This window comes from Colletotrichum fioriniae (assembly GCF_027942845.1).
Source record: "Colletotrichum fioriniae strain IMI 355084 chromosome Unknown scaffold_4, whole genome shotgun sequence".
Lineage (NCBI taxonomy): Eukaryota > Fungi > Ascomycota > Sordariomycetes > Glomerellales > Glomerellaceae > Colletotrichum > Colletotrichum fioriniae.
This window is the reverse complement of record NW_027076840.1, coordinates 21,709-82,656: the sequence shown is the minus strand read 5'-3', so window position 1 is coordinate 82,656 and position 60,948 is coordinate 21,709. Positions and strand designations below refer to the sequence as shown.

Sequence of the window (60,948 nt, the reverse complement as noted above, 5' to 3'; positions counted from 1 at the left end):
ATCACCCCATGGACACCGCGAGTCGACTGGCACTACCGTCCAACGAACGCTTCTTGCCCTCGATTGCTGCTGGAGTCGAATCCGGCAATGATCGAATATCTCTACAACCGTCAACCAGCGAGCACGAAGCACCATTACTGCTTGGTAGAGAAGCAACGGCTCAGGTAGAGCGGAGGAACGAGGTTCTTATGGCCGTTTCTCTTCAAGTGAAAGGTGTCCTTGGATGTGCCTATTACAGTACAGACGAGAACAGCTTGTTTCTTCTGCAGGATATGTCTTGCACTGAGCCGTTGCAGTTTGTCGAAATGCTCATGCTGCACATTCAACCAACAATTGTCTTGTTACCCTTGAAAGTACCGGATGTGGTTCTTCAGTTCTTCGAGAGCTATCAAAGTAATGTGGACCGAGGTTAGTCATTTCCTGAGACAGGGGCAGCGATTTGGGGCGTTGATGAGTTATTTCGTAGGATCTGAAAGAGAAAATTACATTCTCCGACTTCTAGGCTCAGCCGAGTTCAGCCACGCCGCTGCCATGGATAGATTAACGAATCTACCGATCGCCGCCTCGGAACATGCTCTGTTGACGAATACAGGATTCGTCTTCTCCGACATTGGGCTGCAGGGTCCTGGAGAGGAATGTCAAGATGTCAAGACGATGCGTCTCGGGTCTTTTGTAGATCTGGAGAGCGTTGTATCAGTAAGTTATGATCAAGGAAATGCCATACTTGTCAGATGTGATTATAACACACGCTAGATTGGTTGTGCCGGGGCCGTACTGTGCGAGACTATGCGAATTCAAAATGTTGAACGAGCACCAGAAGATACCGAAAAGACTTTGGGGGTGTCGCTGCGGATGTTTGCCTTGGCGGACTTCATGTTCGTAAACGCCGACACGCTCTCCTCCCTCCAAGTTTTCCAGTCCGAATTGCATCCAAGTAACCTGATATCCGGCACTGGAAAAACGGCCTCCAGTTCAAAAGAGAGCTTGTCTCTATTCGGTATCTTTCATCCGCTCGCTGGCACCCCTCAGGGCAAGGCGAGGCTTAGACAACTCTTCTTACGTCCACTAGTCAACATCAACATGATCCGCGAGAGGCAAGCAACCATTGCGGTATTCCTGCAATCGGGGAACGAGGAGGCCTTTGCGAGCATATCTCAAGGATTGCGGAAGGTTACAGACATCAAGAACACTCTGGCTCAGTTGCAAAGAGGCGCAGCAGAATCTCCGGCTGGCTGCGCTTCAATCGAGCGTGGTGTTTGGTGGACACTAACTCGATTTTCGCTCCATGTGCTACGGCTCAGAGACGCCATACTTCAGCTGCGAAATTCCAATGGCCTTATCATCATACAAAAGGTAATCCATGGTAGCAACTCATCTGCCGAAGCGAAAGCTGACCCTATCAAACAGATGATGCAAATCGTCGCAGTGGACGAATTGACGGCGATTATAGATTTAATAGGGAAAGTTGTCGATTTCGAGGAAACCAAGGCAAATTCACGCATCGCTGTGAGATTACACGTAAACACTGAGCTCGATGGATTGAAACAGACTTACCAAGGGCTAGAATTCCTCTTAAACGAGGTCAGCACAACATTGTCTTTGGAGCTCCCAACGTGGGCTCGCAAATTCGTCACAGGCTGTGTATTCTGGCCGCAGCTGGGCTTTCTCACTGTCGTCCCTTTACTCGAGGGCACTCAGGCAGGCTACGAAGGCCAAGGACTGTCCGGTGACCGTTGGGAGCAAAGATTCACGGCGAACGACAATGTCTACTTCAAGAACAACCTCATGCTAGAGTTAGATGATCACTTCGGGGACACTTACAGCAGAATTGTTGGTTCGTGGCCAGGTCTTGCTGAAAAGATGCTTGCCTTGCTAATATTTCTCTAGATCTCGAGGTTGATATCTTGCACGGTCTAGCCTGCAAGATCCTCGAACATGAGACTACCCTCAGTCGCGTGTCTGATGTTTGCGGCGAGCTTGACTGCCTTGTAGCCCTTGCTAGCGGTGCACTCAAATATGGCTGGGTTTGCCCAACTATGACAGAAGACAACGTTGTGTCAATCTGCGAAGGACGTCACCCCCTTCAGGAGCTTGCGGTGCCTGCATTCATCTCCAATGACTGCAGTCTTATCGGTGGCTCTGCCGATGGAACAGGAACACCAACATCGACGCCAGACAATTATTTTGGTGCCAGCACTCTCATTATCACGGGACCAAATCATTCGGGAAAGAGTGTATATGTCAAGCAGGTTGCCCTCATTGTTTACCTTGCCCATATTGGCAGCTTCGTGCCCGCTACCGGGGCTACGATTGGTCTCACGGACCAGATTCTTACCCGTATCTCGACGCGGGAAAGTGTATCGCAAGCGGAGAGTGCATTTGGTACCGATTTGAGGCAAGTGGCCTTCCTGCTGAGTTGTGCTACCCATCGAACACTCGTGGCAATCGACGAATTTGGCAAAGGGACGGCAGCTGATGATGGAGCTGGTTTAATGACTGCCCTCATTGACCACTTCAGCACAATCGGTCTACAGTCCCCCAAAGTTCTGGTCACAACGCATTATCATGAGATATTCGAAGGTGGCTATCTTCAAGAGCGACCAGGGCTGTCGCTTGCGCACATGGAAGTCCGTCTTGATATCGACGCGAACCAGATGGAGGACCAAGTGGTTTTCCTTTATCGTCTAGCTCCAGGAAGAAGCACGTCAAGTTTCGGGAGCAGATGCGCAGCGTTGAATGGAATTGATACCGCGGTGATCGAGCGAGCTGAGGCGATTGTTCTGCTCTTAGCCCGAAATGAAGACCTTGGGGTGCTGTGTGCTAGATTAGATGCTGAAGATGAAGCTAGACTCGAAGAGGCCGAGAACGTTGCCCGGCAGTTTCTTCGAATCTCCTTAGATGGCCCTGGAGATTCCCTGTCTAGGGGGCGAGGTAATGTGTTCACTCTGGACATTTTGCAGGATCTACTCATGCCGGCAGTGGTTGAGTGAAGTATCTGCGAGGACTTGAGCTTTATGAGCTTTGGGGAAAGTACGAGAGCTCCTGGCGCGGTGCCAGATGACGACCGGGTTGAATAATGTGCAAGAGCGGAAGATTACTGTTAAGCGGAAGAGCTGGGCAAAGAATGTAGCATTTTTGGCTGCGTGGTTGATTCGAATAACCGATATCAAGACAGCATTTGAGAAAGCAACCCATACAGATATTCGATCCGAAGTAACTAAAGAGGGCAAGCTCAATTGTCTTGCGCTCGTACAAAAGTTTCATTCGTGACCTCCCAGAAGACTCTAGATTACGAATGTGATGCTATAGATTGACGATTGAAGTCCAAATTAGTGGTGGTACACGTCGGCGACGTTACTCGTGATCAGAGTACTCACATTAAGAAGCAGGAACGCGAATAGAGGCAGTTGAAGGTCTTTAATTACGATGTTACACGCATGAAATTTCTAAAGACTATGTATGTTTCCAAGAAAAATCGCCTCAACAACCGTTGGGCAGCTTCTGATACCCCTGCCGCATAAATACGGGCTGGGTATTATTGCGACCTCAAATAGGCGCCGACGCATGTGCAGATAGCCGCCGCGAACCAATATCGGCGGATCCTCTGCAGCGAATCAAGTGAGACAATGTGAACGAGCGGTTCGCCCTGCCACTCTCTGCTGCATGGGTTTACAACAGACATAAGATGTAGGGCTGAGGTATTCGTACAGCTCTCAACTGGCCAAGGCTGTCAGCTCAAGGCATCATCGCAAGCTTCAACATCACAAACAGTCTTCTCCGTATTATGTGCTCTGACGGATACCTGTCAGCGAAATAGTGCACTAGCCAGAGATTATGGCGATATCAACCCCCACTGCCGCCGCCACGTTGGACGACAAGTTCCAGAATCTAGACGACGAGGCCGTGTACACTCGCGTCAAGACCGAGGCTGCCAGCGACAAGGCTCTCAACTTTGTCGTCGAGTTCAACCTCCACGAGGCCTTCATCGCCTTTAACCTGACCTCTGATGATTTCAGCCACCTCGCTGCCCGAAAACGCAAAGAGGGCATGGTGCAATGGATCAATATCTGGTCACCGAGCATGCAGAAACCGGCCGTGGAGCGCATCGGCGCCCAGTATGGGTTTTCCAAGAGACTTCTCGCCATTATGACGGCTCCGGCCCCGTCATACATCAAGCAAACCAATGCGACGCCGGTGTCACCCCGACGAGGTGATGTCGAGAAGGGGTCATTGTCTGACGGCCCTGTACTTCCACCACCGGGACAGACGCAGGCACAAGTATTGGAGGAGCTTCAGATCTACCAACTTGTGAAGGAGACGGTCAACTACACCTCAATTGACCAAGGGAAGAACTGTGAGTTTCTGTCAGGTCAGTTCTATACTTGCTGCCAGGAAATAGCTGATCATGGACCAGTCCTATGCATCGGTGCCAACTGGTTGCACACCCGGCCACAGTTCAGAGCCACCGAACATAGTCCAAGTCTGTTACCACCCAGGCACTGGTCATGGCTTGCCCTCAGCTCCGACGGTAAGTTTGCGAAATGCTCTGTGAAAATCTCGTACGAACTGTTGTGCCGTGCTCATCACCGACATAGCCGTCGTGGTGTCTTTCCACGAGACGCCATCGTCAGAACACCCCGAAGACGAAGAATGGACCATGGCAGAACTCGTCAATACGAGATCCAACACGACCAGCGTATTGTGCCAACTATCCAAACACAGTGTAGAAGATTTCGAACGAAGGCTTCTCTCGCTGAAGCCGGTCAGGCAGGCAATGCCTCGATCGGAACTCGACAGCAACGCTGCCTGCGAAGGCTCGAGTAATCTCTTCTATTATCTTTTTGAGGACTATTCGTCGGCTTTGCCAGTTTTAAGAACTTCCAAACAAGAGCTGGGTCGACTGGTAAGTCACGAGAACCGAGTCTCGACGACCATGACTTGTAATTGAGGATGGACACCTGCTGATACCATATTGCGTTGCAGAGCGATCAAATCCTGAAGCCAGTAGGTCACTGACGCCGTAACAGGAGCAGAGAGCTGACTTACAAGCAAGAGCCGGAGAACCAAGGTAAAGACAGGGGAGATTATTGAATCACTACATACCTTAAGAAAGGAGCTTAGCCAGCTCCAACACTTGTTTGAGGGTTACAAAAGCCTCATCCGGCGCATCTGTTGGCCTCGGTCCCTGGATGCCTGTCACGAGGGTCACTGTGCACACCTAGAGGTATCTAGAAGCATATCCGGCGAGGTAAATATCTCATCGTCAGCAAGAAGTCGCTTCGAGCGCCTTGGAGACAGACTGCAACTGTTGATGCTCAACACAATCCAAGAGTATCTAGACGAGCAAAACGCACTCTCAAACACAGTAGGTTTCCGGGAAGCATGCTTGAGCGGAGTGTATTGAATGTTTGCTGACGATGCTGCTGAGCAGTATTTCAATCTTACGGCCCAAAGGGACTCGCAGGCGACTGCACGCCTGAGCAGGAGCGCTACCGTACTAGCCAAGCTGAGCGTCTTTTTTCTCCCCATAACCTTCATGACCAGCTATTTCTCTGTCGAGATACCCGATCTGGTGGAACACTACACCCCCAAGATGTACTGGGTCTGTTTTTCCGTGATTGCCGGGATCTCCTTCATTAGCCTTTTCTTTTTCAGTCGCATGATTGAAATACTCAGCGACGTCCTCGAGGCTTGGGCCTACACCGCGGTGCGAAGCATCCGACGTTTTGTTGGACTCCGTGTACAAGATGATAGAGACGAACATTAATCAAGATGTTGGGGCTCCGCATTCACTAGCCAAGTGACCCACGGCACTGCATCGGGGTATTCCCTGTCCATCTCATCCAGGCGAATAATGACCAAAGAAACAAACAACGTGACGGAATGCACGACTCCACGAGTCGTTTCCTCTGCGTAAACAAGTTCATCCCCACGTTGATCCAATTGCTTGAACTGATAGTCGTCTGATTTGCCGTTCATCGCATGGCACCGAACACGGCGATTCCTAAGCCCGCAGCAAGTTTTGCCACGCAGGCCGCTGTTGGGCGTGCTGCGGCGTTGATGACGACGCCATTCACCGTGGTCGATTGAGCACACTGGTCGTTGGACAAGCCGTAGCATGCTTGGGAGCTAAGACTGGAACATATGGGTGTCGCCGACGTTCCGACGTCCGGCCGAGTTGCGGCGACGGTGGTTCCACCCCCGCCAGGAACAATCACAGTGACACCAAAGCCCGCATTGCCATCTAACTGAGTGACGCAACTCTGGTAATTCCGGGAACATTGGCTGAGGGCCGATGAACACTCGCCGCGATCGAGTGATGTCGCTATGTAAGGGAATGGAAAGTAAGCATTAGGGACATATGAGACTGCCGTGGCAGTCGGTACTGTAGTCGGAGCCGTGCCGGTGCAAACAGCTCTAGAATGTTCGACTCTGAATTAGCCTGGCTTTGTCTCATAATGAAAATAACGCCGGAGATTCAGTCATACCCAGATGGACAGCAAGCTGGCCGGTTGTTATCGTCCAGTTCGCACACTTGTCCCGTGGCGCAACAAATTCCATCAAATGTCGCGCCTAGTGAATCCGAACATTTGGATGTGCCAGCCGGGCAATCCTGACGTCTGAATAGTTGTAAAAAGGAGCACCGCCTAGCACGTAAGCGGCGGTGGGAACCATAGCCTTGGGGCCGGTTGAAGTCGGAGTTGGGCTCAGGGCGAATACCGTTTCTGTGGCCCCCAGTATTGCCAGTCGCGTTGTCCATCGTGATAACCTCATGCTTTCGTGGACACAATGGGCCAGGCCCGAATCGTAGTTGACGTAGCGTCCCTGTTTCCTCGCTCTCTCGCCGTGCTGAAGTGGAAGAGTGTCTGTTGCTGACTTTTGTGATAGATAAGCCGGTGCCTCCTCGATCCGGGATTAGATAGTCAATTATCCGTCACGGATGTCATCAAGCAGTTGTCTCACAAGCTGGCCACGAATTTGGTGTGGTTGTGGGAAGAGTGAAGGATTGGATGGGCTGGAGAGCTAAAACAGTAGTACTTGTATGTCGCTCTCAAGCTGCTCCAACAGGAGGATTACACGAGTGTCAAAGCCTGCCCGCTGTCAATTTGCTGGTTGCCAGCCACAGCCAAGGCTTTTGCCCAATTTCTCGTCCCTGCACTCGAACTAAGGTACTGTGAGAAAGTAAGGTGAGCTGTCCAACCCCGCCCTCGTTCTTTTGGTGAGGTGGGTTGCATGCATGCGAATTCCCTCGGATTACCCAGGCCAAAGGGACCGCCAGGGTGAGTGAGGTGGCTGGGCACCTGGGCTTCGCAGGGTGAGGGGGGCAATGAGCGTTGCAATCGCATGATGTCATTGGGCGAGGGACAGTTGGCAGAGCAACCCTGGCCTCAGTCCCTCGGGCCCTGGTCTTGATGCACAGGGCAGCAAGCTTTGCACAGCACCCCTCGTCGCGATTAACGGCCTCGAACATGGGCCAGAATCTGTCTGAGTCGTTGAAGTGCCTGCATCTCGCCGGGGCCTGCCGTAGCTTCTGTCCCATCTCCGCGCGCCTCTTCGATTTCTTGGTGCGCTTGTCGGGCGAGGGACCCGAGGTCACCCCAAACTTCGTCTGTGTAGCTCGTAAGCACATCTTTCCAACTATCCATCCACATGGCTCTGGCTTGTTGCACATCTGCTACGCCAAAATGCCGCAATAACTCGGCGGGATCGTCTCCATTCAGGAAATAAGGCTGGAAGTCGAGGAGACAGGCCCAATTGGAGGCAGGTCTTCCATGGTTATCGTCGAAAAGGGCTCTTCTCAGCGACAATTCTTCTTCTGAGGATATAGACGTCTGTAGGTCGTCGTCATTCCCGTCAAAATCGTCCGATTCGAGAGAATCAAGTAGTTCAACAACGCCTAGGCCGTCTTTGGCCTCTTGTTCCTGGCAATCGGACTGGATGCCTGATGAGAGAGGCATGTGTTGACCGTATTCGCTGACAAGGACGGTCCCCGAGTTACTTTCTTGAACCTGAGCTGACCTCTGAGGCTGGGAGTGACCATCGAGAACCGCTTGAGCCTGAGCGTCCATGAAGTCTTCATATTGCTGTCCACTAGCGGTGGATACACTCGTTGCCGAACTAAAACCCACGACGGTGCCGGTGTTCACGCTGCGTGGGCTGCGATACGTAGCAATATCCCGGTGGCTTCCGGAGCCCTGAGCAGAGTAGGAGGAGGTTCCGGGTGAAACTTTCGCTCCCGTAGTTCCGTTGCGGATGGTTTCGGTAGCAGACGAAGCTGTCAGAGCCATGCGAGAAAGGCTGGCCGCAGACGCCGTGAGGCGAGATGCGAATGAGGAATTGAGTGGTGTATCTCGGTCGCCTTGCTGACGTAGAACTGTGCCATCATCAGGCGCCGCTTGGACATCGGAGGGAGGGGCGGTAGAAGCTTCTTTGCCCTTGCCCTTACCCTTGGGACTGGAGATGGCATCGCGACTATTCTGCTCGGCCATGCTGAAAGGAGTGAAGAAGGGGTTGTAGTGGGCGCTTGGGGGGTTTAGAATGGCAACTTGGGCTCCGCGAGACACACTGTTGGTGACATGATATTGCAAGTGCCGGGGGGGGGGGGGTGAAATGTCTGGCATGTATTCGTGCACTAAGACCGAGGTTCATGCCTGCCGTGGGCTTCTCCTGTCGTTGATGTGCCAGGTATGAGGTGAACTATTAGATAGGTACCGTGGCATCATGGGCCGTAGCTGAGGTACGTAGGTACCTATCCATTTCTAAGCCCAGGTACCTTTAACTTGAGGAGCGAACAAGGTAAGGCAAGGTACCGTGAGTAGGTAGGTACATTCCTCGCCTCCCAGGTGATAAATGGTACCTTAGGTATGCCCCTATCAAAGGCAATGTAATGGAACAGAGACGGGCACCAAGCATGCGACTTCACCCGGAAGCAGTTGACGTCTCTTCGGCAATCTCCATTCGGCCGGACTCTTTGGCTGCACATGTCAGCCCCGTTCATGTGTTTCATAGTGTATCTCAACGCAGTTGGCAGCTTCGAGCTTCCATTATTCACCATTCCACTTAGTGGGACTCAGGTGTGGGGAGCGGAAGGCGGGGATTCAGAACCGCAGTGAGCAGGTGCATCTTGTGCAGTTCAAGGCTTCACTGTATCAAGGCAACATGGCCGAGTGGTCCAAGGCGATAGACTTGAATCATTCCCCGTTCTATATCTATTATCTTCGGATGCGCAGGTTCGAACCCTGCTGTTGTCGACTTTTTGAACCACGATCCAGTATATCAGTTCTGTGCCTACTTTTCCATTGTCTCAAGGACTTCACCGTAAAAAGCAGGGAGATTCTGTTCACCCTTTTGTCAACCTTACGTAAGCTAGTTATCAATCCATACATGGGACAAAAGTCGATACTGGTCCTTACGGATAGATACGTATTCGTACGTACTTAAGGTACTACTTACCTTAACTTGAGGTAGGTGCTGGGCGAGCCCGTGCCTCCAACCCAATCGTGCCACCTCAACCTGAGGTACTCTGCCCCTCCCCGGTCCCATCAGCAACTGTCGGTCGACCTTGGGTATACCGTATGGAGTACAGTTATGCGGTTCCCACTGGATTCCCATGAGGTGCTGACCCCCATCCCGCCCGCTTTCAGGGCAGCCACAAATCGGAGCCCGTTAGGTTGGGTACAATAGTCACCTACCTAGGTGGGTAACCCAGCGCAATGGACGATGAGGGCAGCACCCGTACCTTAGGCCATCCACCTACCTACCTATCCTGAGGTGGTACCAGTGCCATCCGTCAGTCAGCCGGGTGCGAATACAGTATGGATTTGAGACCTATCCTGTACCTTAGCAAATCTGGAAGACCTGGAAGCAAACCGAGCCCACGCACGCAACATCCCTCTCTCTGCCTTACTCTAGCGTCACCTCTTTCTATCCCGTCCATCATCACTCCACCACTCCCACCTACCTGACCTTACCTTCTCACCCCAACCTCAACCTTGCGCAGTCTGCACCCTGCTCTCGCCTACCCGCAACCCCGCGCCGCGATACCCCCCCTCCATACGAACAACGTGCAAGCCCTCGACCAACCGACTTCTGGTCTTCGCCGTCATCAGAACACTCAACCGTCCCTGCATCCGACGACATACGCCTTTTTGCAAATCCAAGAAGCATTCCCACTCCCGCTCCCGCATACGCCAAACACCACGCACCTACCCTTCTTTACCGCAGAGCCTTCGAGCTACGGGCCTCCCTTTTCAACCCCTCGTCAACTACGACCCGCCCGATCTATCTCTGCCTCATCCCAACGAGATAGAAATCACTCGGCTGTTCTTCGCCCGCAATTGCCTCTCGCCTTCCTCCACCTTGCCTGCGTGTTTTTAGGTACCTCTTCCGCGCACATCATCGCAGTTACTTTCAACTCAGCACCAACTCACACTCTTCGCGCCGCCCAGCTCGACTTTCGTGTGGCCCATCTCAGCCCTGTCCACATTCTCCCAGCGCCGAGAGACAGCCTCTCTCTCTTACCGCACCACCAAAGCTCGCCCCTTCGTTCGTCCTCGACATACCCCGCCACCTTGCCTCTTCTTTTCGCCCATATCAACATTTCCCATTCCATTTCTTAGCCTGTACAGAACTGGTCTGCAAACATGGTGGACAGCGACACGAACTCCCCCACGTGGAAGTTCACCCAGTACGTGCTCTTGCTCCTTTGCTCCATGTCTTCCTTTTCATCATCCTCATCTCGACTGCCCCGCTCTCGCCCTTGCTGGGATAGGTGCTTACGCTACGTAATAGGTGCTTTGGAGACAAGGGCGATGTAGAGGACATCACCGAAGGTAAGATGCAGCCCGCAATCCCTTGTCTGGCGGCCGCTACCGCCGCCACCATGGCAGGTTCTGCCGACTCTATTATCTGTAGATCTAACACTTTCTCCCAGCCGATATCATCTCAACGGTCGAGTTCGATCACACGGGTAATTACCTCGCGACGGGAGACAAAGGCGGCCGGGTCGTACTGTTCGAAAGGAACGAAACGGTAAGCCAACTTGGCATCCAAATGGAGGGCGTACTCTGCATTCTTGACGTTATGCTGATATCCTTGAACAGAAAAAGACATGCGAGTATAAGTTCCATACCGAATTCCAGTCCCACGAGCCCGAGTTTGACTACCTGAAGTCGCTGGAAATTGAGGAGAAGATCAATAAGATCAAGTGGTGTCGTCGACAGAATGCGTCACACTATCTGCTTTCAACAAACGACAAGACGATCAAGCTATGGAAGGTTTTCGAAAAGTCGCTTAAGGTCGTCGCCGAGAACAATCTATCCGATGACTTGACTCCCGCAAACCTTGCTGGCGGCGGGGGTGCTCCCAAGCAGTCACCTGCGCATCGCTTCAAGAACTCTGAAGACCTCATCATGCCCCGCCTGACCCATCATGACACCGTCGTTGCCGCCGTACCTCGCCGAACGTACGCCAATGCCCACGCCTATCATATCAACAGCATATCCGTCAACAGCGACGGCGAGACGTTTATCAGCTCGGACGACCTCCGCATCAACCTCTGGAATCTGAATATCCAGGATCAGAGCTTTAACATTGTCGACATCAAGCCTGCAAACATGGAGGAGCTGACTGAGGTTATCACCGCTGCCGAGTTTCACCCTCTGAGCTGCAATTGGTTCATGTACGCAAGCTCCAAGGGCACCATAAAGCTTGCCGACATGCGCCAGAGTGCTCTCTGTGATAGCCACGCAAAGCGTACGTACTGCGCTTCTCCGTCTGAACCTCGTGCGATCTATTCGACACTAACATTTTGTCATCGATTTAGTCTTCGAGCAAGAGGAAGATCCGTCCTCGAGGTCGTTTTTCTCCGAAATCATCTCCTCCATCTCGGACGTTCGGTTCTCCTACGACGGTCGTTACATTCTCTCTCGTGATTACCTGACGGTGAAGATATGGGACATCAACATGGAGCGACAGCCCGTCAAGACGATTCCCATCCACGAGCACCTTCGTCCTCGGTTATGCGATACATATGAGAATGACAGCATCTTTGACAAGTTTGAGGTTGTTTTCTCAGGGGATGCCAAGAACGTCATGACTGGCAGCTACAACAACAATTTCATGATCTACCCTTCAGACCCCGACAAGGAAGTAGAAGTGGTGCTGCAGGCCGACAAGTCTGCTTTCAAGGCTAAGAAGGTTGGCGTACCGACACCCATCAACTCGTCTACCAGCCCGACCGCGACCAACGGTGGCAAGAAGGGAGGTTCCCGTGCTGGTAGTCCTGCTGCTGGAGCCGGTGGCCAGGGCCAAAGGATGCGCAAGGAAACTGATGCCGACCAGATTGACTTCAACAAGAAGATCCTCCACATGAGCTGGCATCCATTTGAGGATAGCATTGCGATTGCGGCAACGAACAACGTAAGTCCTTGGCGGCACGATAATTCTCTTCTTATCTCTGGAATATGGAGGTTGAGTGGGCTAACTCTGTAACAGCTATTTGTCTTCTCTGCACTATAGAGATGAATAACAACCGGAGCCCTTGAGGACTATGCCGAGTGAGGTCACTCATACTCGGACGAAGCACAGCAACACAGCCGGTCGATGTGGAGCAAGGCTATCGCCTCCTACAGCCTGGGGAGTTTGGCTGACAGGAGAAGGTGTCTGGGGTCTGCGTCTCAGCTGTGGCCTCTTGACACAATCGCCGTCTTTGCCAGACTTTCGAATTGAGAGGCCGACTCGACCAGCAGGAACGAGTTTGCTGGGTACTTGGGACCATCGAAAAGTGCTTGGGGGAGAAGACAGAGGTGGAGTAACGGCGTGGAAGATATGGAAGAAGCACTAGGAATAGATGGACCCGACCATCGTGTCACATCGTCACGGTTATGAATGCCTCCCTGATTTCTATAGTAGAATTGGAGGCAACAAGATTCTCGCCTGTTTTGATCATAGGGTGACGTGTGATGGTAAGCCCAAGTACACGAGATGGAGTATTTGTGTGTTTCGCAGGTTTGCACTGCGTAGGTTGTAGCCATATCCTTTATACCAGACTATCCAAGGTAATGGATATGTCACCTGCCTTCATAAGAGTATCCAAGAGCCAATTAAGATTACTGCTATCAGTTGATCAAGATGGGACGGTGCGTCCAGCATACGATTCGTCAGTCAAGCAGCGATCTGATGCCGAGATTGGTCCTACGGCTGTAGTTTGTCCCGTGGCGCGAGATTTTATTTTCCCAACTTTACACAGTCGTGACGAAGGTATGGTATTGAGCTTGGTCGGAGCAAGGCAGGAAGGAGTAAGTGGAGCGGGGCATGTTGTTTGAGGTGGCCGCCCCGACCGTGGGCTCAATAACTTCATTGTACAAATCTGACAATAACCCATGACCACCTTGCTTGCCAATTGAGGTAGCAAGTAAAGTCTCCAAATTTGAGAGCATGAGGGGAAAGTCTTGGTAAGTGCTTCAGCTGGATCCAATGTAAGGGGAGTATGTATCTATCGGCTCCAAGTTGAACTTGAGCAGAAGCTCCCAAGATCAGGTACAGGTGTCGCAAAGTAGATGACCCGGTATCCAAAGCACCCGACTTCCGTCGTGACAGTCTCCGCCCATGTAGATAGTCGAGACCGAGAGACTGAGAGACACAGACGTGGTCTTTAAAGTTTGGGGGCGCGAGCGGAGTCCCGACACAGCCCGGGCAGCTCAGATCCCAATTGCGCCACTGTCATTGGCCGCCCTCGCCCTGATCTGTCCTCCGTAAGGTAAGGTACCTCAATCCGTACCTCGTACCTGCTTCCCAGCTGTACCAGCGTCCCAGTGTCTCGGATACGCTGCACGCTGCGCGCCGCACCTCTGCAATTATACTTTGAACCCCCCAAAGGTCTAGTCTAACCCTTTCAACTATTCGCACGCAGGCTCCGAACAGCCTCAATGTCCTCTCCGGCGACCACTCGACGACGCGGACAGCCGAAAGGCATCTCATCGCCTCCCTTGGAGAAGATGGATTCTCCTGCTCGGGGTTACGATGACGAGAAGACGGCCGATCAGGCCGCCAATGGTGCGGCGATGAATGGACACGCTCCTAGCGAAAAGTCACTGCAGACTGCTGGTCGTATAGTCGCCGGTCTCTTTTCCCAATGGATCACCGTTGGTATTATGCTCGGCCTGATCTTTGGCGGCTGCTGCTCCAATGTTGGTGAACCTATACTCAACAGAACGTATCAAAGCTACAGACATGCTGACCTCGCTGCGTAAAGGTGTATGCCTTAGAAGCTATCATCAAGTAAGCGCTGCTTCTATACTCCGGCGTTGCCGCTACTGGAAGCCAAACCTCTGGATTTTTGCCGTTGCTAATCGTGCCCTCTTCCTCTAGGGTCGAACCTGCAAGTGGTATGTCGCCGTGATCCCCGCGATCTATACTTCCTCCTGACAAGCTCGTGTCCAGGAACCCTCTTGACGTTTGTCCAATTCCTCTTTGTGGCTGTCACCGGATACTTTTCCCAATTCGATCGATCGAGACCACCGTTCTTCTTGCAGCAGAATAAGGTCCCTCTACGCCGCTGGATCATCAATATTGTCCTGTTCTTCAGCATCAATGTGTTGAACAACCATGCTTTCAGCTATGACATCTCCGTTCCTGTGCACATTATTCTTCGGTCAGGTGGAAGCATCACAACCATGGTTGCCGGGTCTCTTTATGGGAAGAAGTACTCGCGCATACAGATCGTGGCTGTCATTCTCCTGACATTCGGTGTTATCACAGCAGCGTGGTCGGACTCGCAGTCAAAGGTACCCAAGCGATGCCCAAATTCTCACGGACTCTCTCGTTCTAATCACAAATCAGACCTCTTCAAAGGCAGCCGAGGGGAGTGGCAAGCCTGCTTTTGGGACCGGTCTCGTTGTGCTGTTCGTGGCGCAGGTCCTCTCCGCCATCATGGGTCTTTACACTGAAGAGACGTACAAACAATACGGCCCCCATTGGCGAGAGAATCTTTTCTACTCACACCTTCTGTCACTGCCGCTCTTCTTACCGTTTGCGCCATCACTGATCCGCCAATTTCGAAAACTAGCAAATAGTCCGCCTTTATCGCTACCGATGGCGCAACTTACCGGCCTTGGCCTCAAGGGGGAGGTGAGAGATGGTCGCTTCGAACTCCAAATTCCGAGCCAACTTGCCTATCTGGTGACAAACGTCGTTACCCAGTACGCCTGTATCCGGGGTGTAAACTTGCTCGCTGCCGTGTCCTCGGCATTGACTGTAACTATTGTCTTGAACATTCGCAAGCTGGTCAGTCTACTTTTGAGCATATGGCTTTTTGGGAATCGCTTGGCCGTGGGGACGCTGGTCGGGGCAATCATCGTGTTTGGAGCTGGAGGACTATACTCATTGGATTCCAGAGCCAAGACCTCTAGGGTGCAGAAGAATGTGGGTGCGAAATAGAGCTAGAAATTTCAGACAGTCACTGGACAGACTCACAGATCCGATGCAAAGTTAGAAAACCCTTTCAAAGGACTTTCAGACATGTCTATCTGTGGTTGAGTTATACAGCAGGTGTCTGTTTGGGGAACCAGCATGGTTGATGCTTGTATCTCTTGATAGTGACCTACCTACATGGTGACTGTAATCTTTGACTCATCCGGTGAGCTTCATGACTTGGTTATGCACTATTGAATGGTATCAGCCCAGACAGTCAGGGTAGATGCCCGTAAGTCAAAGACAAGACTGGTTCCATAGTATCTCACATGAGGGGCCAGAGACATAGGCACAACAGGTACTCTAAGGTAAGGTAGCTACCTAGCATGATACCTTAACCTATCACTATGGCCGCGGTCAGTAGCAGCTTAGGACCCCGCCGTGGTCGCAAGTCGGAGGTCGGAGCCAACCGCTACCCCTCCACCACCCGCTTATCCATTGTCTTCTGGTCCTTATCCCACTTGGACACCTAGTGCATGCGATTACCCGATACTGCGATAGCTCCTGCATCATAATTCTGCCGTCGTCTCTGGAGAATTACTGGATCTTTGTTTTCTTTTTCCTTTTCTTGGGGGAAGGGCTCTACAACACTCCACGGTAGGGTTCAACACGCTTCTCAATATGGCTGGTATGTACTCTTTGAAGCCTCTTCCCCCAAACGGATGTGGTAGTTTCGATTCACGCTGGTAAGCTACCCCTCATTCCTCATGGAAGACCGAGTTCTTCTTTCACCCTGTAGTGTAGCGTATAGCTTCGTGCTTCGTATTGTGCTGACAGTTTGCTGTAATTAGACACAGGCCTTGTTGAACCAAAAAGACCCGACGTCCGCCTCAACCTCCCCCAAAAGAGGACCCGCGTTCTCGCTTCACGATGGTGACACCGATTCCGACGGCGAATTGGGGGCGCTGGACTCCCGGGGCGATAACAGCTCCGAGGGGTCAGGAGGGCAAACGCCTGGCGATGCACCCGCGTCAGATGCAAACCCTTTGTCACCTCACAGCCAGGATCACGATGGAGCAAGTCTGCAAGACGGCATGCTTCCTCGCGATCTCCCCACAAGGACCGCCTTTTACGACCCTGTCGCGGACCGCCAGATGAGCCAGACCGACGCCAAACTCTTTTACCAGCGTAGCCAGGTTGGCCAGCTGAAGACGGGTAGTGGCGTGTGGTCTCAAGGCCATGCATCGCCCCACGGAAGCCCAGTCATCGTCGGCTCTGAGCATCGTGATGTTCCTGCCGGCACTCGAAATCTCGACTATGCGGTGGACTCATCTCCCCTAGGTAAAGGACTGGGCCAAGTGAGAGGGAAAGCTCCGGCACACGAAGAAATGATGCTGCCGGAACCGACACAGCAACAGCAGCAGCAGCAAGCAGCCAGTGCAGAAAACTTCTCACCCCCGCGGAACCACCCTTTCCACGAAGTCGACCCCAGGCTTTTGAACAGTGAATTCAGCAAACTGGGTCTGGGTCATGAACCTGGCCCAAGTGTTGGCGTTACGAGCCAGCCCACTGCCCTTGGTGTAGCCGCCTTCTCAGACACCGATCCGCACATCACAGCTGAGCTCAGTGCCATCTCGAAGAATATTCAAAGCATCATGGACCTACGAGAGAGATACATCGGTCTCTCTCTCCAAAGACCTGATGATAATCCTAGGGATGATTCTACTTGGTCAATATACCCGCCTCCTCCCCAGCCAGCTTGGGGTGCCGAGCACGCAAGAGCTGTGGCTTCTGCCGACCATACCACCAGCAACGCCAATAGTTTGAATGGCAGCATGGTCTTGCCATCATCTGCCGCAGCAGCCAGTGACCACACAGGCCGTCGGGCACAGGAATTCGAGGCTAAGCCCACATCGAAGAAGCGGAAGCCTGGTCAAGACATTGGAGAAGACTTCGATATGCAGGATCTGCTCCCAGTTCCCTCCGCCGACAAGATGACATTCAAGCTTGACGATAGTGGTGTCTACCAAGTATTCGATGATGCAGAGGCCGAGGCTAGAGGAAACCCAGTCATTCGGGTTCCCACTATCCGAGAGTTTTACATGGACCTGGATCAAATCCTGAGCATTTCCTCAGACGGACCAAGCAAGAGTTTCGCATTCCGTCGACTTCAGTATCTCGAAGGCAAATTCAATCTTTACGCCCTCCTCAACGAGTATCAGGAGACTGCGGACAGCAAGAAAGTCCCCCACAGAGACTTTTACAATGTTCGCAAGGTTGACACCCACGTTCACCACTCTGCTTGCATGAACCAGAAACATCTCCTGCGTTTCATCAAGAGCAAGATGAAGAAGTGTCCGGACGAGGTTGTGCTTTTCCGTGACGACAGGCACCTCACACTAGCGGAGGTGTTCCAGAGCATCAACCTCACCGCGTATGACCTTTCCATTGACACTCTAGATATGCATGTAAGTTTTTGTCCTGAAGCGTGTCGTTCTCTTCATACGTTCCGAAAGTATGAGCTAACACCTGTCTCAAGGCGCACACGGATTCGTTCCACAGATTTGACAAGTTCAATCTCAAGTACAACCCAATTGGCGAATCCCGGCTCCGCACAATCTTCCTCAAGACGGATAACTTCATCAATGGCCGCTATTTGGCAGAAATCACCAAGGAGGTCATTGCTGATCTTGAATCGAGCAAATACCAGATGGTCGAATGGCGTATCTCCATTTACGGCAAGTCCCTTGACGAATGGGACAAGCTTGCTGCCTGGGTTGTTGATAACAAGCTTTTCTCCCACAACGTACGATGGCTCATTCAGATCCCCCGTTTGTACGATGTGTACAAGGCCAGCGGGCTCATGGACACTTTCGAACAGGTGGTCAAGAATGTTTTTGAGCCTCTGTTCGAAGTCTCCAGAGATCCCTCAAGCCACCCAAAGCTGCATGTCTTCCTACAGAGGGTAATCGGATTCGACAGTGTCGACGACGAGAGCAAAATTGAGCGGCGCCTGTTCAAAAAGTTTCCCGTACCGAAGGTTTGGGACTCGAAGCAAAACCCCCCTTACAGTTACTGGCTTTATTATTTGTTCTCCAATATGTCGTCGCTCAATGCACTGCGCCAACGTCGGGGTTTCAACACGTTTGTGCTACGACCACATTGTGGTGAGGCTGGTGACAGCGAGCATCTGGCTGTGGCTCTCCTTTGTTGCCATAGCATCAGCCATGGTCTACTGCTACGCAAGGTTCCGCTTTTGCAGTATATCTTCTATCTTGAACAGATTGGCATCGCCATGTCGCCGCTGAGTAACAACGCTCTGTTCCTTGCCTATGAGAGGAACCCGTTTTACCAGTACTTCCGCCGGGGTCTCAATGTCTCGTTGTCGACAGACGATCCACTCCAATTCGCTTTTACAAAGGAGCCTCTGATGGAGGAGTACGCCGTAGCAGCCCAGATCTACAAGCTTAGCCCTGTGGACATGTGTGAACTCGCAAAGAATTCAGTCAAGCAGAGCGGCTTTGAAAGCGCGATCAAGGAGCAGTGGCTTGGCCCCAATTTCAAGCTTCCGGGCAAGGCAGGCAATGCCATGGTGAAAACCAACGTGCCTGATCGCAGGGAAGAATTCAGATACCAGACCCTGAGAGAGGAACATGACATGTAAGTATCATGGTGGCAGAACTCTGATCAGGATCCAGCAGCATGCTAACGAATGGTAGGCTTCACAAGTACATTAACTACGGTGCCAATGAAACCTCCGACTCAGTCGTCACGGCTGACCAACAGAGTGTGGCTCAAAGCATCATCGGTGGGCACCACCCAGCGGTGCAACGCGAGCCGGCCAGCGCAGTTGTTGACAGTGCCGCGGGTAACGGAGGTGGCAAGCAGACGGCCGTCGTGGGAGAATCCGACAGCGCACCAGTCCTTGAAGAGGGTGTAGTTGCTTCCCCTACTAGTCTCGCACCTTCGGGAGAAGCATCGCGGTCAACTGACGGCCACACTTCGGGACAAGATCCCAAACTGTTTCCTGGGGTCTTCAGCCGAGGTAGAACAGGTAGTAGTCAGTGAGGTGACTGGCTGGGCTGGCATGGTGAAAAGGATGGGGAAAACAATCTGAATCCATTATGGCGGATCGCAGATCGGAGACAAGGTCAAGGGAAAGCATTGGCTAATGCATTAAGATACCTGGATATAAGAGACTCCTACGGATATTCACGAACCCATTCGGTGTGCGATAGTGATTCATTTGATCGCTTAGTCAGACACGATGAGCTGCCATGCTGCAGAGTGTTCCGATCTTCGGCCCGCAATGATCTTAACCTCATGAACCAGAGATATCCGTCTCTGACAAGGCCATTGGACAGATGTTTAAATCATGAACCGCTCTCTGTGACAATGTCCCATGTCGGGCAGCGAATCACGGGGGAGAGCCACTTTGGCTGCAAGCATGAGACGCACTTGAGCAAAAAGTGCCTGGAGGCGCAATCACAAGTACTGCATGTTCCAATTGAGGAAGGGTGTTGTGGGATGCAGACATTCTCAGGGAAAGGTTGTTACTGTGGCGAATTATATCGCAATGAGGAAACGTGAAATCAGGTAGGTTCATTGATATTCTTCTGCGAGAGAATACGCATAGAGTACCTATATTGAGGAACATACGCGCCACATTGACGCATGACGCATGTGTATGTGTATATATGCATCTACCCGTGTTTTTGAGTCCTCAGGCATGGCGAACAACAAGGTACCTGCCAGGTTTCTAACAATGACGGCGGCAGTGACGGATAACGGAGGCCCCCACCCAGCATTGCCTGCCACCCTGCTTAGGTACAAAGTACCTTATAAAGTACCTCAAGGTATCTCTATCTTCCACCCTCCCCAAAGCGCGCTGCTCGCAGCCCAGCTCAGCACCCAGTGCATAAGGTAGATACTCATTGCTATGCCCCACACCGGGCCAGTCTCACTCAGTGTACCGGTCCCAAGCCCAGCTCCTCCGGTTCCTAGTGCCCATGGATCACAGCCACGACACCTCCACCATCATTGCATATGGCAATAATAATGCCTAACGGATAACCGCAACTACCTAAGCACCCGCTACGATAATCACGTCTCCGTCTCCCATTCCACCATCTACTTTCCACCGTCACGCCTTTGCTCGGCCAAGGTATTCCTCCAACCGCCATCCTGCCTATCACATTACATCAATACTCAATTCCCACAGTACTGCACAAGCTGCCAATTCCCCCCCAGCCGCAGTTACCGCCAGTCAAGCTCAAGTCGCCTTCGACCATCATCGGTACTCACGAACCGGCGAGCTGATGCGATCGCGACACCGGACATACTTGCCGAGTGCGTACTAAACTGCTACCTCATGACTTGTAAGTTGTCTTGGGAACATTTCTCATGGCCATTGTTTCGCGCGGTCTTTAGCTCCGTCCACGCTATCTGTACTTGCCTATCCTCCTCTGCTCCGCGACGTTGCCTGGGTAGTCTATGGCAAATGTCGTCGTACGGCATTGCCTATCTGTTTCACAGTGCTCGATGGATCTTTACTGGCCCGGCAGCTGCCCTCTCGAACGTTTGGCTTTCAAGCTGTTTGGAGGCTCTGAAGTTGACCTCGGCCCATTGTGCCTCTAGGAACCTTTCAACGCCCGATCTCCCGATCCTTGCGAGTTTTGAACTATTGCCAATCCGCGGGGACGCCGGCAGCGAGCAGCGGCTTCTCCCCATACTGCCTTTCAGCTAGAAGTACGGCACCCTCGACCACACACTCGAACCGCGATCCTTACATCTCATGATACGTGGATTTCCCCGCACATAAACGCCTGCGCGATCATTTACCCAACTCGCGAATCTTCCGGCGCACAGAAGCCCACAAAGCCCCGCCAACATGGGTTTCTTAGGAGTCTACAAGGCCGTCTATGACTATCTTCCCCAGGCGGAAGGCGAGCTTGCTATCAACGATGGAGACATTCTCTACGTGCTCGAGAAGAATGCCGAGGATGATTGGTGGAAAGCAAAGAAGAAGGCTAGTGCTGATGACGAAGAAGAGCCCGAAGGTCTTGTTCCGAATAATTATGTAGAAGAGGTAGGCGCACCGGAAGCCGCTCCCAATGAGGCTTCATTCGACGTATCGATGTTGATTCTAACTGCATCTCAGGCACAACCTGTCGCAAAGGCGCGCGCTCTGTTTGAATACACTAGGCAAACAGATGAGGAGCTTTCCTTCCCCGAAGATGCTGTCCTGGACGTCTACGACACATCAGACCCTGACTGGATTCTGGTCGGTCTAGATGACGATTATGGCTTCGTACCGGCCAATTATATTGAAGTTGGCGAAGTCGAAGATGCTGCGGCTCAACCTTCGCCACCTCCAATGTTACCGGCACGCACAAGTTCTGCCTCTGCTGTTACGGAAAGCTACTCGGAGAGGCCGGAGTCTGCCTACACGCCAGCCAGCTCTAATGACAACAATCCCGCGGCGGCTCTAGCAGGCGTGATGGCGGGTCGTTCTGTCCCTCTACCGCGCGCTGCTACTCCCCCAATGTCACCGCAGTCCCCATCATCAGAGCCATCGGATGAGGAGCCGGTCAGAAGCCCGGCTCTGCCCGCCCGTCCAATTTCACAGGTCGCACCGGCGCCCGCACCTGCACCCGCACGTATCCAATCTCAAAGGTCGATTGACACCCGTCTGTACGACCAGGAACCCGAAGTCGAAGAACCACCTTATCGTGCACCTGGTGGTTTCCACATGTACAATATCAACGAGATGGTATCCGTGATGGGCAAGCGGAAAAAGATGCCCACCACTCTAGGTATCAATCTAGCAACTGGGAACATATTGATTGCCCCAGAGCGTGCCCAGGATGGTCCCTCCCAAGAGTGGACAGCGGAGAAGATGACCCATTACTCTCGCGAGGGTAAGCACGTGTTCTTGGAGCTAGTCAGGCCGAGCAAAAGCGTAGATTTCCATGCTGGAGCCAAAGATACGGCTGAAGAGATTGTGGGCGCTCTAGGCGAACTAGCAGGTGCCGTCAGAGCAGAGGGACTTCGAGAGGTTATTCTGGCCGGCTCAGGAAAGGCCCAGAAGAAAGGTCAAGTGCTATACGACTTCATGGCCCAAGGCGACGACGAGGTCACTGTCGCCGTTGGCGACGATGTCATTATAATCGACGATACTAAGAGCGAAGAATGGTGGCAGGTTCGGCGTGTTAAAAATGGCAAGGAGGGCGTCGTCCCGAGTAGCTACATCGAGGTCACAGGCTCCATCGCCCCGCCCGCCAGCAACACTGGATTGAACGCGGCAAAGTCAACCGTCGAACAGAACCGCCTGGAAGAGATCAGGCTGACAAAGGAGGCTGTCAAAGCGGCTCAGAGGGACAGCTCACAGCAGGTAGGGCCAGGAATGCCTCTACCAAAGCGAGGCAGCAGTCTTATGGCAAGAGAAAATGGTAATAACTATGGGCAGCGGAGCAAACGCGAAAACGGACGTGGCGAAGGCGGCAGTCAAGGCCGATCCGGCAAGTCTAGTGAGCAATGACCCTCAGTCTTGAATTCTAGTGTGCACTCTGTACTAACACCATTTTCACAGAGCCGGATCCCGCCAAAGTGCGGACGTGGACGGACCGATCGAAATCTTTCAGTGTTGACGCACAATTCCTCGGACTTAAGGACGGCAAGATTAATCTGCACAAGATGAACGGAGTAAAGATTGCAGTTCCTGTGGCAAAAATGTCAGTTGAGGACCTCGAATACGTCGAACGCGCTACAGGCATTTCACTGGACGAAGACAAGCCACTGTCGAATGTCAAGAAAGCCAGGGCCTCACAAGCCAGAAACTCGCCGCCTGCCGGAATCGGCGCCTCAGTTGGACAAACGCAGAAGCCCGAGTACGATTGGTTCCAGTTCTTCCTCACCTGCGATGTTGCCGTAGGCTTGTGCGAGCGATATGCACAGGCCTTCGCCAAGGACTCGATGGACGAAAGTGTACTCCCGGACGTTGACGCCTCGGTGCTTCGTAATCTGGGTCTTCGCGAAGGAGATATACTAAAAGTCATGCGCACACTGGATCAGAAGTTTGGCCGAGTGAAGAACGGCGCCGACAAAGCAAATGGAGAAGGCGACGGAGCTTCTGGCGGTCTCTTCTCCGGTCCTGGTGGAGCTCTCCGGAATAACACCAGAAAAGGCAGACCGGCACCCGCAGTGCAAACGAGTGATGTTGTGGACCCCAAGGCATTTGCTGCAAAGGGGTCCAGCCCAAGCGAAGACACCGATTCTAAGTCGCCTGCCTCTGCTTCAACGGCGACGGCCAAGACGACCAGTGGTTTTGATGATGATGCATGGGATGTCAAGCCCGCAAAGCAACCACAAGAGCCTCCTCGCCCTGCCGCAGTTCCGGCTCCGGCTCCAACTCAAACACCGGAGCAACAAACACCGCCGCAGCAAGTGCCTGCTCTCACTGGCTCCATGCAGGATTTGTCACTGCTGTCGAAGCCTCTGGAGCCGCAACGGACAGCCCAGCCGCCGGCCCCGAGCCCGGCCGTTGTTCAACCACCGGCACCGGTGCAAGCGCCTCAACCCACTGGAGCTACGCCGTCATTCTTTGATACCATCAGGCCGAGTTCTACAGGCTTGCAGACATCCCAGCAAGCTACACAGCGGCAAAGACCAGCCCCACCTGCGTCCATGGCGACCACTGGCTCGCTGATGCTTCCACCGCCATCGAGACCGTTGTCGGCACCTCAGTCTGCTCAGCAGAGCGCCTTCGCGCCGCCGCCTCTGATGCCTCAAATGACTGGCGTCTCCCACCAGACTTTTCAGACTCAGGTAGCACCGCCAGGGCAGAGCATGAATGACTTGAATCAAGCACGTTTGCAGCAGCAGTATACTATGCAGCAGCAGCAGCAGCAGCAGCAGATGAATGCCTATCCTGTGCCTCAGCAGCAACCAGTACCGGGAGTGATGGGCTTCAACCCTGGCATGCAGCAGACTGGTGGACAATTTATGCAGTCCATGCAGCAGCCCATGATGACAGGCGCACCTGCTCAAAGCCCTTTCGCGGATCCTCAGAGGCAAAGTCAGTTCTCCCCAATGCAGGCGCAACCCACTGGCTTTCCTGGTCAGTTCGGCCAGCTCCAGGGCTTCAATGCGCAACCCACCGGAAGCATCAACTCATTCTTGCCCCCTGCCATGGAGCCGCAAAGAACCGGCATGCCGGGCTTCCAGCCGCAGCAAACTGGTATGGGAGGATTCAACAATATGGGCAGCGCCGGGCTTCAAGCGCCGGTACAGGCTTTGCAGCCTCAGAAGACAGGACCTCCTCCGCCGGTTCGCTTCGGAGTTACAGGCGACGCAAAGAAAGTTGATGCCGCAGGCTACAGGCCGGCGGGCCAATCTCTCACAAGCAAGTCAGTATACATTTATCCATCTACAGGGCCCCTGCAGGATTTTGCTAATTGGAATATCTAGCTCCCAACAATCCCTTCGGTTTCTAATTGCACATCCTTCTCCGTCCTTGATGGACTCATCTTGCGGATTGGAGCGAGCGAATCAACTGGCCGTATTCCCCCCCTTTTCTGGACACACCCTGCATAGCATAGGTGTCATGTGTGTTTACCACAGTCATACCAGTGTACGTGCATAGATGTACTTAATTCTACTTCTTTGACCTTGCTTTTCGCATCAATCTGAAACCCGTGATGAACCCGCTCTCGCTCTAGTAACTTTTGGCTTTGAAGAGTATGGCAAAGTCAAACATGAGACAGAAAGAGGCTGCGTCTCCTAGGCTGGTGTATCTTATCAACGCAAGTCAAACGAAATGATGATCTATAGATTATGTAAAGCAATAAGCAGGAAGCTACCCATGTTCAAAGAATGAGCAACATCCTATCACGTATTTGTACAATTCCTCGCTCCACACAGGGCCGTTGTCATCCAGCTTTCCCACAAAACGCTGTCAAAGCTGGGAAGCACTCTTGGGCACACGACTACACGCAAATGGCCCGCCCCTTCCCCTGGAATTACTCTATGCCTTGCGCCGACGGGTTTGAGTTGCGGGAGATGCCGCTGTGGCCTTGGCAGAGGAGGACTCGATCGCAGCTTGCTTGTCTGTTGACTTTGCCGGCTGGAATCTCTTCCGAACCGCACGAATCATCATGACGAACCAGTAGAAGTTCAAGCTGTTGAGAGTTATGTTGCTCATCAGGTACGTCACGGCCAGCCAAGTTGGCACCGTTGAGGACGCCGTCGCAAATCTCATAACACCCGTCGGAGCGAGCACTGCGCCTGTTTCCGGGGAAATCTCTTTGGGCAGGACGGGGTGGGCGTTGATTGCAGCGTAGATGTCTGAAAAGACCTTCACAGACTGGTAAGTTCCGTAGATGAGGCGGCAGGAGAAGAAAGTGAACAAGAGCATAAGGCCGTTGTAAAGCTGCGCGCGAGACCCGGTCATTCCCAGCTTGTCAAAGAACCAGTGAATGTTGAGGAAGGGCGTGGATAGCTCCCATAGGATGAAGATGCAGCCGTAGTAGTTGAGAAAGGGTCGCTGGTTGATCGATAGAGGTCAGCGAAAAAAGATATAAATACAGAGCACTTCGTCAGGGGCAGACGTACGAATCCAAGAGAGAAGACAAAAAGGGCGCTGACAGCATGCGCCAAGGTGCCGAATCCAAAGACGTCCATGTTGAGACTCGTGACAACCAAATCCCACAGGAAGTAGCCAGCGGCAAGGCCCTGTATCATACCAGCAGCACCTGTGTACCCCCACATGCGGGCTTGCCAATCCATCGTGCTACGCTCTTCGTCAACGAACATGACCCAGAGGGCCAGGCCGTTGATGAGAAGGCTCTGGACAAGAGAGACGACATGGGCGTCCCAGTTTATGCGTCTCTTACGGGGTAGATCGAGGTATTTGCGGCCGACTATCAATCGCGACAGTAACGGAGACACGGGGTAATAGATGACCGAGTAGAGGAGGGCCGAGGCGAGAACTTCGTGGACGTGGATCGGCAGTGTCGGCAGCGAGAAGTAGTCAGCAAAGGGCTGGGTAGCCTTGACGAGCCATGGCAGTGGCTCAAGAAAGAAAGGATCTTTCATTCTCCGTGTTGATACCTCGACTCGAGCTGAGCTATCTGCTTCTGCTGGGGAGGGTCTTGGGCGCTGCTTCGGTTCGGGAGTACCAGGAGACGGTGGTACGCTGGGGAGACAGTCGAAGATGGGCTGCGCGGCTTGATTGCGGCGCTGGGTATTGGGGATATCTTCCTTTTCAAAGTATTCTTTGACAGGAAAGTTCTGTCACCAGATCGATCCGTCAGTCTACCAGATGTTTGAGGTGATTGAGACAAGAGTAACAAACGTGAGGAGTGATTGAGTGGTTCAAGGTCTTGTGTGGCTATGAGGCAGGCGAGGCACAGCAGGGGTCGGCGCGCGGGGAGCTGATGGATTGTTGGGGGAAGCTAGGCTTGATGGAGGAGGACCCTTGAAGACTTGTAGCACCTGGCCGCCCGCCATCTGCGTCGTGACCTTCAGAGATACCCTTAGTCGCGCACTGGGCACAGAGGTGGGGCGGCCGTGAGCACAAGTTCACAGACATGAAGTGTTTCTCAGGCAGTTGTTTTCAAGGCCGTTTCCGCCTGTGACCCGAGCTTTGTTTTTCATTAGCTACCTCATGTCACTAAATGGCGGCCTGTCAGCTGTACTGTGGTTGGGGGGGTCGTGGGATGCTAGGGCCAGAACTAGCCGTCCGTCTCATGATGGCATCACACGCCTAGCGCAGTGTACTTGACTGAGGCGGTGCTGTGATATGAATTGTGAGCAAGGAAGATGGGGACTGGGCACAATTCCAAGCCTCTATTGCTTCGGTATGGGATCCATAGGTAACTAAATCATCAGTAGCGCCTAGGAGGTTCAAACATTCCCGTGCTCACGGCCATTCGTGCTCTGCATTGGGGTCTGATCTTGACTGCGACCTTAGCGATTTCCCCAAAGCAAGGTACCTAACGAGACTTGGGGGAGGCCAGGTGAGCCTAGCTGGATTCCTCGCTTTAAGTGATTTTCTGGTTAAATTCATCGGCATAGCTTTGAGTGATAGGGTGCTCAAGCTGAGGTAAGGTAGTGAGGTAAGTGCCCTTTGGTGTGCACCTACCAAGCTACCTTACCTTAGCCTGCTGGTGCCACCACTTGATCCTGCCAGCAAGTGACAGACAACCCCTTGCTCTATCCAATGACACCTACCTACTGCCCAAGGTAATTATCAACGGACCGGCAACTTTCCAATGTGAACATCTCGCCAATATGGCTGACGTTCTCCTTGATCTACTCGAAGCTCGGCAGTCTACGAGCCCTGATGCCGGCGCCAATACTCTGTTCAACCCGACAACAAGGTCAACCAAGCTCGCATATCTGTCCCATCTCGCTGATCAGAGTCCGGAAGCACTAGCGTCGACCGAGCCTCAATCCCTGGCCCAGACATCACATTCACTTCTCCTCTCGCTTCAAGGCGTCTCAAAGCGCTCTCACAAATCCATCATCGACTCGGCTTCAAACCACACTAGCCTGACCAGCGCGTTGCCTACTCTTGTCGCCGACACGGCAGACCTACGCAATGCCATTCCCAAGCTCGAATCAGAGGCCCTGCGCTTTTCCACCACCTACAGTAAATCCAGGGACAATGAGGACTTGGCTGAAAGGAAACGCGCCTTACTGCTACTTCGCAATGTCGAACGTCTCGTCGACGTGCTAGAACTTCCTACCCTCCTCTCTTCCGCCATCAACACCGTTCCTGCTAATTACGCGTCCGCTCTCGATCTCAATGCCCATATTCGGAGACTTCATGGCTTGTACTCATCTTCGCCGCTGGTCGGCCTCGTTTCCCACCAGGCTGACGAGGCCATCGTGAAGATGACGGCCGATCTCATCACTGCCCTCAAGTCTCCTGGACTGAAGCTGGCCGCATCACTGCGGACCATCAGCTGGCTCAGAAGGGTACTTCCGGACATGTCTTCCATGAGCTCCACGAGCCGCGGTTCTCAGGAACACACCCTCTCGCTACTTTTTCTCTGCTGCCGCGTAACCACCTTGGACGCTACCTTGGGGGCTTTACAACCCCTTCGTGAGCTAGCTGACGATGAGAGGCAGAGGCAACAGAGCGCCAATCATCAGTCCTGGTCAGGCGGGCAGCAGACAGAAAAGTATCTCAAACGCTATGTCGAGATCTTCCGTGAGCAGAGCTTCAGCGTTGTCTCCATGTTCAAGAGCATATTTCCCGGCACTGGATATCAGACCGGAGCCACTAGCGACGACGAGAATCCTTTCAAACCTATGCCATCAACACTATCAACATTTCCGCTTCATCTTGTGGAGATGCTCCTCGAAACCCTGAAAAAATACCTCCCGGTTGTGAAAGACCAAGCAGCAAGGGATAGTATCCTCACTCAGGTTTTGTACTGTTCAGGGAGCTTGGGTAGGCTCGGAGGTGATTTTGGGATGCTGTTGGCAACCTTGGGAGACGACCACGAAGTGACAACACAGTCTGAATGGGTTGACATAGTCAAGAGGCACCGGCTGTTGTCCGGGCGCCTTGAATCAGTTATCGGTGACTTCAAGGCGACAGGAGCCAAAGAGTCATGAATCCGGAGATGTTGCGAGTCGTGGTATCGCACTACAGGCACGTCTGAAAGAGGATGACTAAAAGACGGAAGGCAAGACGGAAAGCAATATGGAAGGCGAGTCTACAAAGCGCCAACTCTTCTCTCCTCATGAACGAGAGGTTCGACGGCATGTTTACCATTGCAAGCATTTGGTTTTATGTTTCACGCTGCGCTCCAACAGCACCCAACCGGCAGAGGAGAGCATCATGATCTCGAGGAGCTCACTGGGTACAAACCAGAGGTTTATGTTTCTCCAACGTTGGGTAAGCAAACGTCGAGAATCGGGCCCGGGAACGCCGCGCCTGCCGGAGGCCATCTGACCGGAAAGACCCGGTCGGACCCATGGGATCCTTATGTATATAACCGTCATTACACCGATTACGGCTCCCCGATCTTCTGCTAAGCGTTGCCCGATACGGCTAGCGAGTCAGAAGCACCGACCTGCCTCGACGACCTTACCTTACCTCAACTTAGCTACCTCATGTGCTTATGTAGATATCTACCCTGCCAGCCGGTTTTGAAAAGTCATCACAACTTGTGATCATCTTTCCCTTGTCATTCTGCCTTGAACTCCATCGCATCTCCCTGGGAAATCTATACATCTACGGACATTTTTGATAGGTGACGCAATGGCATTTGCTTGTAACACTCATTTTCAAACGTAAAACAAACTCGCCGCCACACCACACAGGATTGCACCGCAATTCGTCTAAAATCATCTCCCCGTCAAAAGATACGACACCAGTTCTTTCAGAAAGTCCCCATGTCTCAACAGGCGACTCCGGGCCGCACAAAATCATGTAAGAAAAGGACATACACACTCATTCACCTGTCACTTTTTAATCATACGCATGAATCCTTGCTCGCTACCCCTTTAAAATTCTTCCCCATACTCTCACCTGTGATTGAGGCTGCGCTGACCTGTCCCTCTCTTCTCAAAGCTCGGCATTTCATTGCTGGACTGGGTTCCGGTGTTGCATCGGCGGTGCTGCTGCAACCGCTTGACCTACTCAAGACTCGTGTTCAACAATCTGGCCACCGGTCACTGACGTCGTATCTCAGGGAGGTTGCCGCTACCCCCAACAAGATCCAGACGCTCTGGCGCGGTACAATCCCATCAGCCCTTAGGACCGGCTTCGGTTCGGCCCTCTACTTCACATCCCTCAACTCCATCCGCCAGCATGTAGCCCAGTCGCGCTTATTGAGCCAAGCCGCTGGCAACAGAGCAGCACACTCGTCCTCACTACCGACGTTAACCCCATCGGCCAACCTGGTCGCCGGCGCCGTCGCCAGGACGTTTGCCGGCTTTGTCCTCATGCCGTTGACCGTCATCAAGGTTCGATATGAATCCAATTTGTATTCCTACAAATCCCTGCTCGGTGCGTCTTCCGACATCTACAGGACACATGGTCCGCGAGGCTTCTTTGCTGGCTTCGGTGCTACCGCCGTCCGTGATGCACCGTATGCGGGCATGTATGTGTTGTTCTATGAGCTGCTCAAGAAGCAGCTCAGCAGTCTGTCTACTCGAAAAGACAGCAACCCGAATCGCCCCATCGCCATTACAACATCACATGCAACGCTAGTCAATTTCAGCTCTGCAGTCATGGCGGGTGGAGCGTGCTCCGTTATCTCGAATCCTTTCGATGCTATCAAAACTAGGATTCAACTACAGCCGGCTGTCTACAGGAACATGTATCAGGCTTGCCACAAGATGATTTCGGAAGAAGGCGTTCGGTCACTTATGGATGGTGTTGCGCTCCGCATGAGCAGAAAAGCAATGAGTTCAGCCTTGGCCTGGACTGTATATGAAGAATTGATGAGAAGAGCTGAACGTACTTGGTCCTCAAACTTGACGACGACAACGACAGCGGAGCCGTAGCGACTTCGCACTCCAACATACAATCCCACCTTGGTCCACTGAAAGAAACCCAACGTCCCGCAAAGACGACTTGTACTAGTAGCTGATGGTATATATTCCCTCCCAAAAAGAACAAATAATCCGAGCAAGCCTGTCTGATTTTTGGGGGCATCCATGATATTCGTGTGGCCACCCCTTGAATCGCATCCAGCTACACGTGTGATGTGAATATAGGATGTTGTCCCAGACACAAACGCCATCGTCGCCTTGGATGCGATAAAAAGGTTGGCGTACTCGGTCCCGATGCCGACCAGAATGTCGTCCCTCCATCCCCCTCAAATCATGCCGGTTTCGCTCCTGCAAGGTACATGAGGAGCGCGGGCGACTTGCTTCTCTTCCGGTCACTCTTCTTTCTGACCCATTCGAACTCTGGTTCGTGGCGGTGCGACTTCTTGTCTTCAATCTCGAGCACGAGCTTGGATGAGCGCTTCTCGCGAATCGACCTGGTGTGTCTCCAAAGGGTGTCTTGCTCCCATTCCGGCACCCATCGTCTGATGAGCACGTAATCAGGATCCTGAGATAAGTCAGCAGATGCAATAGAAGTTAGTCTCCTTTTGACTTTGCTTACAACATCCATTTCCCATTCGACCTGGTATGTTCTCAAGGTTTCAATCGAAAGGTGCTTCCGTGCCATGCGCGTGTAGGTTGGGCGATTCGCAGCAACGAGCGTGTTATCGTGCTGGACTGGTCTTTGTCTCGGTGGCTCCGGAATCTTCTCCTTCTTGAGGATGGCAGCAATAGCCTTGTCGTCAAGACCTGATTTACGTAGGTCCTCCTGGAGACGTCTCTGGTACTCCTTCTCGCGCTCCTCCTTCTCCTTCTTTTCCTTGGCCAGCTTGTCCAGCTCCTTTTGACGTTCTTCCTTGAGCCTTTGCTGGAATTCCTTTTCACGCTGCTCCTTTTCCTTCTTCTCTTGCGCAAGTCGATCTGCCTCCTTTCTCTTGTAGCGTTCCACTGCATCGGCAGCTTCCTTTTCTCGCTTCTTGGATAAGTCTGCCTTCCGCATATCCTCTTGGTACTTTTCCAATTCGATCTTGGTCTTGAAGCGCTGTTCCTCGGCAGCGCGAGCCTCACGGGTTCGGATATCTTCGAGATCGCGCTTGGCGCGCTGGAGCTCAGCTTCCTCCCGGAACTCCTTTTGAACCCGGCGTTCCTCTTTCTCGCGAGCCTGACTGATTCTGAGTTCCGCCAGCTCCTGTCGAGCCCGTTCTGCCTCGTAATCCTCCCGGGTCATGTAAGAGGACGAAGGTGACCGGGAATGAGACGAGTGACCACGAGAGTGAGAACGGTGACGGCTGTGGTAGACCTGCATGTGACGATCGTCCTCGTCGTCGGACGAGTGTTCGTTGTAAATACGGTTGTTAATAATCACAGGAGCCGGAGCCGGGGCGGAGATGGGAACCGGAGCGGGGCTTGGTGGAGTGGAATGGCGTTCACGGGAACGCTCTCTTGATCGAGTGCGAGTGGTAATGACTGTGCGCTCAGGAGCCAAGAAGCTAGGCTGTTGGCCTGCTGACGGGTAGTAGTTCCTACTGGGTCTCGATCTCGCCTCGACATAGTGAACCTGTGAAGGCGACGGTGCGCGACGCCTCGAGACTCGTATGTCAAGATCATCCGAGTCGGAGTAGTAGCTGTTACTCATCGTGCCTGAAGCGCCGAACGGCTCAACAATAGTTGAAGTAAGGATGGTGTGGGCAGCAGCGGAGAATGAGAAACAATGGCTCACCCGCTAAACACCTCTGTGAGCCTACAATATGGAAACGATATGTGCTGTGAGAGGGAAAAACTCAACAACGGCGAGCAACAGGAGGGGAGGCCAGGTGGTTTAAGAGGAGTTGGGGGCGGAAGACTACGACTCTATGGTCTTTTATGCTTTTTCTGGCTTAGTGTACGAAAGTAAGGTAAAAGCTGAAGGGGGACGACGAGATGCGCGACATGAGGTGGTGGCCGCCGGTCGGTCGGCTTACATGGCAAGCATGGTAGAAAGGGGAGGCAGTGGTTGGATTGGCCATAGTGCGAGGATCGAGCCAAGTGGAGGGGATGGCCCACCAGGCAGAGGAGGGAAGCTAAGCGACCAGGTTAGGAGAGGGGGTTTGTACAGGATGGCAGGGCCTGGGGCTTCCAAGACCGTCCGAAGAGGGAACCCGAGGTAAGGTAAGGTAAGCGTGATTAGAGAAAAAAAAAATTAGGTAAAGGAGGGTAAGGTAGAGTACCTACCTCATGAAGTTGCTGCGAGTTGGGGGGCTGTGATGTGGGAGCGGCGTCGCGGGGGGACCGCTAAGATATCTAGTAGGTAAGGTAGGTAGTTTGTGAGATGGGAAGAAAATGAGGTGGTCTTGATAGGCGGACGCCAACGCCGCAGGATCCCATACCGGCGTCATACAATACAGCCCTTGGTCACTGAGTATTCGGCGCCTAGTTAGCAAATCGAGCCTGGCATCTTGGACAGAGGGTGAGGATGCAGGACCGAAACATTCACCTTGAAGTGGTTTACCTCATGGAGATGGATGGCACGCAAGGCAAGGCACCTCCCTCAGTGATACCTGCGTCTTCTATCTGACGGTGTATCGGGAGGAATGGCGGGGCAGTCAGCATCGGCAAGGCACGGGGCCGACCCTTCATTCGTTGGTTCATCCGCAGAATGGATGGATGACTGCCATCATACACTAGGTACCTGGAGGGTGAGGTGAGGATACGGATACCTAGTTCTGAATTAGTAGGTATGTCCTGGGTGCCTCCTTGACCTGGAACGTGGTAGTGCAGTTCAGCGCATGGTGGCAGGTGGGTAGGCATGGCAGGGGAGGTACGCAGATATCCTTCCATCAAGGCCCGAAACGGCTTAGCCTAATATCGTAGGGCTGCGCGATTGCTGACAGAGTGGGTTCATCGGTCTTGTACGGAGTAGTGTAGGGGTAACCGTGCTGACCTACGTGCCTACCTAGGTACCTAAGGTAAGTACACAGTAAAGGAAGGATGTGGTACCTACGCGCTTAGGCTTCGTAAGGTAAGGTGGCAGGTTCCTTGACCTCACCACATGGCGCTATACACCTACGTCTCATAAGGTAGGTAACTTGAGGTGTTTCTGGGTACGAGTAGAAGCGAAATGGGTAGTGATCTCAGAGCGTCAGTTACCTACCTTACCTTACTGTGATGTCTTGTCAGACCTACACTAAGGTACCTTGGGTAGGGAGGGCAGACACGCCGCACATGTGGTACCGATATTCGTACCTAGGTGGATGGCACTGCAAATCCCTTGTCGTGTCAAGGTCTCAAACCCCGGCCCCGCCACCCCGGCCACCCCCTCACTTATGAGTCCTCGAGCGATGAGCGATGAGCGGCAAGCCCTCACGTCTCCAGCAAAATGCCACTGCCAGCCATCCATCAACCCACCTTATCAGGCAGCCGTTTTTTTTTTGTTTTTTTTGGCCTACCTTAGTCGTGGCATCCTGCGAGAACGGCCGGGCTGGCGCAGTGAAATATTTCACTCAAGCCATCAGCTCCTTGCCCTAGGTAAGTAGTCAAACGTGGACCAACATCCTAAAGCACCCTTTTTGCGGCTGCCTGCGTACCCAGGTAAGGTAATTATAGCAGCCCGAATCAGCTCGTGTACCCTCAAGTACCAACGGGCCAGGCCTAGGCCACCAGAGCTGAACCTCAGCCGCCGGGTCTTACCTTGGGTGTACACACACAGTACCACAAGAGGGCTGACCGCCGGTAATTTGAAAAACAATGAGAGACGACCAAGTTGGCTTGGACGAAACTGCCCTTTTTAGAAGCTGATGGCGGCAAACTCGCACCAGTCGCATTGGTCTGCTGGACGTCCATGATGTTGCCACACTTTACAGCAGTGTAGGCCTCTTCTGCAGACCCAGAGCGATTAGACTTCATCACCAATGAAGACCCATCTGCTCTAGACGAACACGCGAGACCGGTGGCATGAGACTTTGCCGACGTGAGAGAGGGCGCGGCGCCTAGATTGTCGGCGCACGTCGTAAAGACAGCAAGGACACTCGCTCCTCTTCGTCCAACTATTGGCAGTAATAAACTTCAGACCCAGCTTCCACGTCTTGCCAGTGCGAGGGTATCTCGTCCCGATCTCCAGTCACCTCACAGAGTCATCACTCATATGGTTCGTTACCCCATGCTGACACGCATGAATATAGCTCTGAACTGCAAAGAGTGCTCCGCGTCGTCCATTACAGCACCGTTACTTGCGCCCTCATGTCTCGAGCCAAGTTGATGCCCGAAGAAAGTCTCCAGACGAGGCTGTTATCAAGTGAAGCGACCACGAACATGCACACGCACTTTGTTCGCGCCGCATTGCGAGCGATCGCTCGAGAGAAGATGTCTTCAGATGCTGTTCTACCCGTATTCGGAGCCGTAGGAGTGCTTATCAACTCGGAGACGCTTGGCGTCCCGTCCCGACGCTTAAAGATGATTGCATGGGGAAACATTCCACCTCCGCCTCCTTCTTCCGTTGTCCATGATGCAATAAGCCCCTGATCCCGTCGTTTGGTCCCCCTTCCTCTGGCCTCTTACAGCATCTGCCATCATGACTGCGCCTTGAGCATCTGGTCAATGTGCTGCCGGCTGTTCTTGTACGTGGTCTCCAGGTAGTGCAGCTTCTGGCTCAGCTTCTCAACCTCGCCCTCCCTATCCTTGATTTGGCCCTCCAGTTTCTGTGTAAGCTGCGGGATGGGCAACGCGACGAACCTTTTCCGCCCCGAGGCTGGGCGTCAGCAATATAATCTATAGACTCTGGTCTTATTGCCCCTGGCTGCAGCCGCTTCGTCATCCGACATCCGTCAAACACGGAACTTGGCTGCAGCGCACACAATGAGAATATAGGTCAGCAGGGAATTTACGTACATCTTGCCGACACCTTCGTAGACGTTCAAATTCGGGGGCAAGGTGGAAACCTCATCAAGCGTCAGACGGACCATACGCATTTCTCGTTGCTTTGCCGTCATTTGTGTGCGTGCCTGGCCAATCTGCTGCTGGGCCACGATGGCTTGGGTTTCGATTTCTCGAATCAGCTAGACGGATACACGTGTGAGTAAACGGCAGCTGAAGTGCAGAGTAGGAACCAAAGGCATGGGGTCCTATCATTGTTGTCCTCTCACCTTTTCAAGCGCTTGGTTCGGGATAGACATGTTGACTTGATGCAACAATACAACGGTTCCCGGGGGGGCACGTTGGATCGGTGCCCCTGGCAAGTTGCTCTTCCTAGCTCAAACGATAAAGGCTGACGCGGATGAAACTGGATTTTTGCAATTGAATTCAGCGTCGTTGGCGACGATATTGTGGGCAAGCTGAGGTGTGAGATTACTATGAGAAGGGGATTTCGTTTGGCTGAAGCTCGCGACAAGGTGGGGTTGGTTAGTGGACGACGCCTGACCGGTGACTGCGTGTAGTGTTGGTTTAGAAAGGTGGTACTCCTACGGAATCTGAAATCACATACTAAAGCTTTGAGGCACTCCTTGCCTAAGGTACCTATCAGTGGAGAAAGGCTTTTAGTAAGATATGCAATAAGTAAAAACACAAACCTTCAGCAGATTATGCATTTATCGCTGCTTCATGTTCACTGGCTCCGCACTTAGTTACTTACCTTAACTACAGGGTAGGGTACCTAAGGCGGGATAGATGAATTGAGGAAGGCATTACACTTTCTTTCACTTTGCAGAAGGTCAAACGAGATCTAAAATTTGTGTTTGTCTCAAATCGATTGCAATTGATGGGGTATCTGTAGCATGCCGTAGGTGCGGGCACACATTATCCTGTAATCTGAGCCCAGCAGTGCTGGCTGCTGGATATATCTATCTGCCAATGGTTCAAGATAAGGCTCCTGAAGGTGCTTATTTTTTTTCTTACCTTGAGAATATGCGGCTGCTGTCACCGAGACCTCGACCGGGGTGCCTGTGCATTTTTATCTTGTACGGCTGCCGGTTGCCTGTACATGGTTGACGTCCGTATTCCTCAGTCCGACTTCTCTGCTTTGACCACTAGCGGTATCGACGAAAGCGACCTTGGCCAGACGAGTTTGTACTCATCTTCGTGGCCCTCGAGACATCTGCGTAGCCATATTCCCCATGTGATGTAGTAGTAAGCTATAACTCATTAGCACAAGCCGGAGATGGGAATGCCGTATGTTCTCTGTCCCATACCTCCTATACACCACGTTAGCAACGACCTTGGTAGAAATGATAGTACCGCTCCAATCGAAATACGTACCAACACCTGTCATTAAGTGCCACCAAGCATGACCCTCGAGCAGTGCGCCCCAAGGCAGACCAAGCTGTCGTCGCCATTGCCTTATCTGGCCGCAGAAGGCATTGTCAATATTCCAAATGAGAAACCCCATGAGGAAGACACTGAGTCCTAATCAGTCATGTCAGCATGGTAGAACAACGTGTATGGCTTGTGGCCGTTCCAAGAGACCTGTTCCAACCATGATCCACATGGTGTTGAGAATGAAATTGGCCTTGTCCTTGTTTCTTCGTGACAGAACTGGCCGCAGCTGCGTCTCCATAACATACAAGCTGCGTAAAACAACCTGCACAGCATTAGTCAGCATTCCGACAAGGCCGACAAGGAAGGCATCTAAGCGCTGAGTGGGTTCAAAATCTTACCGTTGCTGTTAACGCCGCATAGCAGGCCTGGTGGAAAGCCGGATCTTTGGTGATGTGGTAGTAGGACTTTGGTACAGTAGTCAGACCTTTGGGCTCTCACAACCATCACGCCGGGGATGGTGGTTTAGGATTCACACACCGTAATGAGGCCAGCTAAGAGAACGAGACCGCTGCCTAACAAGACCGAAAATCTGCTGGACTTTGAGTATGAAAACGTTGCAAAGACCATGAGACACGTGGTGTATATCATGGACAGCTCGTCGATAAGCTGCATGGGGTCTAGGCAAGTAGTTATGTTAGTTCAGCACTCCGGGTGCAGGTAGCAGAAGATGTAATGGGCGAGGAGCGAGGACGAACACTTCAAAGATGTATGGAAGGCCGTAGAGCCCAGTCCAACGATAACGTATCCAAGATATGCTACTAGGAAAATGCGTGGGTGACTCTGAGATACGCAATTGTGCACGCCTTTGAAGCCAAGCCATAGGAATAGGAGGTTGGTCAAGGTCTTTCAAAGGACCAAGTTAGTAAAGATAAGAGCTGACTGAAGCAGGGAAATTTGGTAGTCACTTACATTGCAAACTTCAGCACAGTAATAAGAAACTACGTAGTCCTGTGTCGGCAAAGGTAAGCAGGGGTCAGCAACACCAAAGATGGCGAAGAGCTGTCACACCGGTAGACGATGTGTTTCTCACCTCTTCGCAGAAATTCAGAGTTGAAGTCTTTTCTCCCCAGTAGCCCTCCGAGGTATCATCATTGTACGCCACGCGCAGGGCCTGGAACAGTGGAGATGAAGCCATTGGTGACGAACAACCTTGACCGGATCTAACCGGGCCAGCGAGACAAGAGGCAGGAGGCAAAGGAGCAGCTTTTCCTCAGCTCAAACGGGCACTGGCTCGAAACAACACAGATTGCAGCTTTGTTGGGAGAGAGAGAGAGAGAGAGAGGGAGAGAAGGGGTTGTACTGGTACTTTGCCACAGTTGCAGAGAATGGAAAAGTCTCCGAGTGTTCCAAAAAGGTCTTTTAAACTTTCCGTCTGCGTGTTCCGAGCGGCGCTGGAGACACAAAGGTGAGAAAGCAGAACAGTAAGGCACGCGCCCAGTATACACAGAGAATATGAGAGAGATAGAGAGAGAGGGTGAGGGAATGGGAGAACGAGAGAAGGAGAGGGGGGATATGGGGAGGGGGAATACTACTAAACTCGCAGAAAGTGCCGGGTCGCTCGGGAGGAAAGTTGAATCAGTCAGTATCTTGCGAAAGACTGGGCCAGATTCCGCCAGTTGACCTCCAGTTGCACAGCAGAGCGATGGACAGCCACAAGCACTTTGGTTGGTACTCAAAGAGATGGGAGGTATTGTAGGTTGCAAGTTGGGGAGGATTGTCTTGGACTACCTTAATTCGTGGCCCTGCTCGTTCGTTGTCCGATGTTTGGAAATCTGCGGTATGAGAGCACGACGGGCCTGTGGCATGCAACTTTGCGGGAGTGGGAAAGAAGACGCACTACGATCAACGTAAGTGATTACGGTCTTATACCTTATGGTAAATGGTAAAGAATGAATTCTGTCCATAAATCGACGAAGATGGCGAAGACAATCCATGGAACCTCGTTGGTTCCACGTTGCAGACACGACTCGGTTCAGCTCCGGTGGACGTTCCGAGGCCCCAGCGGAGGATGACGTACCTTACCTCTTGCAGCCCCTACCGGAATGCGGTAGAGGCACATGTGCACGCTATTCGCATGGGTAATCGGGTTGGAGGCTCTTATAAGGTCATTTTCCTGCTTACTTTCATGTTCACTGGAATGAGTAGGTATCCCAAAATTTAGTGGTTAGCGTTGTGTTGATAGCAGCGCAATGGCCATCTTTCTGACTATTACAAACCCAAATGATCTACCTTGGAGAGTATCTAGTTCGCGTCAAGTCACAACTTGCGTTGTTCTTCGTCGAAAAGGTCTCCATAGAGCGCCATTAGCCGCCTTAGCGGGGGACCCTTGCAGGAAAGGTACTGTATACCCATCATGTTGTCTTGACGGATCCACGCCATGGAGATACTTACCGGGTGGCCGCAAAGATGATGGTACGCAGTACCATAGTATCACGACCTTGGGCTGGAGATGTGCCCATTTTGATCACATTGTATTAATTTAATGTGCCTCACTTACACCAAAGGCAAGTTCCTTTGTAATACCAGAGCTGCACACTCATTGAGGCTCCCAGCGTGAAACGGTCACCCCTCCTTGAGCCAGATCTTCGCGCTGTAAGAACTGTGGTTTTGTCATCTGCTCAAGTATCAGTGCCGTGTGCACTCTGTACGGAGTACCTTGACCTTACCTCCCTGCCTTGCCGCGACCCGACACGGAACCGCAACTGCGCTTTGCCCAACCTAAATAAACGATATTGCTCCAGCTCCCTTACATGCCACGTTGGTCGTCCATACGAGCATTCTTTGTCTACACAACTAGCACAGAAAACCAACACATCCATCCTTCCACTTCTTCTCAGCCGACCGACGCTCAAACCGATTACTAGCTGCCGCGCTGTACTGCATTGCTCTTCTTCGTCGCAACCGGCCCACCTCCTTCAGCACCACGAATCCCAAAGCTTCTCGCTGTTACTCGTCACCGAACACGCAACCTCCACACTTTCTTGCCGAGTACGGGGCAAGTCAACTCTCCTTCTTGCGAGTCGGTAGCACGGCAGCTCGATTCACTCCCATTGTGTCACGGTCTTAGGAATCCTACTCGAAATGTTCATGACCTCCGAAACACATAACAGACACGAGGCATAGCCCAGCCGTCTTCGTTTCTACGTACCCAGGACCGATACAACAGCCGATTGTCATTATGGCAGCTCCCGCAAAGTCGACGCGTTGGGGCTCTTTCCTCCAGCAAGCTGTTGCCGGCGTCGAGGCCCGCCTCGATAACATGCTTGCTGAGGGAGAGAATGGAGCTATCCCGCCGCAAGCTCCCCAGTCTGCTACGGCTTCTACCACGGCTCCCTCCAAGGACCAGCAAATAAGTAAACCATCCCGCTCCCTGTGACTCAAACCATCGTGGAGTGATACCACAGTAATGGCACTGACCATATCTACTTCAGGCCAGCCTCGATCCTCAACGAGCAGCCGTACCAACGACCGCCTACAAGAGCGTCTTGCAAAGGCCATTGCCGCTAAAAGCACTCAGCCGTCCGATGCTCGTAGCGTAACATCAGACTCCCAGAGTGCTCGACCGAGCGCTGATGGCGGTCGTCCAGGAGTCGGTACGCTTCAAAAACGGGGTGCCGATGCCCCTAGCCCAGCAAACACCCCAGCTCCGGCAGCAATCACGACTGAGGCCGCCGCACCCAATAACACCATGCAGGATGAGGGCGATACTTTCGAGGCTTCCAAAGGAGATCGCCTGGATAGCCAGCGAGCTCCGGATTCACCGGAGAGGAGCCGAAACTCGGAGGCTCAGCCGGAAGGTACCTCTGCCGCCCCCGGTCAACAACTAGAACTCGAGACAGCCATCACCTTAATTGGTAACCGTCTCGAATGCAAGGATTGTGCGGTACTTCATGCACAGGTGGAGGCTCTGGAAGCTAGGGCAGAACAATCAGCAAAGGAGCAACAGGAGGAGATGCATCACTATGTCGAACAGTTTGAGTCCATGCAGGCAAAGCTGCAATTCCTGGCACGGGATGCTACAGACGCCGCACGAACGTCGGTGGCGGCGGCAACTGCGGGAAGTCACGAGCGAATCCTTGCCGAAAGGGACATGAAGATTACGGCTCTTATGGACGAAGGCCGGAATTTGGCCGCCACGGAGCAGAAACATCGGGTCATTATCAGGAAACTGAGGGCGCAGATCGCAGGCGACGAGAAAACTTTGGGAGAGCTGCGTGCTCGTCAAGAAAAGCTGACTGCCGACGTGGAAACCCTACGCCCCCGAGCCAGCCGCGTCGAGGAACTGGAACACTCGAACCAAGAACTGCAGATCAAATCTAATGGAATGCAAGATGAACTAAGCGCGTTGCGCGATGAAGTGTCAACAAACAAATCAACGATGCAGAGGCTTCGGGATGATCTCCGGAGAGCCTCTGACCAGGCTACTTCCGCTGTAGGTAAAGCGAACGAGGAGGCGCTGACCGCCGAGAAACGCCGCGTTAAGGACCTTGAAGATACCGTCGCTGCATTGCAGCTGGAGCGAAGCCTCATCGCTGGTCGGGCAAAGGAAAGTGCAGCAGAGGCAGAAGCAAAAGTAGCGCGCGCCGCCGAACGCGCCCGCGCCGCCGAACTCGAAACGAAGGCGGAGCTTCAAGCAATGGAGGGGAAGCTGGAGGCGATGCGTGCGCTAGCGGAAGAGGCGTCCTCTGGCGCTGTGGGTGATTCTCAAGTCAAACTTTTGCGTCAAGTGGAAACACTGCAGACGCAACATGCCATTGCTGCCGAAAATTGGCAGGGTATTGAGGCCAGTCTGGTCGCACGAGTAGCCAACCTTGAGCGCGAGAGGGATGATGCTCTGCGACGCGAATCAGACATGCGGAAAAAGGCTAGAGAGACTGTAAGGCGCATTACTATTCCTCCAGCCCATATACTGGAGCTTCTGTCATTGAGTGTCATTAATCTAAGCGGTTACAGGCAACCCGATGCAAACGCCAGGATGAGGAGCTTCAAGAGCTCACGAGCAGATTTCCCAACTATCAACGGGATATCGAGAGCATTCAGGCTCGTAATGAGACGCTGCAGAAAAGAGCAGAGAGCGCCGAGGCAGCGCTATCTCAGGTCAGGCTCGACCTCGAAAAGCAGCAGGCAGCTTGGAAGACTGAAACCAACGAGCCCGACCGTCGGCCTTGGCTGGAAGACCACTTACCCGGTCCTGGATCTAGGGTTCAGAGTCGCCCAGACTCGCCCTTGCTCTCCGTGCCTACGCGTACGATGAGTAACGACCTGCTACTTCTGCACAGCGTATCTGGCAAGGGTCGCAAAATATCGACCCCGACTAGTGGAACAGACGGTTTCCCAGAGGGTTCACAGCTAGGGAGAAGACTGTCAAGCCAGCCTCCTGCAAGACCGTCCATGCTGCCTAGCGGCTCCAACCTACCGGTTGCACCTTCCGTTACTTCATTCGAGTTGCCTCCAGACTCGCTACCTACGCCCACATCGTACGCAGGCGACAAAGACGATTTGTTTGACGGCATAGAAACATCGTCTTCACCTCGTCAAATGATGCAGGATATGGTTTCCGTGTCAACGGTTGGTGCAGGGCCTTCGGTGCAGCTGGTCGAAAGAATGAGTGCGGCCATCCGTCGTTTGGAAGCGGAGAAAGTAACGTCTCGGGAAGAGCTGGCGCGCATATCGGGACAAAGAGACGACGCTAGAGCTGAGATTGTTTCGTTGATGAAGGAACTGGAGTCGAGCAAGACGGCTTCAAAACGGGTGACCGAGTTGGAGGGACAGGTTGAGGATTTGAACTCGAGATACCAGACAACACTAGAATTACTCGGGGAGAAGAGCGAGCTAGTAGAAGAGTTGCGGGCTGACGTGCAGGATGTCAAGGCCATGTATCGCGACTTAGTAGAGCGCACAATCAGATGAAGGAATAATAAGTGCTGAGCACACGAAGCAAACGTATTCTGCACGCTGTTGTCATTTGCTGCGAGTCAATGTGAGAGTGTAATCTCACCACCGCCCTAGCTAGGGAGACGAGATACCGTATGCTATTCCTGTGGCTAGCTCAGCTATCTCATAGCTCTATGCCCTCCTCCTCGGCAGCGCGTTCAATGAACCGGCGGACCTGCAGAGGCTCTCGAGCCCTAAGGTTAGCCAATATAGTTTGTAAATCAAGAAGTCTGTCGAGCTGATATGATCACGTACCTCTTTATCAGGGGCCAAATCTAGAGGTAGACACCCATCATTGTCCTTTTTGTTGATCACGGCGCCAGCTTTTAGTAAAGCTACTGCTGTGTCACCTGGTGAAGAATGTCAATCATAGTTCGTATCGCGTAGCTTGGGGATTGGAATGAGGCGCACCGTGGCCCTCAGCAACAGCGTGGTGCAGGGCAGTGTAGCCAGAGGCGTCGGTGGCATTGAGGGGACTCCCGTGTTTGATCAGAAGTGCCACCATCGGAACTGAGCCTACGGCAGCAGCCCTGTGTATGGCATACTGGCTGCGTTTGTCGCGGATCTTGGTGGATGCGGGCGGTTCGTGGTTGAGAAGCTTTTTCGCGACGTCTAAGTTGTTTTTTGATGCCACAAAGTGCATAACACTCTGTGATCAACCTGAATTAGGTTCTGAATAGGAGTAAGGGAAGCAGTGGAAATCCTCTCCTACTTACCTGTCCGTTATGGTCTGGAACATGCAAGTGATTATTAGAAGCGTCTAAATTTGAGGGCGCACAATTAAAATGAAGATATCTTACTCTTCAGGTTGACATCGGCGCCCTTTTGGAGAAATAAATTGACGAGATCCTCGCCATCTTTGAGGCTTGCAGAGATCATCAGTGGCGTCCAGCCGCTGCCATCCTAGGTGTCAAGAATTAAGCTTAGTGTGTGTTTCACAGTCAAGTGGATGGTTGACAATCATGATACATCCTCAGAGCAAAGCCTCCCAGAAATCTCACTTACTTGGACATCAGGGTCAAAGCTACGACTCTGCGTAAGTAGGATGACGATGTCGATGCAGTTGGAGGACGCGGCCCAGTGTATGGGAAGTCTGCCGTCATCGTCTTCTCGTACAGCCAGCTTGGGTTCCGTCTACAATACGATGTCAGTCAATGCATATTCCTAGCGTGGCCTCAAAATAGAAGCTACCTTGAGTATGGTTTCTGCGATAGATACTGCAGGTACGGTTAGCCACATTCCTAAGATATGGCGTTTTGAGAAGCAAAGCGACGGCTGCTGACTTCTTGACACAATAAGTACCTTTGCCCTCGCGAGCTGCAGTATGAAGAGGAAACTTGTCCTGAGCCTCTGGCATCCTGACTATTATCTCCTTCTAGTTGAGGTTTCCGACAGTCATGTAATGGTGACCAGTGTTTGGTGGCGTGCTGTGGTACGAAGGTAAATGTCGTTACGTGAAGCTGATAGTGTTGGGGGCCAGATCCCGTGGGAAGTCAATTTCGGTGAGAGACGAGCTCAAAGTTACACGTAGAGTTATAGTCGATGACAAACCCGACGGACACCTACTGTACCAGGAAGCTGAATGCACAGGGAGGGCCTATTATCGATAGGAATATCCGCGTGTCCCTTGTCCGGGATGAAATGATGAAAGGTGAGGAGGGCAGTTGTTGAGGTAGCAAAGAGGAGACAAGTAGCAGTCGGTCCCTCAAGTAATGTAGATAGATACCTGAGGTAGGCCCTACCACCTTGTTTTCAAAATTCCAAAGTCGGCACCGATAAGTTCACTTCAGCCGCCGTCCGGAGTTGATACGCAATAAGCAACGTTGTCACTACCGTTACCTCACATAGGTAAGATACGCAGCAGAACTACGCAGTCATGGAACCTAGTGACGGAGCTCACAAAGAGGTCCGACAGAAGCTAGGTTTCTAGGTGGCAGGTAGATACATCTTGCGAGGCTGAGGTACCTCGCCTTACACATTACCGGCTACATCAAGCTTAAGGGAACCGGGTGAACGTCGTATACTCACCGGTGTGACTTCGTTCAGAAATTTTCATCGCCACAGATCTCTCGATACCTTAGAGTAGTGCCGTAAAGACTCACCGCTTAAAGTCCCAAGTGACCTGGAGCCTGATGGTACCTATTCAAGGCAAAGTACGGATACTGTACGTGAATACTGTTAGTCAGGTAAGGTAAGGTAGGACCGCAGGCTGGTACCTACCAGGTATGCGGCGATACAGGTACGTACCCACACAAACCGGCGCTGCAGATGGATATCCAATTCAAGACTCTGGCGCGTCAGTGTTTTTCCAACCCATCCCATCTCATTCTGCCGCACCGCGACGCACCACGATAACTCTCCAGCACTTGGCGCATAGGCTGGATCGTCGTATCAACGCAAATCCAAACAGAACGCGCTTCTGCGATATTTCCGCTCCATCGACTCAGTCAGGCTGCCACTGCGATGGGAGCCGCTATGGCTGAACCGACGGCGCCCTCGTCAGACACCACCCCTTTAAGATCCCTCCTAGACGGCAATCAGAAGACGACCCGAACTATTTACTCCCAGGCTCCCGGCCTCCCCTCCAGGAAACGACAAAGAACTGAGCCTAGCGACTCATCGGCCGAGAAGCCCAGCGACGAAACGAGTGCCGATCGCCGCTTCAGACTCGAATACTTCGGCGTTCAGCAGCTTCCACCAGCTCTTGCTGCTAAGCAGCCCGCTCCCACCAAGGCACGACGAATCAAGGCACACTCCAAGCCAGAGCAGGCTCTCGTCAGAGAAAACTCTGCACGAAAGCTTCTCGAGGGCCCCAATGGACCCGGCCCTGGCGCTCCTACCATCAATAACGAAAGACCCGGCGCCAAAGACAATGACTCCCAGCTGTCCCAGCCCACAAGTCTGACCCGAGCGGGCGCGTCAACTCCTCACGGCGCCAGGCCTGAGTGGCATCCGCCATGGAAGCTAATGAGAGTCATTTCTGGTCACTTGGGATGGGTTCGGAGCTTAGCGGTCGAGCCAGGCAATAAGTGGTTTGCAAGTGGTGCTGGCGACAGGACTATCAAGATCTGGGATTTAGCCACCGGCTCCTTACGCCTGACTCTGACTGGTCATATATCGACGGTACGTGGCCTTGCCGTAAGCCCGCGCCACCCTTATTTGTTCTCTTGTGGCGAAGACAAGATGGTCAAATGCTGGGATCTCGAGACAAACAAGGTTATCCGCCACTACCATGGCCATCTAAGCGGCGTCTACACACTTTCTCTTCATCCTACCTTGGACGTACTGGTCACTGGCGGTCGAGACGGTGTCGCAAGAGTCTGGGACATGCGAACCCGAAGCAATATTCACGTGTTATCCGGCCACACCGGGACTGTATCGGACGTCAAGTGTCAAGAGGCTGATCCTCAGGTCATGACCGGCTCGTTAGACGCGACAGTGAGACTCTGGGATCTGGCTGCCGGAAAGACAATGGGTGTCTTGACACATCACAAAAAGGGCGTCAGGGCATTGGCCACGCATCCCTCAGAGTTTACGTTTGCCAGTGGTAGCACGGGAAGTATCAAGCAGTGGAAATGTCCCGAAGGAGCCTTCATGCAGAACTTCGACGGCCACAATGCTATCATCAATACGCTCAGCGTTAACCAGGAAAGCGTTATGTTTTCGGGTGGCGATAATGGCTCCATGAGTTTCTGGGACTGGAAGACAGGCCACCGCTTCCAGGCTCTAGATACTACGGCACAGCCTGGGTCCTTGGACGCCGAGGCGGGCATCATGAGCTCTACATTTGATCGCTCCGGGCTGCGTTTGATTTGCGGAGAGGCCGACAAGACGATCAAGATATGGAAGCAGGATGAGAAGGCGACGCCTGAGTCTCACCCCATTATCTGGCAGCCAACACTGGCCAGACGCAAGTACTAGATACTAGCATAGGATATCTGTAGAATAGGATTGGCTCGGAAACCCCTGCCTTGCTTGACATTAATAGATACCCGAACCCAAAGCTTACCTGAATTCGGGACCTATAGTACAGACAGTGATCTAGAAAAACAGCCCCAGGGCTTTGACTTCTCCGTCATCTCGAAACGCCATCTTGACCTCCTCATCACCCACAGCAAGACGCGCCTTGCTTGGTCGTTCTGGTTTATGTGCTTCTAGTACAATGATGCCAGCGCCCATTAGTTCAAGTGCCGCCTGAGGAAGTGCCAGAGACTGGACTACTCGGATACTACCATTGCCTTGGCCGACATCGCCTCCTGATGGCCCCGTTGATAGGGCCCCAAGGGGAGTGGATTCGAGAGCCGTCGAGTCCAACTTGATGATGCGGTGTATTTCGTCGACTACGTCGCCAAATGTCGTCTCAGCCGCGCCGCTTCTTTGCATTCTGACTAGTAATGAGCACAGGAATAGTTTGGGTCCGAAAGGTAGAGACCGAAGGTATTGTTGGACAGGGTTGGTCGTGGCCTCGTTGATGGCACGTTTGATCGTGGCGATAGTAACTTTGACTGGTGCATCTGATGGTCTGCCGTTACTCGGGTTTGGTCGTCGTGCCTCAGGGTCGCCTGCAAGTTTCTCAAAGCGGGAGTCGCCTTCGGCGAGCTCTACAGCTCGTCTACAGATGTCCAGGGCTCTTCTTGCATCGCCGCTTACTGCAGCCACTTTCCGGCTGGCGAACTGAATAGCGTCCGCCTCCACGATGCTTCCGGGCACACACTCCAGCCTAGACTGGATAATCTTCATGAGTTGTTCATGGTTATAGCCTGGGAAGGTGATTCTTGTCAAGCCTGATTTTTCACATCAGCTTGACATACTTTCGCAGTACGCATGCATAGAACCCACCTATGCGACTACTGATTTTGTTACTCAGAGTTCTCTCCGGAAGGTCCATGGTATTCGCAACGGCGAGGACAATAAGCCTGCTATGTCGAAGGCCAGGCCAATTGAAAAAGTTGTACATGACGCTCTGGTTCTTCGTCACCAGCTGGTCCAGTTCATCCATCAGCACAACACACGGTGTCCGGCGAGGACTTGGATTGCTGAACTCTCTCTCTAAAAGGTCGATGGCTTGCGTAGGACTGACTCTTTCGCCTTTGAGTGCCTCCCATAGGAGAGTATAGGACTGGTGAGGGTCGGTGATCTTCATGCCATTGATCTCTACGAATATGAAATCGTCAAGTTCGTCGGCCGTAACACTATCCTCTAGGCGAGATATCACTTCTCGGACAGTGGCTGTCTTCCCGGTTCCTGGAGTACCAGCAATATAGATACAGCTTCCTGAACCATCCGCAATGGCTGCCTCCAAGTGTGAATACACCAGATTGAACTCGCTCTCGCGGCAAGGCAAGCTTCTTGGTACTGAGGCAACGTGGAGCTGGGAACGAGCCAGCTGAAAAGGCGAAGACTGCAAACGCTTTGGCGACAGTTTCCTCGTACCTAAAGGCGTAAACTCGAGCGTCTTCTTCACCACGATCCTGTATGAACGCGGCCGGTTAGGCAAGGCGCCTAGTGAATTAGGTATGGAGCAGAGACATACCGTTTACGAGACCCAGGTGTCGTCGTTATCCGGGCATCTCCTTTGGGCGTTGAATGTTCGGCCCGAGGGGTTCGTTTGGGCGTCGATGCACCTGCCAAACGATCTGAGATCATCTTGTACGACTGCTCCGGTGTTGATTGCCTCGCTGCCTGGCCATGTCGCGTCGACTTTGTTTGTGATTTGACGAACCCGATCAAGTCAGAGACGCCCTGCTCACTCGCATGATACACTTCTTCCCACACAAACTCATCTGTGTAGGTTGCTGTTCTTGTGTTGCATGCGCGACGGCAGATGAAGGTCTTACCAAAATCGGGTGAGGATCGAGGTATTTTACCGGACGGGTACTTTTGATGAAAGGCTTGATGAGAGATGACGACGGCTGTGCCGTTGACAGCGGCGAGCGGATTTACATCCCACGAAGGTGAGATGTATAGTTCATTCTAGATAACTTGAGGGTAAGCGTTGGCACCATCAATCAGCCTGATCCAGGTTACATACAGGCAGGAAATCTGATCGTTTTCTCTCCTTGTTACGGATTTCTTTCTCTGTCGAAAACCACATGAAGTTGGCTGCCTTTTCGCCATCCTCTTCTTGTAAGAACTCGCAGACTATGGCGACCCAGGCCTCGTTAGACCCTTCCGCCTTCAGTAGAACACAGTCGCCAACAAAGCACTCAAATTTTCCCATTCGGGCTCCTATGATCCGTATCTCAGTGTTGGCTCTCCTCCGCTTCCGAGAGGTTTGCGTATCGTCGCCATGGTCCTGTGAGGTATCCGCATCATTGGACGCAAGGATCCATTCCCATGGAAGATCATCTATGCCAAGCTCATCATCCGAGTCGTCCCTGATAACGCCTGTGGACTTTTTCGACTGACGACGCCCTCGTGGAGCTGTTTCGGGCGCGGAAACACTCATCGAGAGCTACAATAAGATGCCGCAATAGAGATACTCATTGACTAACCTAGTCAACTGATGCACTGTTGTAGTCCGTGGCGAGGGACCAGTCATTTAAAGGGGAGGTTAAGCAGCCCGAGGTACGTAGACCTCCAACCACGCATGTACAGGTACTTCGTGCCCCAGACACCCAACAGGTGTAAGGGCTATACGTTCTCAGGTTTGCGGCACTGTGCACTAGGCCCATATAGGCATTCGCTCAAGCTCTGAGCCTTGGCAGACTTTTTCTTCTACACGTGACCTCTAGCTTTTAGGCCTAGAAGATGTAGTTGACCTTATATTACAAATTCCCTCTTTTCATAGAGGTGAATTTTATATTAGTCGGGTTACGTATGACTAGCCGAGCGTTTTTATAATAACTTTAAGCTACTTTATTAAGGTTTATATATAATAATATTTTTTTTAAATCTTATAAGTATAAAAGATCGGCTTTAATAGATTAGGCTTTTAGAGAAATTATATTATATATATTATATAATTAAAAAATATATAATATTATATTTATTTATTTTTTAGAGTCCGGCCCGCCTTATTAATATTACGACCTAATATACATAACTAACCTAGAGGCTAGCTTACTAGCTATAGTAGCTAAAGTACGCTATATATATAAATAAAATAAAAAATACGACTACTCCTCGCAAAATAAAAAAAATTATAAAATAAGTTACGTATTAATAAAATAAGAATTATTCTAAATTAAAATAATTTAATATAACTTAGAGGCCGAACGATTATTTTAAATTAAATTAACTAAAAAACGACTTAAAAAAATAAAAGATATATTTAAAAAATAGGACTTATATATAATATAGCCTCGGGCTAAGCTTAAAAATAAACTTTTTATAACTTTTTTATTAATTAACTTAATATTAAATTTATAATTATTTTTAATTATTTTTATTAAGACCCCCTTTTAATAAAACTATAATTAATTATTAAAACCTTATTTATTTTATAATTTATAAATTATAGCTATTTATAACTATAATACTTTTTATTTAATATTTATAGCCTTAACTTTTTATTAATATACTTATTATAATTAGCTAATTATAATATTTTAATTACTTTTATTTAATAAGTTTATTTTATAAAAACTAATTAAATAATACGAATATATTAACTATTAATAATAATAATATTACGTAACTTACTAAGGTAATTATACTTAGTATTTAATAATTATATAATATAATACTTATATCTAAAAATAAAAACGAGTAGTTTTATATTTAGTTTATAATACCCCGACCTTTTTTAATATTTAGAACTAAGTATTTTAAACTAAAATTTTATAATAAGTCCCTAAATACGCTCTAAGAATTCCTTATTTAAACTAGGGCTTATTTATATTATTATAAACCCTTTTTTATTATTAAAATAAATAAGATTTATTATATAACCTCCTTTTTTTAAAAAAAAATACCCTCGCTTAGTTTAAACCCTTAATAAAAACTATTTTAAGAATAATTATTATATATAAAATAAATATACAATGTTTTTTTTTATAAATAATAATAAATTTTAATTTTTTTTAAAAAAACTTTTAATAATTTTAATAAAGAACGAGTTATTAAATAGAAACTCTTAAATTTTAAATAAAAAGATCTATTAATAAGTACGTTTTAAAAATTCTAATAAATTATTTCTAAGTTTAATTAAGATAATAAAGTACTTATAGTATTATTTTATTATAGCTTAAAAAATTTTTTAAAAAATAAACTTTTATATAAAAAACGACCTAAGGAGCTCTATAAGTATATAAATATAATAATTAAGATTAATAATTAACTTTATAAATATTACCTTTATAAATAATACCTTGAATATAAAAAATTAAAACGCTTAGAATAACTAATTTAAACTTAATATTAAAAAAAAGTATTAAGCTTTAATAACTGTTATTAGTTACTATAATAAACTTATAAATCTTAGTATTATTAAAAAAAAATAACCTTATTAAAAAAAATTTTTTTAAGTACTATAATTATAATAAACTAAGATATATAATTAAAAAAATATTAATAACTTAAGTATATTTAATACTAATTCGTTCTTAGAAAACGAGCTAATATTATAAATAAAAAAATTTCTTTATAAATAGCTCTTATAAATATTTTATTATAATAATAACTACTTTACGTACTAAAATAAAAATAAATAAATAAAATAGTACTTAAAAATACCTTAAAAAACTAAAACTCTTATTATAACTTATAAATAAAATACTATATAGCTATAAAAAAACTCTTAAAAATATAATAGAAATATATTTAAACCTTATTTATAGCTTATAAAATTATTAAAATATAACTTAATAACTACTCTAGGTAAATATAAATACTTATAATAATAATAAAAAACTCTAAAAAAAAATATTAAAAATAAAAAAGAACCTACTCTAACAAAAAAAAATTTTTTTAATATAAAAAATAAAAATTTTAATTAAATTTATTTTTATAATAAAATAATAAAATAATAATAAAAAAGTTTATTTATAAAATTAAAAAAATAGCTTAGAGACCTATTATATAAATTTAAAATTAAAATAGTTAAAAAAACCGGACTTTAATTTTAAAAAAAGTTAAAAAAGAAATTAATTTTTAACTTAATAAAGAACTTTATATAGGTTTTAATGACTTTATTTTTAATAAAAAATTATTATATAACTCGGACGAACTTTATAATATTATTTAATAATATACTCAGATAGAAATTAGTTACGGATCTTATTTTAGTATTAATAATACTAATTTTAGAATTTTTTTAATAAGAATTAATATAAGAATATCGATTTACTTAATAATAAATAAACCTTATAATTCTATAAAATAAAGGAACTTAAAAAAGTTTTTATAATACCCTAAATAAAAAGAATAGCTCCTTATTTAATACTAAGAATATATTTATAAGAAACTATTTTAAATAAAATACTTAAATAATAAGTATTTTTAGTACTTCTATTTAAAAAAAATAACTATTTCTATTTATAAAAAAGTAATAGCTAATTTATTAAGGATATTTATATTAATAATTAATTACTAAACTAAATACTTATATATTTTAATAGAATTAGTAAAATAACTTTTAAACTAAACCTAAGTTTTTTTTATAAGTTATTAATATAACTAAAACATAAATTAGTAAAAATATAAATACTATTAATATTAAATTTATTATATTTATAAAATATAAGCTTAAAAAGAATAATAAAAATAAATTAAATAAAAAGAGAGACTCCGGATTTAAATATTAAAAAACTAACAAAAAAACTAATAATAAAAAAAATAATAAAAAATAAATATTAAAAATAAGTTCTTATATATAATTAAATAATAATACGACGTATATTTACTAATTAAACTCGTTATATACGGATAATAACTACGCACTATAATTAATGATAATATATAAAAAAGGTTTTATATTACTAAAAATAATAAATAAACTTAACTTATTATAAATATAAAAAAACAATTTATACTAATTATAAATAGTTAAAAAAGAATTAATTATAATAACGGATATATAAATTAAAAAAACTATATACCTCTCGATATATATTAATAATTATAAAAAATTAACTATAATAAAATATTATAAAAATTGGAAATATTAATATTATCCTAAGAATTTCGTAATTATAAAAATATAATTTATGAATAAATTAGATTACTAGCTAGGTTTAATAAGCAGATTTAGTTATTAAATAACTTAAAAAAGGGATTTAAATAAATTTATTATAATTTTTTAAAAAAAAAGAAATATTATATATAAATTTTATTAAAATAATAAAAAGCTCTAAGAAGTTTGTATTTAATATAAATAATTAAAAACTAAAATAACTCTAAACTATATTTAAAAAGTACTAGAAATATATAAAATTATTTATAAAACTTAAAAAAATAGGATTAATAAAATATAATAATTAAAATATAAAAAATATTATAGTACTAAGCGCTAGGCCCCTATACGCTCGGGCCTTAAGTACTAAACGGACCCCTTATAAGTTATATAATTACTAAATTACTAAACCTAAAAAGCTTAGTGCCCTAGATTTTACTTATTAATTTACTTTTTTTTTATATTAAGTTATATTTATTAAGTTAATATAAGTAGCGTTCTAATTTACTTTAAGTTCTTTTTTTATAATATTATTTAACGTTATTTATAACTTCTATTTTTTAAAAATAAAATAATAATATTTTAACTTATTAAACTTATTATAATAAATAGCTATTTTTATTAAAAAAAAAGTATAATACTAAGTAATAACTAACTAATTAATTATATAAAATAACTAATATTCCCTAAATATATATACCCCCTTTATTAAATATTATAATTTAAAATAAGAGTTAAGGAGGATAAATATTTTTTTATATTAATAGTTTTTTAATAAAGCTGTTATTTATATAAGTAGTATTAAAATATTATAAGCGTTAATAAGAACGCTAAGTTCTCTATATTTAACCCCAAAGTCGATTTTATTAACTAACTTATTAAATAGCTTTTTATTTTTTTATTATATAAAATAACTAACTTAATTTCTTTTATTATATTATTAACGAGCTTATATTCCCTATTTAAATTTATAATAAAGGACTATTTAGTAATATTAAATAATATAACGTTAATTTTAAATTTACTTAAGATTTATATAATTAAAATAAAAGCGCCGCTCTTTATATTTAAATTAAGAACTAACTAAAAATATATATTACTTAATACTAACTTAAATAAATATTAGTTTTTATAATTAAATAACTAAGTAATAATATTAAGTAGTTTTATAAAATAATTAAAAAAAACGTTAAAGTTATTAATAAAGCTATTATAAAGCTTTTAAAATACTAAAAAATAACTAAATAAAGCCCTTTATATTAATATTATACTTAATAAACGTATTAAATAATTAAAGAACGGTTCTATATTTAATATTAATAATAATAAGTATAGTAATAATAATAAGTATAGTAATAATAATAAGGCTTATTATATACTTAAATAATATTTTATTTAACTTAAGGTATAAAGTAATTACGAGGGTACTTTAGCTTTAATATACTAACCTATTTATAAATTAAATAAGATATTTAATATTTTTATTTTTATAAATAATAATAATAATAATAAAAGCCTAAAGTTCTCTTATTAGCTCTAGTATATTACTAAGCGCTTTAAAAATACGAACTTTAATATTAATAACTATTACTTAAAATATATTATTAATAAGATTAGTAATATTATAACTAAATTTATTTACTTTATACTAGCTTTTAATAAAATTATTATAATAAACTAGTTATTTTATAAGCTTAAGTTAGCTTATATTAGTTTTATTATTATAAATAATATTAATTAGAAGCTAAATACCCTTTTTATTATATTAAAAAATATTTATTAAAAAGTACTCTATTTTTATTAAACTTACTCGTATTAATAAGCTCCCTAAGTTTTAATAAAAGCAATATTTTTTATAATAAGCTCCCTATTTATTTTTTAAAGCTAAGTCGTTTTTAAATACTTAAATAAGAATACTATTTTTTTAAAAAATATATAAAATATATTACTTAGCTTATTAATATTATATAGCCCCTATTAATTAATAATAAAACTTTAAAAAAGTATTATATTTATTTATATTATTATTATTAAAAATAAAAGAAGTAATATTACTAAATAAAATACTTATAACTAAGTTATTAATTATAAAATTATTTTTTAAAGCTTTATATTAAAAACTTAAAAATAGTAGTACTTATTTTATTTATAGTAAGTCTAATTACGTTTCTTAGAACTATTTTAAAAAGTTTATTATTATTATAGTTATTATAAATATTATTAATAAGTAATATGTTTTAAACTTAAAAAACTAAGCCTTTTAGTATAAATAACTTCTTAGCTAAAAAAAAATATAAAATATAAAATTAATAATTTATTTAATAAATTTATAAAATCTTATAAAAGGGTAGTTTTTAAAAAATCGAGTTTATAAAAAATATTTAATAAATATAGAATTTATTTAAAAACCTTATTTAATATAAGAATTAATAAGTACGGATTTATAAATAACTATATAACTTTATTATTACGAGAATTTTATATAGCCTTATTTAGTAAATTATTATATCTTATTTTTATTATTAAATTTAATAATAAGTAATTATAAAATATTAATATAATATAAATTACTAATTTATATATTAATTATTAAGTCTTTTTAAAAAATATCCTTATTTTTAATTTAATATAAAGTACTATAACTTAATCCTTAAATTAAAGTAGTTTAAGTATTATAAAGTTAACTTTAATATATATTATAAGTACTTTATATAGTTTAAAGAATTATTATTATAAAATATACTCTTTATTATTATTAAGGATATAAAGGACCTATATATCCCTAAAATTATTAATATTTAATACTAAATTAATATTAAGTAATAATAAGAAATATTTAAAATAAATATAATATGATATAATGAGCGACTATAGAAATGGTAAGTATTACCTAGGCTTATTAAGATATTTTATTAACTTCTTAGTACGTAAAACTAGTATATATAAAGGTTTAATAATACTAAGAATATTTATAAAATAAATTATATACTTATTAATATTTAAGTAATATCCTTAATAAAAGCTAAATTTATATAGATTTTTACTTAGTATAAGGGGGTAAATAGCGCCCTAAATATCGCTTTTATTAATACCCTAGTATTTAAAGTTAACTTAAAATATAAAAAATATAGAATTAAAATCGATTTTATTATATAAGCTAGATTAAATAATTAAAAATAAATAAGAAGAGTAAAAGGACCCCTAAATAATAATAATTAAAAAATAAAAGACTTTATTATTATAAAGTTTTTAAAGGCTTTAAAGCCCTAGATAGACGTTTTTAATAAAATAATAAATAATATATTAGTATTATATTATAATTATAATTATAAAATAAAGCTTATAAAAGGAGGCTAGGAGAAGTTTATTTATTATTTTTTTTATAAATAATCGTTATTTAAGTTAAAAATAACTAAAGCTTACTTTTTAAAAATACTTTTATAAAGGATTTATTAAGCTAAATAATACCCTTTTTATTTTATTAACTTTATTTATTAAAAAGTATAATAATAACTTACGGTTTTATATTAATTTTAAAAAGCTAAATAAAATTATAAAAAGGACTAATACTTTTTATTTTTAATTGATAAAACGTTATTATATTTAAGCCGAGCTAAAGTTTTTATTAAATTTAATATTAAATAGGCTTTTTATTATATTTATTTTAACCCTATTTTAAAAAACCTTATAATATTTTATACTTATTATAGAATATATAAATATAAAATATTATTATTTAGCTTTTATAATAAGCTAGTTACGTACTAAAAAATATATAAATAACGTATTAATAAAGTACTTAAATAACTTTTATATAATATATATAAATAATATTCTTATTTTTTTTTAAATAACTTTTTATAATATTATAAATACGTTATAAAGATACTAAACCGGTTATAAAGGCCGGGTTATAAGTAAATATTAAAAAAGTACGAATTTAGTATTATTATTACGAAGTACTTAGGGTTCGTAATTAATATTAATAGTATATAATTAAATAAAAATAAAATCTTTATAATATAGAATTAAAAGCTACTTATATTATTAAAAGGTATTTAGTTATTTTTTTAAATTCTATAACTTTTATAAAAGGTTTATAAGGGATTATAAATACCTAGCTAGGCTATTAATAAAACTAATTAGTAAAGGCGTACTTTTTTAGTTTAATATAAATTTTAATAATATATTTAAAGTATTAAAACTAGCCCTTATTATAATACTTATACTCTACTATTTCTAGCCCGAGTTATTTATATATTTAAAAAACCGATAACGTACTTATATAGCGAGTAATATATTATAATAAGTAACGTACTCTTCGTAATTTCTTAACCTTTTTTATAAATTAACTTAGTTATAACGTATAAAATTAATTAAAATTATATATTACCCTCTTTTTTATTATTATCCTAAACTATTTTATAAGTTTATATATTATATCTAGGCTTTTTTATAATTATTATATCGTTATATACGTAGTTTAGTACTTTTTATATAACTCTTTTTTTAAGGGTTATTTTTTTTAATATTAATATTACTTTTTTTTATTTTTAATACCTCTATTTTAGTATTATTAAGTAACTCTCTAAGATATAACTAGGTTTTTTTTATTTTTTAATACTTATTTAGTACTTTTATTTTTATATACAGCTTATAGTTCTCTATTTTTTATAATAATAAGCCTATAAACTAACTTATTAATACTTTTAGTTTAGAAGTTAATTATTTTATATATTAATATTAATAAGCTATTTTAATATATTTAGATCTTATTTTTTAAGGGAGATAGTATTTCGTACGCCCTTTAGTATTATAATTAATATTTTTAAGTTTTAAAAGCTTTAATTATTTAGCTATAAGTTTAATAATATTAGTATTTTTAGTTTAAAATTTAGATAAGAAATAACTACTTTAAAATTAAAAAAATATAAGGCTTACTTATTTAAAAATTAGTTTATATATTATTTTTATTTATTAAAATACAAAATATTATTTTAAAGATAAAAAAAAGTCGTTTTTTATAATATATAAAATTTATATCCGTATTATTTTTTTTAATTTTTTTTATTATATAAGTATTTTAATAGACTAAAATATTTAATATTAAAAAGCTAAAGCTTATATAATAAATAAAGAGGTATATAAAGAGTAATAATATTTTATTTTTTATAGTATTTATTAAAATTAGTTAATTTATAGTTATTATAGTTATTAAGGATTAAGAAATAATAAGAGCTTTTTTATACGAGTCCTTATGTACTAATTAAAGTACTTTAGCTAATCTAAGCTAATATTATTTACTATTTATTTATTTTTATTTAAATAAGTATGCTATATAATTAAGAATTAGTTATTAATATATTAAAAAAAGAGGTAATATTTACTTTTTTATAATAACGTATAAAAAATAGTACTTAATTATTTATATATATACCTTAAATAATAAAAACTTATTTTTAATTACTAAGCTACTTTATATAAGGCTTTTTATTATAATTAGAAATTATAATAACTTTTATATATAATAATATTCTTATTAAAAAGCCCGTTTTATTAAAATTATAAATATTATTATTATATATTCCATACTTCGTAATTATATTTTATATAAAAAATAAACTAATTTTATATAATAATAAGATTTTTAACTAAGGCCCTTTAATAATCGATTCGATATTAAAATTATATTTTTAATTTAGGGACGCGTTATACGAAGTTCTTTATTTATTATAATTTAATATATATTTTATTATATATATTTAGGAATTAATTAGTTATTTTTTTATACGTTTTTTTATTACGGAGGAACCTTTAATTAATTAAGTTAATAACTTATTTAAGAATTATTTCTTTTTTTATTATAATTATTTTTATTAAATTTAGTTATTTTTTTATTTTATATAATATATTTAGTGCGTTAATAATAGAGGGTTAATTTAAGGATTTTAAAAATAAAAGTAGCTTTTTATATAAATATTTTCAGGTCTTTTTTAATAATTTAGAGAATAAGGATAATTTAGCTTTTTATTTAAAGAGGATTATATATCTATACATAGAGAAAAGGTATTTTAAAAAATAAAAGAATAGAATTATAAGGACGTACGTTGCTTATTATAATACGTCGCTCGTTATATAGGTACGTTATATTAAACTTAGTATATACTAGGGCTCTAGTTTAATAATAAATAAATAATAGCTTATAATACCCTATTACGTTTTATGTAAAAACTATAAATAATATAGAGCTTAATTATACTATATATAATAAAAAATATTAGTAGTAATAATTTATTTAAAAAAAGTAGTGTATAAAGCTAATTAGCTATTATTAAAAAATTTAATATTATTATAGATTATTAACTATTTTTTTTTATAATAAAGCGCTTCCTAAACTTATAATAAGCCCGCTAAGCTAATACTTTAACTAATTTTAATTTTTTAAATTTAATACTAACTAAGGTAAGAAAATATATTAATAAATACGTTATTAAAAAAAAAGGATATTAGGACTTAATAAGTATTAAAAGAGGCTAACTATACTTAAGTTTTATTATTATTAAGCTTATTATTATTAAATATTATTATTAAGCTATAAGTATTATTAAAAACTATAGTTTAATAACCTAAGTTTATTATTAAGTCCTTTATACTAGAGGACGAGCTTTAAAAATACTTATTAATTAAGAGAATATTAAAGCTTAATTACGATTTAATAATAATACTACTAGTTTTAATATAAGCGCTAATAACTAAGGGCTACGAATACTAAAAAGTTTAGAATAACGAACTATTTATAATAAATAATAAGCTTATTATATTTAAAAAAAAGAACTTATATATTATAATAATTCGTAAAGTTTATAAATAGAAGCTCTTTATATACTTAAACTATAATAAAATAATTAATATAATTAAATAATTAAAATAATTAAATAATAATATTATTAGCTTAGTTTTATAATAAATATATATTAATATATTAAAAACTATTATATATATTATTATTTTTAAAAAACCTTATAATAAGCCCCTAGGGAGCTAAAGCTACTATTTATACTTAACTATTTATAATAATATATTTTAATAAACTTTATAATAATACTCCCCGATTAAAAAAAAGTACGACTTAATATATATAATAATTAATAAGCTAAATAAAAAACTATTTTAATATTTTATTATAAAATTATTATAACCCGAGATATAAATAAAATATTTTATAAAAAAAGTATTATTAATTTTTAAACTATTTAAAATTATTATTTTTAACTATAACCCTTAGTTTATATTAAACTTTTAAAAAAAAGCTCTATAAACTTTATAATATTAAATTATAATTATTAATAATAAACTACTTATAAGTAAATAACTAAACTAAGATCTTAAATTAATATATTTTTTAATACTTATAACCCTTAATTAATTATTATTAAAATAATTAGAGTAATATATTATTTATAATAAATTTTATTTACGTAGTTTAGTTAAGTAGAATTATAAAATTATTATTTTATAAAATTAAATTTAATTACTAGCCCCTGATTATTTTTTTAACTAGGCTATTAAAACTAAATATTTTAATATAATTAAAAAAAGCTTAATTATATAAAAACTTAGTAAATAATTTAAAA

The 60,948-nt window shown here is 45.8% G+C and overlaps 14 protein-coding genes and 1 non-coding gene across 15 annotated transcripts; 9 read left to right on the top strand and 6 right to left on the bottom strand.

Moving 5' to 3' along the window:
• Positions 1 to 3,834: 3,834 nt before the first annotated feature.
• On the top strand, positions 3,835 to 4,944 carry N0V96_003898 (uncharacterized protein; the record flags this gene model as incomplete). The annotated part of the gene is made up of 4 exons (XM_053187964.1): positions 3,835 to 4,354; positions 4,415 to 4,528; positions 4,596 to 4,820; positions 4,847 to 4,944. The coding sequence occupies 4 exons, from the start codon at positions 3,835 to 3,837 to the stop codon at positions 4,942 to 4,944; spliced, it is 957 nt and encodes a 318-aa protein (XP_053053926.1).
• A 2,510-nt stretch (positions 4,945 to 7,454) lies between these two features.
• N0V96_003897 (uncharacterized protein) lies at positions 7,455 to 8,489 on the bottom strand (the record flags this gene model as incomplete). Its single annotated transcript, XM_053187963.1, has 1 exon — positions 7,455 to 8,489. The coding sequence occupies one exon, from the start codon at positions 8,487 to 8,489 to the stop codon at positions 7,455 to 7,457; it is 1,035 nt and encodes a 344-aa protein (XP_053053925.1).
• A 664-nt stretch (positions 8,490 to 9,153) lies between these two features.
• Positions 9,154 to 9,251, top strand: N0V96_003896. Its single transcript has one exon. It is a non-coding gene; the product is annotated as a tRNA-Ser (tRNA).
• Positions 9,252 to 10,643: 1,392 nt separating this feature from the next.
• On the top strand, positions 10,644 to 12,519 carry CDC55 (protein phosphatase 2A regulatory subunit cdc55; the record flags this gene model as incomplete). Its single annotated transcript, XM_053187962.1, has 6 exons — positions 10,644 to 10,687; positions 10,792 to 10,832; positions 10,934 to 11,031; positions 11,103 to 11,754; positions 11,825 to 12,420; positions 12,496 to 12,519. The coding sequence occupies 6 exons, from the start codon at positions 10,644 to 10,646 to the stop codon at positions 12,517 to 12,519; spliced, it is 1,455 nt and encodes a 484-aa protein (XP_053053924.1).
• A 3,573-nt stretch (positions 12,520 to 16,092) lies between these two features.
• AMD1 (AMP deaminase) lies at positions 16,093 to 19,479 on the top strand (the record flags this gene model as incomplete). The annotated part of the gene is made up of 4 exons (XM_053187960.2): positions 16,093 to 16,099; positions 16,288 to 17,879; positions 17,951 to 19,071; positions 19,131 to 19,479. The coding sequence occupies 4 exons, from the start codon at positions 16,093 to 16,095 to the stop codon at positions 19,477 to 19,479; spliced, it is 3,069 nt and encodes a 1,022-aa protein (XP_053053922.1).
• A 1,822-nt stretch (positions 19,480 to 21,301) lies between these two features.
• SLA1 (cytoskeletal protein binding protein) lies at positions 21,302 to 24,879 on the top strand (the record flags this gene model as incomplete). The annotated part of the gene is made up of 2 exons (XM_053187959.2): positions 21,302 to 22,940; positions 23,003 to 24,879. The coding sequence occupies 2 exons, from the start codon at positions 21,302 to 21,304 to the stop codon at positions 24,877 to 24,879; spliced, it is 3,516 nt and encodes a 1,171-aa protein (XP_053053921.2).
• Positions 24,880 to 25,435: 556 nt separating this feature from the next.
• On the bottom strand, positions 25,436 to 26,505 carry N0V96_003892 (uncharacterized protein; the record flags this gene model as incomplete). Its single annotated transcript, XM_053187958.1, has 2 exons — positions 25,436 to 25,954; positions 26,023 to 26,505. 2 exons carry the CDS (start codon positions 26,503 to 26,505, stop codon positions 25,436 to 25,438), a joined length of 1,002 nt encoding a protein of 333 aa, XP_053053920.1.
• A 1,197-nt stretch (positions 26,506 to 27,702) lies between these two features.
• Positions 27,703 to 29,037, top strand: N0V96_003891 (uncharacterized protein; the record flags this gene model as incomplete). Its single annotated transcript, XM_053187957.1, has 1 exon — positions 27,703 to 29,037. One exon carries the CDS (start codon positions 27,703 to 27,705, stop codon positions 29,035 to 29,037), a length of 1,335 nt encoding a protein of 444 aa, XP_053053919.1.
• A 783-nt stretch (positions 29,038 to 29,820) lies between these two features.
• N0V96_003890 (uncharacterized protein) lies at positions 29,821 to 30,936 on the top strand (the record flags this gene model as incomplete). Its single annotated transcript, XM_053187956.2, has 2 exons — positions 29,821 to 29,857; positions 29,999 to 30,936. 2 exons carry the CDS (start codon positions 29,821 to 29,823, stop codon positions 30,934 to 30,936), a joined length of 975 nt encoding a protein of 324 aa, XP_053053918.2.
• A 319-nt stretch (positions 30,937 to 31,255) lies between these two features.
• Positions 31,256 to 32,617, bottom strand: N0V96_003889 (uncharacterized protein; the record flags this gene model as incomplete). Its single annotated transcript, XM_065756968.1, has 2 exons — positions 31,256 to 32,484; positions 32,614 to 32,617. The coding sequence occupies 2 exons, from the start codon at positions 32,615 to 32,617 to the stop codon at positions 31,256 to 31,258; spliced, it is 1,233 nt and encodes a 410-aa protein (XP_065614181.1).
• A 2,908-nt stretch (positions 32,618 to 35,525) lies between these two features.
• N0V96_003888 (uncharacterized protein) lies at positions 35,526 to 36,128 on the bottom strand (the record flags this gene model as incomplete). Its single annotated transcript, XM_053187954.2, has 3 exons — positions 35,526 to 35,688; positions 35,845 to 36,011; positions 36,099 to 36,128. 3 exons carry the CDS (start codon positions 36,126 to 36,128, stop codon positions 35,526 to 35,528), a joined length of 360 nt encoding a protein of 119 aa, XP_053053916.2.
• A 4,316-nt stretch (positions 36,129 to 40,444) lies between these two features.
• N0V96_003887 (uncharacterized protein) lies at positions 40,445 to 43,176 on the top strand (the record flags this gene model as incomplete). Its single annotated transcript, XM_053187953.2, has 3 exons — positions 40,445 to 40,619; positions 40,698 to 42,142; positions 42,220 to 43,176. The coding sequence occupies 3 exons, from the start codon at positions 40,445 to 40,447 to the stop codon at positions 43,174 to 43,176; spliced, it is 2,577 nt and encodes an 858-aa protein (XP_053053915.2).
• Positions 43,177 to 43,332: 156 nt separating this feature from the next.
• NAS6 (putative ankyrin-repeat protein) lies at positions 43,333 to 44,557 on the bottom strand (the record flags this gene model as incomplete). The annotated part of the gene is made up of 6 exons (XM_065756967.1): positions 43,333 to 43,394; positions 43,612 to 43,812; positions 44,001 to 44,103; positions 44,206 to 44,334; positions 44,392 to 44,417; positions 44,503 to 44,557. 6 exons carry the CDS (start codon positions 44,555 to 44,557, stop codon positions 43,333 to 43,335), a joined length of 576 nt encoding a protein of 191 aa, XP_065614180.1.
• A 1,118-nt stretch (positions 44,558 to 45,675) lies between these two features.
• PRP46 (pre-mRNA-splicing factor prp46) lies at positions 45,676 to 47,121 on the top strand (the record flags this gene model as incomplete). Its single annotated transcript, XM_053187951.2, has 1 exon — positions 45,676 to 47,121. One exon carries the CDS (start codon positions 45,676 to 45,678, stop codon positions 47,119 to 47,121), a length of 1,446 nt encoding a protein of 481 aa, XP_053053913.2.
• A 120-nt stretch (positions 47,122 to 47,241) lies between these two features.
• Positions 47,242 to 47,940, bottom strand: ORC1 (Origin recognition complex, subunit 1; the record flags this gene model as incomplete). Its single annotated transcript, XM_053187950.2, has 1 exon — positions 47,242 to 47,940. One exon carries the CDS (start codon positions 47,938 to 47,940, stop codon positions 47,242 to 47,244), a length of 699 nt encoding a protein of 232 aa, XP_053053912.2.
• Positions 47,941 to 60,948: the final 13,008 nt, after the last annotated feature.